The sequence below is a fragment of the Delphinapterus leucas genome, chromosome 9 (genome assembly GCF_059928025.1).
Source record: "Delphinapterus leucas isolate spDelLeu-1000000601 "Yukka" chromosome 9, BTC_Dleu_Yukka2, whole genome shotgun sequence".
In the NCBI taxonomy this organism is placed as follows: Eukaryota; Metazoa; Chordata; class Mammalia; order Artiodactyla; family Monodontidae; genus Delphinapterus; species Delphinapterus leucas.
Window position 1 is genome coordinate 72,352,098 of NC_143137.1, and position 72,089 is coordinate 72,424,186.

Sequence of the window (72,089 nt, forward strand, 5' to 3'; positions counted from 1 at the left end):
TGTAAGCTAACTGAAATAAAGCAAGCTGATTCTATTGTACTAGAATGGTTTTATAATAAATCAAAACTCTCATTCTAGGTTGAAAATGAGCAGACTAATAAAAAAAATATCCAAAGAGCAAAAGTAGGTATTCCTGGGTTAGATTATACACCAAGCTTACAAAATCTAAAACCTAGAACAAATTCAGAAGATGGCGGTGTGGGAAGATGTGGAGTTAGCATCTCCCCACAACTAGGGCACCTGCCGGCCTCTGGTGGGGGGCTCTGATGCCCAAGGAGACGGGAGGAACCCCAAAGTGAACTGGTAGGACATAGGGGGACTCAGCGGGGAGGAGAAGTGGAGGCCAGACAGGATCGATACCCCTGAGGCTGGGGAGATCAGGAGTGGCAGGCAGGAGGAGCCGTCCAGGAGGAGCGGGAGAGGCGCAGAGGGTGCTTGCCCCGCCCACTCAGGCAGGGGAGCCTACTGAGCTCCCAGACCAGTCCCCTGCCCTCCAGAGACCTCTCCAGGCCACAAAGGTCCTTGGGGGCATAGGAGGGAGGCCAGGGAGATCAGCAGAGGCAGAGGGGAGGGGCCCTCCCAGACCAGAGCAGCAGGAGAGGAGAGGAGGGCATTTGCCCTGCCCACTGGGGCCCAGGAAGTTTGCTGGGCTCCCAGGTGAGGTCCCCTGCCCTCTGAGAGCAGGGGTAGAAGGCACACCTGGGCCCCGTCTGTTCCTTGAGCCTAAGCCCCACCCCCCACATCCCCCAGGGCCTTTTCCAGCCCTGTGGGTCCTGAGCATTGCCCCCACCTACCGCCCAAACGTCACCCTCCACAGCCAAGATCTTTCCCCCCCTTTTACTGTTTTTCTTTTCCCTCCTCCTCTTTTTTACTATTGTGGTACTGATGTACCTTCTGGTTGTTGACTCATCTATATTTTTATTTTTATATTCTTCTAAGATATCTGTTAGTTTCCTAGTCTAATTTTATTTTTCACTTTTTCTTTCTTTTCTTGTCACCACAGGTGGCTTGTGGGATCTTTGTTCATGAACCCAGGGTCGGGCTGAAGCTCCTGATGTGGTAATTCTGAGTCCGAACCACTGGACTAACAGAGAACCTCAGAATAACCCAGGGAATATTCATCAGAGTGAGGTCTCATGGAGGTCCTCATCTCAGCACCAAGACCCAGCTCTACCCAATAGCCTATGAACTCCAGGCCAAACAACCAGTAAGATAGGAACACAATCCCATGCCTTAAAAAAAAAAAAAAAAGAAGGCAAAAAAATATCTCACAGATGAAGAAGCAAGGTAAAAACCTATAAGACCAAACAAATGAACAGGAAATAGGCAATCTACCTGAAAAAGAATTCAGAGTAATGATAGTAAAGATGATGCAGAATCTCGGAAATAGAATGGAGGCATGGATTGAGAAAGTACAAGAAACGTTTAACAAAGATCTAGAAGAACTAAAGAACAAACAAATAGAGATGAACAACACAATAAGTGAAATGAAAAATACACTAGAAGGAATCAATAACAGAATATCTGAGACAGAAGAATGAATAAGTGAGCTGGAAGACAGAATGGTGGAAATAACTGCTGAGGAGCAGAATAAAGAAAAAATAATGAAGAGAATTGAAGACAATCTCAGAGACCTCTGGGACAACATTAAATGCACCAACATTCGAATTATAGGGATCCCAGAAGAAGAGAAAAAAGAAAGGGTCTGAGAAAATATTTGAAGAGATTGTAGTGGAAAACTTCCCTAACATGGGAAAGGAAATAGTCACCCAAGTCCAGGAAGCACAGAGAGTCCCATACAGGATAAACCCTAGGAAAAACACACCAAGACACATAATAATGAAACTAACAAAAATTAAATTAAAAAAATTATTAAAAGCAGCAAGGGAAAAACAAAAAGTAACAAACAAAGGAATCTCCATAATGTTATCAACTGATTTATCAGTGGAAACTCTGCAGGCCAGAAGGGAGTGGCAGGATATAATTAAAGTGATGAAAGAGAAAAACCTACAACCAAGATTACTCTACCCAGCAAGGATCTCATTCAGAATCAATAGAGAAGTCAAAAGCTTTTCAGACAAGCAAAAGCTAAGAGAGTTCAGCACCACCAAACCAGCTTTACAACAAATGCTACAGAAACTTCTCTAAGTGGGAAACACAAGAGAAGAAAAAGACCCACAAAAACAAAACTAAAATAATTAAGAAAATGGTAATAGGAACATACATATCAATAAGAACCTTGAATGTAAATGGATTAAATGTCCCAACCAAAAGACACAGACTGGCTGAATGGATACAAAAACAAGACCCATATATATGCTGTCTACAAGAGACCCACATCAAACCTAGGGACACAGACAGACTGAAAGTGAAGGGATGAAAAATGATATTCCATGAAAATGGAAATCAAAACAAAGCTGGAGTAGCAATACTCATATCAGATAAAGTAGATTTTAAAATAAAGACTGTTACAAGACATAAGGAGGGATACTATATAATGATCAAAGTATCAATCCAAGAAGAAGATATAACAATTATAAATGTTTATGCACCCAGCATAGGAACACCTCAATACATAAGGCAACTGCTAACAACCATGAAAGGAGAAATCAAAAGTAACACAATAATAGTAGAGGACTTTAACACCCCACTTACACCAATGGACAGATCATCCAAACAGAAAATAAATAAAGAAACACAAGCTTTAAATGACACAATAGACCAGATAGATTTAATCGATATTTATAGAACATTCCACCCATAAGTGGCAGAATACACTTTCTTCTCAAGTGCACTTGGAACATTCTCCAGGATAGATCACATCCTGGGTCACAAATCAAGCCTCAGAAAATTTAAGAAAACTGAAATCATATCAAGCATCTTTTCTTACGACAACACTATGAGACTGAAAATCAATTACAGGAAAAAAACTGTACAAAACACAAATACATGGTGGCTAAACAGTGTGCTACTAAATAACCAAGGATCACTGAAGAAATCAAAGAAGAAATAAAAAAATACATAGAAACAAAAGACAACAAAAACACGATGACCCCAAACCTATGGGATGCAGCAAAAGCAGTTCTAAGAGGGAAATTTATAGGAATACAATCCTACCTCAAGAAACAAGAAACATCTCAAACAATCTAACCCTACACTTAAAACAACTAGAGAAAGAAAAACAAAGAAAAACCAAAGTCAGTAGAAGGAAAGAAAGCATAAAGATAAGAGCAGAAATAAATGAAATAGAAATGAAGAAAAGATAGCAAAGATCAATAAAACTAAAAGCTGGTTCTTTGAGAAGATAAACAAAATTGATAAACCCTTAGCCAGACTCATCAAGAAACACAGGGAGAGGACACAAATCAATAAAATTAGAAATGAAAAATGAGAAATCACAACCGACACTGCAGAAATACAAAGGATAACAAGAGACTACTATGAAAAACTATATGCCAATAAAATGGACAACCATGAAGAAGTGGACAAATTCTTAGAAAGGTACAATTTTCCAAGACTGAACCAGGAAGAATTAGAAAATATAAACTGACTTATCACAAGTAATGAAATTGAAACCATAATTAAAAATCTTCCAACAAACAAAGGTCCAGGACCAGACGGCTTCACGGGTGAATTCTATCAAACATTTAGATAAGAGCTAACACCAATTCTTCTCAAACTCTTCCAAAAAATTGCACATGGAGAAACACTCCCAAATTCATTTTATGAAGCCACCATCACCCTGATACAAAAACCAGACAAAGATATCACACACACAAAAAATTATAGACCAACATTACTGATTAAAATAGATGCAAAAGTCCTGAAAAAAATACTACCAGACAGAATCCAACAGCATATTAAAAGGATCATACACCATAATCAAGTGGGATTTATCTCAGGAATGCAAGGATTCTTCAATATATGCAAATCAATCAATGTGATATACGACATTAACAAATTAAGGAATAAAAACCACATGATCATCTCAAAAGATGCAGAAAATCTTCTGACAAATTCAACACCCATTTATGATAAAAAAATCTCCAGAAAATGGGCATAGAGGGAAACTACCCTAACATAATAAAGGCCATATATGACAAACCCACAGCAAGCATCATACTCAATGGTGAAAAACTGAAAGCATTTCCTCTAAGATCAGGAACAAGACAAGGATATCCACTCTCACCACTCTTATTCAACAGAGTTTTGGAAGTCCTAGCTACAATGAGATATCACCTCACACTGGTCAGAATGGCAATTATCAAAAAATCTAGAAACAATAAAAGCTGGAAAGGGTGTGGTGAAAAGGGAACCCTCCTGCACTGTTGGTGGGAATGTAAATTGATACAACCACTATGGAAAACAGTATGGAGGTTCCTTAAAAAACTAAAAAATAGAAAAGCTTCCTTAAAAAACTAAAAAAAGAACTACCGTATGATCCAGCAATCCCACTACTGGGCATATACCCTGAGAAAACCATAATTCATAAAGAGACATGTACCACAATGTTCACTGCAGCACTATTTACAATAGCCAGGACATGGAAGCTACCTAAGTGTCCATCAATAGATGAACGGATAAAGAAGATGTGGCACATATATACAATGGAATATAACTCAGCCCTAAAAAGGAATGAAATGGAGTTATTTGTTGTGAGGTGGATGGACCTAGGGTCTGTCATACGAGTGAAGTCAAGTCAGAAAGGGAAAAACAAATACCATATGCTAACACATATATGTGGAATGTAAAAAAAAAAATGGTACTGATGAACCTAGTTGCAGGGCAGGAATAAAGAAGTAGACATAGAAAATGGACTTGAGGACAAGGGGTGGGAGGACGAAGCTGGTGTGAGGTGAGAGTAGGATCGACATATATACACTAGTGAATGTAAAATAGTTGGCTGGTGGGGAGCAGCAGCATAGCACAGGGAGATCAGCTCGGTGCTTTGCGATGACCTAGAGGGGTGGGATAGGGAGGGGGGGAGGGAGAATCAAGAGAGAGGGGATATGGGGACACGTATATGCATGTGGCTGATTTGCTTTGTTGCGCAACAGAAACTAGCACAGTATTGTGAAGTAATTATACTCCAATAAAGATCTATTAAAAAATAAAATAAAACCTGGAACATTGCCATAAGACACTGGTACCATCAGGTGATCAAACATATAGCATTTGACTAGCAAAATCCTGAAGTCATCTAAAGAAACACATAAGCAAAAAGATATGAGGCACAGACCTGTAGGTCTTGGGCATTTAATCTATGCCTTTCATCCCTCTGTTGATTAGTGGATTCCCACATTCCCTTCCCTTCTGCAGAGAAGTGAAATATGCCTCAGGATGTCCATATAGCTGCTAAGTAGACTCAAGGAAACAATCAATGTAGGAATAGATTCCAGTGGTGTTAAACCATTTCTATCTTATCGCCTGTCACTATTCCTATTGATTTAAGGACTGAGTCCCAAAAGAGCAGTTATTTTAAGGGACATTAAATACATGAGAACATGTACTGCATTCTGAGGTATATAAAGCAGGATGCTTTGAAACTCTGTGTCCAACTAAGCAGCCTTTTATATCTTCTGAACTTCAGTTTCCTAATCAGCAAAATTAAAGGATGGAATTCAATGATCTCATCTAGCTCTTTAAATAATAAGCAGATTGGAATCAACTTCATCTATTTAGCTCCTCCTATGCTTTTCAAAGGATTTTTCCATACCTGAAAACAAAGGGACACAGCTACCAGCGAGTGAAACTAAATAATCATCGTCCTTATCTCCATCACCATCACCATCATCGTCATGTTTTCATTGTTATTATTGTTACCATGCTCATGACAACATAGTAGAAGGTTTCTCTGAGTTCCATTCTCAGTTTCTTAGAGCAGGCAATTCAGCTTACCTGGGGGTTACTGTCTTTGACCAGTACAAAGGAAATAATTCATTCTTATGACCAAATGCTTACATAACTTTAGGTGAAGGCTTACTTGTACATTTATCTTTGCTGTATACTTCTTAAGCAAGCCACCTTCTTAACACCTCTTTTATCACTTAACACTTAAGATAATGATTACTATATATGTATGGTAATAATGGTATTTATGATGAAAACGTTTAATAATTGGTAATTGGCTTTTCATGATATTTCACTCAACTCAACTTTCTACATTTTTTTGCATTCTTTTTCAATTAGAATGCTTTACATGAAGGAGGGCATTCTAGACCTTTCTCCAGACTTTACCGATATATGCCAGATGCCAAAAAACACCAGAGTACTCTGGAACTCTCTAAAGAGGCCATATAGAATATTAGTGATTCTTTTCTCTGTATTCCTTGTAGGAGGTAATCTATCATTGTCACATTCGAGTTTTAACTCAGGTTTTCATAGTTGTATTATATTTTAGATATGAATATGAGGTCATATTATAAAGAAGGGTTAAACACAACCCTCTACCATTATTCCAGCTATTGAATCAAATGCTGCCAACTAATGTAATATCTAATATAAATGTGATTTCCTTAGTCATTTACATCAACATTTTCACAGTGACACAAAAGTAATCTTTCTAAAATGCAAATCTGATTGTGATGCTGCCTTCTCTAAAATACTTCAGAGGCATCTTACACTTCAGTGTTGAAGTTAAAACTCCTTAGCGTGAAATACAAGAACCTTTGTTATTTTGCCCCTGCTTATTGCTTCATTCCTTGTCCCTTATTGCCACACCCCACCTTCCTTCTCTTTGTCTTACAGTGGAGGTTGCAGCCTTCCTAAACTACTTGCAGTTTTCAAAACATACCATACTCCCAATACCCATTCTTTCCTCTATTCATGTTGCTTGGGCTGCCTAAATGCCCCACCTCCACCTCTTCACTTCCCTAACTGAATCAGAGGTTTCATATCTGGAAATGTCAACCATCCAGAATACTGGGGCTACCATCTGGGATGAAATTTAATAGGTCCCCAAATAAGCTAAAATCAATGTTACAAAGACCAAAGAGAGACCTAACTTAGAGCCTGTTAACTCTAAGTTCAGACAAGAACTATTACATGGTTTCTATGGCTATAACAGATTAGAAACAGCAACTTTGAAAAAAGAAGCTGACAGATAAGCCCTGGTTATCAGCAAGAGTTGAAATATAAAAAGCTGGGTAACAGAAAATGAAGAGACGAGGAGAGTTTTTAAACTTTTGTAAAAGGTTAGAATATAGAGCAACCTACACCATTCAGAAATAGTTAAATTAAGGTTAGAGTTTACTTAGTATACATTGGCAGGAAATGTTATAAAATATTTTAGAAAGAATGTGATAAGATGTTTAAAAACCATGAAAGGAATGGTTTATAAAGAATGAGACTTTATTATCTAAACAGATTAAACTTATTTAGAATTGCATAATTCTAGATAAGTATAATATTACTTTATTTGGAAGTCTTGACATAAAAAAAATAAGTTGTTCTACAGTGGAAGATTCCAAATCCCCAAGAAACATATATTTCTTTCTTAATTGTACTGAATTTTGACAATACCTTTTCAAAGGAAAAATAAATATATATGACATTAATAACTTTTATCCTCAGCTATACCAATTCATAATATTTGTATTTAAAGAGAGGCATAGGGTCAGGTATCTATATATGATAACAGTTCTGGTTTGCTTAAGCTATATTCTAAAATCTGTAAATACCTGTAAGGCTACTGAGGCAAGAAAATCAGGAAAATGGCGACTTCCTAGGTGCTCTGGTAAATTGGAATCCATGCAGTTGTAAGAATGAATGATAATTAAATTGACTGAAGGAAATGGTGGCTCGAATGAATGATAATTAAATCAACTGAAGGAGATGGTGGTTCAGAAGAACAGTCCATGCCCCATCATAGTTCCCACAAAAGATTTGAGAAAAGGGACGTTTGTTTTCATTAATGCACATTTCTGTTAAAAAAGGATACACAGAATATCTTGCATTGTGTCACAAGAAAAGGAGAAAACGTTCTCAGTAATGAAGGGTCACTTTCTCCCTTAGCATTAACTATGATATCACTACTCATTTCCTTCCAAGCTATAACTGGAAAAGCCCTTTTATTTCACTGCCTATTACCTAGTAGGGGGGAAAAGTAAGTTTCTTCTGAATATTTCTGATTCACACTCTCCTTTTTGATTTCTCCATTGGGGCCTGCTTACATATAACACATTTCTGTGATTTAAGGTTCTTCTTTAGTTCTTTTTTTTAGCATCCCCCCCAAAAAAACACCATTTTGTCTACCTTTTATATACATGATGAAATATACACATTGAAAGAGAGTGAAAATACATATTCTTTGTAGCAACTTACTATTTCTCTTCCTAATATAATGAATCTTTAAAAAAATTAATTGGGCATTAACATAGCAAACATATCTAGTACATGACTAGAGAATTTATAATAAGTTCAGAAAATAATCTTCTTATAATAAGTCCTCAATCAATAACTTAATATCATGTGTCTTTTCTACTAACCCCTACAACAATCTGATGTTGAAAGAGAGTTGGGAGCCTCATTGCATATGAGAAACACTGAAGTAACTGTAGCTGAGGCAAGGCTGTCGAAAATGGAGCCTGAATCTGGGTGGGGAGTCCCTTTTTCAAAACTATCCTATTCACACAATCCAAACAACATCTGGGAGCAACAGCATCCTTGGACAAATTTCAGCCTTTCGTAAGAACACTCTCCAAATGTGGTTCTGCTTGAGTGAGAATCCAAAGACTCAAGTTTGATTCCAAGGTCTGCCACTTTAATTTTACAAGCTGTGTGACCACGAGCTATTAACTTAACTTCTCTGTTTCAGTGTCCTCATTGGTAAAGTACATATGATAATAGCACCTGCACCTCATTGGTAGGTACCATGCACATTAAGACACTTCATTTAGTAGAAATGCCTGGCATACAGTTGCTGCTTGATAAACTTTCATTATTGAAACATTTCAATCACTAAGGTAAAAAAAAGAAGGCATTGGTAAAAATTGAAAATCCCTTGTGGAATCTATTTCATTACCGTTAACTGATAACCTTAGAGAGTACAAATTATATCCTTACTCTCCTTAGCCATATATGTTTTCATCAGGATCATTTCAGGAAGAGGTCTGGGTATTTTTTATTTTTTTAAGCCAAGGATAACAAAAGAAAATACTTGAGTTCCAGAAATGCTGTCAGTGATGGCAGGCTATCAGATGCTTGGGGCCACTCTCTAGCCATTACTCTTCTGAGACCAATGCCACACTAAGAATACAGACAGAACGATGATGTAAAAACAGAAGTCAATTATCAGTTCTGTGTAGTTTCCTTTCACTCAAAAATAGTACTGTTTGTTCTTCCTTGTAAAAGGCAGCACAAAAGAGGCGATGGAAGCTTTTCAAAGATTTGATTAGTTTTGTGGACTAGTGAGCCAGCTGAAGTGAATAAAATGATTGGTATGGGACTAAAAAGGAAACACTAACTCAGTTTGGATTCTAAATCAGATTTCTGAGATCACCTGACTCAGCTCAGTGAAAACCCTCTTCATTCAAAATCCTTTTACACCAAATAACGTGAGAAATTTGAGTAACTATAAAACAAAACAAAACAAAAACTTAGATGTTGGAAGGATATGTCCACAGGTGTTAGCAAAGGGAAGTTGTGATCCTCATAGAAACAAAATGTTAATAAATGTGGTCAAAAGGATGGGGTGGGGAAACAAACACCATACCTCTTTAAATTGGCTGGGCTGCATAAAAGAACTGTGTGTGAATCTGTTCTGCTCAGAGCAGTCCTCTCTCTTGACCAGCTAAAGTCTTGGGTTTTTATTTCAATTATTTGAGATCTGAATTTCCTCTTTATATTTTCTAGAGAATAATAGTAAAATATTAAATATCACTATTTTGAAATGCTGCTGTTTATTTTATCAAAAGAGAGGAAAGGGAAAGGTGATGGGAATATGGATATCTTCAATTCTGTGTGCCGCACACAGAGGTGACCCTTTTTGATTATTTTGCTAAGTACTTTACATGAATTATCTTGTTAATCCATACGATAATCCACTGAGGTAGATCTATTTTTTCCTCTTTTACAAATAAGAAAATAGTCTCAGAGAAGTTATGTAATTTGCCAAAATAAACTCAGTAGCTTATAGGAGGCAGAGGCCAACTGAGATCCACCTGCCTGTGAACCTTTGCTTATTGCAGTTTACCACATTGTACAGTCAGCTAGAGAGACCCTGCATAAACTCCTCTGGGATCTCATTCCTACAAGGACCTAATGGCTAGCCCTCCAATAGATGCTGCCTTGCTTCTAGAGGGGAAGGCATTGACCATTCTAGACAACAATGGTGGGCAGTAAGCCTCTGCTCCAGGCTTACTTCCTTCTTTTGTGAGGGTTGAATGATTCCTCTGGTTCAACCTAAGAAGCATAAGACCATTGCCTCACTGAGCAGGAGATCAGTAATGAGCATGCAGAAAGATTCCTGGCAGAGAGGATTAAAAAGTAAATAGCATGTTTGGAAAGAGTGTTTGAGCTTTAGAACAGAATGGAATTCATACTTTTAAGTGGAGGAATGTAAAATTTTGGCACATAAACTTCTTGCTTAAGAAAGAAGTTATCAATCCGTGCCCAAAGTTGTAAATAATTAAGTGAGATTCTTCCCAGAACACAGAGCCTTCCGGCGTTGGTGATGAAAGCACTCAGGACTTTGTTATTCCAGTCTGTTAACTAGCACTGACGATGGCTGGGAAAAGACTAAGATAACAAAGGACACCGGGACTTAGCTAAGTTCCCATGTTGTTCATTGAATAATTTTTGTTCCAGCTCAAGCTCCAATGCTGCTGTCTCATCCCCCATTAGTTATAAAACTCACCACCTAGCTCTTCATTGACAGAGCTTTATGTGTATTAGTAATTATCCTATGTACTTTGTTTTTTATATCTCAACTGCATGCTAACTCCTCAAGGCCCAGGACCAAGAGCCCAGGTCTCTTCTATCCTGGGATGCAATGAAATAGTGTGAAAGTACTTTATATGCAATAAACCAAAATAAAGCATTTGGTATCACAAGCTTTCACAGCCTACCATGGTTCTGGGCAAATTGAATCAGAGCATTTTATCACAGCTTAAAAAGAGCTAGGCCATCTCACATTTGCAAAGCACTGTTCTAAGGGCTATGCTTGTATTATTTTATTCAGTCCTCACAAGCACCCTGTAAGGAAGGGATGAGAGTCTGCCCCACTCTGACCTCAGAAGCTACTTCCTAAACATTCTGCTGCTTTGCCTCCTACTGAGAGGACCCAGAGCTAGGAAGAATTTCAAGTCTTCAATTTACAGATGAAGAGGTAAGATGCAGAGAAGGTAACTAACTGTCTTGCTTATGGTCGAACTACTATTAAATGGTAGAACTGAGCTAGAACCTAGTTTTCTGGTCCTAAGCTCAGACTTCTTTCACTATAACATACCTCCCTGTATGGGAGGCAATCCATATACTATGTAATTTGTATGCAATTTTAATATTTTCGAGGAAAACTGTAGTGATCTTGAAGTTTCTCAGTCCCTGGTATATTCAGTTCATGGCTTATAAGTTATCCTTTATAAAACAGTAATACATAACAACCAGTTGTTTTAAAGGTAGCATCCTTATCACTGTATGTTGAATGAAAGCGTATTTTTCAGCTACCAAGTGGAGAGGGTAACCAAGAGTGGTGAGTGATTTGAGATTCTGCTTAGTGAAGCATTTTAAGCAAGATTCTGCTTGATGAGGAATTCTGCTAGGATTTTTCCTAGCAGAAAAATAGGAGTTTAGGCTTTCCTTTGCTTTTGCTTTAATTTTAAATTTATTTTTACTTATCAAGTGTTTCAAACACAGAGTACAGAATATATTGTTCATGCAAGCATCTATATGCAGAACTAGATTAAATGCATGCTAATATGTTGCTACATATGGTTCAAAGCTCCATTTAGAAAAAATTAAAATGTAATAGAAACAGCCAATGCCCCACTATTCATCTGTTTCTTCCTTTCTCTAAATGTGATCGCTCTTCTGAATTTGCCATGCATTCCCCCATGCATGTCTTTTATACTTTTACTACCTATGTACACATGTAATCATAAATAATATATCATAATTTTATATATTTAGAGTGTATATGAAGGGCTACATACTTTATGAATCCTTTTTTGACTTACATTCTTTTCTCTCTCAACATTATGTTTTTGTTTTAGCTTTTAGTTAGAAAGCATCGTCTTTAGGTATATAAATTATATACTTAGGTGTTCAGGCATATGAGAAGTATGAGCATAAGATATGATTATAAATTTTTAAAAAAATATTTAAATAGCAGAGCCCCATAAGGCAAAGTCTATTGTATATCTTAAATTATATATTTTGTACTCTTTAATGCAGGTGGTATACTTCTAAAGTAAAAGATGAGAAATTAACATAATAAAATTGGAGTGGAGATGTAGCAGTAGCATTATGCAGAGAATCAGCTGTAAAACATCATTAGAGAATCTAGGATAAGGGGGAACCACCAAGAAGTGTAGAAAATTCCAAGTGCTCTCAGCCAGTCCTGCTCAGCCCTTAGGCTTATCACCCACTCACTGCCTGTGCCTCTCCATTTACTCCTGTTCCCACCTGCCTTCATCTTCTGTGCGTACAAAGCCTCTTTATCTTCCCTTGGCACAGTTCTGAGTTTTAGCCCTGGCAGGAGATGCCAGTGGAAGCTCCTTCTCTTCCTTTCTCTTGAAACCTTGCCACCCAACGAAACCTCCTAACAAGTCCCCCCACCTGCCCCAAGAGCTCTCCTGCAAACATCCTCCCTTTAATGACAAATTATTTTACACTTCTTACTTGTTGCTTCATTCATGTTTTTGGTCTGACAAAACTCCTCAAAACACTTTATTCTTTAGGAATGACCTGCCTTTCAGGGTGATGAGCTTTTCAATACTTGCACTGTTGAAATAAAATCTGATGATCAAATAGCAGGCTTCTTTCAATTGTAAGTTTTCTGATCCATGCTTCCAATGAGTTATGATATATTTTCTGGGTCAAGTGGTTCTAATAATTATGCCCAATATGAATGTGACTGACATTCACACAAATTGCTCTACCAGTGAATTTATCCAACCCTCTTGGAAATCATGGCATTGATCCAGCACCAGACAAGAAGCATAAAGAGAGAAATTTCAATCTATCATTACTACCAAAAGGAAGACATCATGACAATAACAAGACTTCAAAGTAGGTATTCTATTAGATTTTTTCATAAAGTGCTATGAACAATAAAAAGTATGCTTTTGTATGGAAAATAAAATTGTTTATATAAATAGCCTATTAAAAACATCAAAAATCTATTGTACTACAGATTTCCATTTAAAACTTGCTATAGTATGTAGACAGATGGGAATGGGCTGTCCTATAGTATAATCCTATATAATGTATAATTTTAGATAATCAATTCATAGATATGCTTTGATAGTCTAAAATTTTATTTGTTAGAGTGCTTTAGGGAGACATATTACATTGACCCTTCTTGCTCCAGAGATTCTTTCCAAATACCTTATCCAATGTCCCAGAAAGTATTTTTTATATCCCAATCATTAAAATGTTTATTTTTCTTCTAAAGAGAGGAAAAATTCTCAAAGTCACACCTTCACAGTTAATTATAACTGGGCCCTTCCCAAGGTCTTTTCCTGTACGAAGTACTTAGTCACAGGCTTATTTCTACTTGAGCACTGTTTAGGCAGGGTTACAGTTTTTCCAAATCGTTTTAAACACTGGAATATTTTGGAAATACAATCTCCCTTATTAATGTAAGAGCCCTGCCCGTAAACTTGAGTTAATTCTGTTGAGTCAGGACTTACTGATAGATTCCTGAATTTACCGAGAGCTTTAAATGTTGTGTTCCAAGTGCCCTTTGCTCCCAAGGAATCAAGGAGTGCATTAATGTAGCTGTCACTGTAATATTTAATAAGGAACCTTGTGTAAGATTTTAGAAACTTTCCATTTGAAGGTGTTTTTTCCTTCTAAATAATACAGACACTATCAATATACTGAGAAGTCAGGAAAGCTGGTGGATTGTACTTATTCTGCATTCTCAGCACATAGAAAAATGGAATTTAAGAAGTAGGTAGTCCAGAGAGAAGTAAAGTCTTCCAAGTCCGCTGTTTTTACTATGTGCAACAGTTGAAATTAACTGTCGAATGAGCTTTGAATCTAGCTAAGTATAAATATAAAAAAGAACAACTTATGGTTAACACAAGCATATCTGTTATTATGCCACAAACCACAGGAGGAGCAACAGGAATGAACTGCAGTAACGATGGCAACCAGTCTCGCTACTTTTCACGTTAGTATGTTGTGTAAATACTTTAAGATAGTAAACATTCATTCAAGGGCTTTCTACATGTCACTGCAAGTGTTGACCAACTGTTTTTTTCTGCTATGTCTATAATTATTTGCTTGCATGTCTAGTCCTCCACTAGACAGAAAATGATGTCAGAATACAAAGATTTTCTTTGCTTGTGTTCCATGCCCTGCATAGTACTTTAGACATGATAGACAAGCAATGAACATTGTTTTCTCAGAAGTAGATACTTCCTATATTGTTCCAAGAGTAATAGGTCTACTTCTTTTTGACAATGAGAAAAAAAGAATAGGAGGATTAGGAGGAGGAGGAGGAGGAAGAGAATGAAAAATAAGCAGAGGAGACTGATCCTGACAAGACGGTCATAATAAAACAATAAATTCCCATTTAAATTTATGTGGATCATTTCTCACTCATATGGTGCTTGACTTAGCACAAATTAGTGTTCCTTGAATGCTAATTAATAGTTTGGTTGATAACTGTAACCATATGAAGTCATGGTCATGTTCTAGGTAATCTTAGAAGGATTTCCAAAAGCCTTTGCAAAGATCACAAAGTTAGACACAAAAGCTTTTCAAACCTTCTTCATGTTTTAAACTTAATGTGCAGAAGAAATCAATCAAGATGGCAGAGTAGGAGGACATGGAACTCACCTCTCCCCATGAACACATCAAAAAAGCATCTACATGTGGAACAATCCTCACTGAAAACGAACTGAAGAACGCAGAAAGACTTCTGCACAACCAAAACTGTAAGAAAGATACACACAGCATCAGGTAGGAAGGGAAGAGAAGTGATCAGGTCAGGACATGTGCCCCTGGGAGGAGGCTCAGAGGAAAAGGGAGGTTACATGGGCAGAGATCCTCCCTGGGGGGTGAGCTGTTTGAGCCACTTATTGGGTGCCCCGGCCCTGGGGTCCTATACAGGGAAGATGAGCCCCCTATGCTGGTTGGCTGGGACTAACAGGAGGGTTATCAGAAGGCTGGGCTTTGCTTGTGAGGAGCATGTGCATGCTGTCTTGCTCCTGAGGTAGGACGGACAGGGCAGATTGAAGACAGCTCCAGTGGCTGCTTGGTTTCCAGTGACTGCCCTGGCACATGCCCGAGCCTGAGCAGAATGGATGGTCAAGCCCCATCACTCCATGTCCCAGCCCTGCACTGTACCTAGGCTGCCAACACGAGAGAGAGAGCTCGGCTGTGGGATGCAGAGGCGACTTGGACCCAGAACAGTGTCTGGGTGGGGTGTGGGTGGCAACTGCTGGCACATACTTAGGCAGTGCATCAGAAGCAGCCTGGAATTCTGATGGTGGCTGGTCCACCATAACCCACACCCTGATAAATACTGAGACCATGTGGGCCCCACCTGCACTGTGATGAGACTTCACAACAGGGCAGGGACAGTGGAGACTGGAAGGAGTGATCAGCTGTGTGGAATAAAGGGGACTCAGGTGTGAGGCTGAGTCTAAACCAGGTGAAGGCAACAATTGCTCATGCCTACACAGGTGGCACATTGCAGGCAGCTTGGACCACTACAGCTGACACACCATAGCCCATGCCCCATCATGAGAGCACTTGCATGGGCCCCTCTGCTTCAGCACTGCTCCCCTCTGAGCCAAGAGTCCCAGTACTTAGAGAGGAGATAGCACATACTTAAAGGGAACAGAGCTAGCTGAGACCAGACCCTCAGGGCTTCTGCTCCAGCAACTTGGGATCTGCCCTGTCCCCAATAGGATGGTTACAGCCACTGAGCAGAGGGGAAGCCCTGCCTCAAAATCAGTTCCAACTCTAGCCACTGTATCTCCAGCCCCACTGCCTACCAAGGTGATGGGTGCAGGCATAATCTGAGGAAAGACATGACTTGCATCCACATCAAATCTAGCTTTCCAACCAAAGAGACTGGGCACAAGCAGTCTCTATAGGGACACACCTACATAAGAACACCCTTTCAAATCTGCAGTGGGTAACCGTTTAACCTAAATTCATAGAGATAGAGAAAGTTAAGCAAAATGAAAAGGCAGAGGGACTGGTCTACAGATTTCAGACTCACCAACCCCCATAGCTGCCTTAGCCACTTCCTTAAAAAAAAAAAAAAAAAAGACCCAATCAGAAATGAAGAATTCAGTAACTAAAATAAAAAACGTACTAGCAGGAATGAATAGCAGACTAAGTGATACAGAAGAACGCATAAGTGATCTGGAATAATGGAAATCTCCAATCAGAAGAGCAAAAAGAAAAAAATTTAAATGAAAACAGTTTAAGAGATTTTTCGGATAACATCAAGCAAAGCAATATTTGCATTATAGGGGTCCCAGAAGAAGAGAGAAAATTGATGATTGAAAATGTATTTGATGAAATTATGGCTGAAAACTTCTCAAACTTGAAGAAGGAAACAGATATCCAGGTACAGGAAGCACAGAGGGTCCTAAATAAGATGAACCTAAACAGACTCATGCCAAGACAAATCATAATTAAAATGACAAAAGATAAAGAGAGAATTCTAAAGGTATCAAGAGAAAAACACAGAGTCATATAAAAGGGAACCCCCATAAGGATATCAGCTGATTTTTCTGCAGAATATTTGCAGGCCAGAAGGGAATGTCATGATATATTCAAAGTACTGAAAGGGAAAAAACCTGCTAGTCAGGATAATCTACACAGCAAGACTATCATTTAGAATAGAAGGAGAGAGAAAGAATTTCTCAGACAAGCAAAAACTAAAAGAGTTCATCAATACTTTTATGAGTTCATCAATTCTTTTAGGGTAAACCTACCCTAAAAGAAATGTTAAAAGATCTTCTCTAAGTGGAAAAGAAGTAAGAATCTATAAGAAAGGGAAAATCCCACTAGGAAAGGCAAGTATAGAGTAAGGCCTGAGGATCAACCATTTAAATAAGCTAGTACGAAGATTAAAAGACAAAAAATTGTAAAAGTAACTATAAGTATAACAAACAGTTAAGGGATAAGCATGAAGATGTACAATATGACATCAAAAACACAAAACATGGGAGAGCAGAATAAACAATGTAGATCTTTTAGCATATGTTTGAACTTAACTGACTACCAGTAAAAAACAAGTAGATATTGTTATAGGTCAACACATATGAATCTCATGGTAACCAGTAATCAAAAACCTACAACAGATACACAACAACTAAAAAGAAATGAACACAAGCATACTACTAAAGAAAATCATCCAACCACAAGGGAAGAAACAAGAAAAAATAACAGAGAAGAACTACAAAAACAACTCGAAAACATGCAATAAAATGGTGTAAGTACATACCTATCAATAGTTAATTTAGATGTCAATGAAATAAATGGTCCAATCAGAAGACATAGGTGGCGGATTGGATAAAAAACATGACAAGACCCATCTATATACTGCCTACAAGAGACTCACTCCAGAGCTAAAGACACACATAGACTGAAAGTGAGATGATGGGAAAAGATATTTCATTCAAATGGAAACAACAAGAAAACAGGAGTGGAAATATTCATACAGACAAAATGGATATTAACATAAAGGCTATAACAAAAGACAAAGAAGGGCATTATATAATGGTTAAGGGACCAATACAAGAAGGGAATATTACACTCATTAACATGTATGCACCTAATACAGGAGCACCTAAATATATAAAGCAAATATTAACAGAAATAAAGGGAGAAATTGACAATAATATAATAATAGTAAAGAATTTTAACACCCCACTTACATCAATAGACAGATCATTCAGACACAAAATCAAAAAGGCAACAGTGGTCTCAAATGCCACAATAGACCAGTTGGACTTAATGGGTATCTATAGGACATTCCATCCAAAATCAGCAGAATACACATTATTTTCAAATGCACATGGAAAGTGCTCCAGGATAGATCATATGCTAGAACACAAAACAAGTCTTGAAAAATTTAAGAAAATAGAAATTATATCAAGCATTTGTTTCCCAAACACAACAGTATGAAACTAAAAATCACGAAGGCTAAACAACATGCTACTGAAAAAAAAATGGGTCAGTGAAGAAATCAAAGAAAAATCAGAAAATACCTTAAGAAAAATGAAAATGAAAACATAACTTTCCAAAATTTATGGGATTCAGGAAAAGCACATCTAAGAGGGAAGTTTATAGCAATACAAACCTTCCTCAAGAAAGAAGAAAAATCTCACATAAACAATCTAACCTATCACCTAAAGGAATTACAAAAAGAAGAACTAACAAAGCCCAAAGTCAGCAGAAGGAAGGAAATGATAAAGATCAGAGTGGAAATAAATAAAATAGAGACCAAAAAATAATGGAAAATATCAATGAAATCAAGAGCCGGTTTTTTAAAAGAAAAACAAAATTGATACATCTTTAGCCAGGTTCATCCAGAAGAAAAGTGAGAAGGCCCAAATAAACAAAATTAGAAACAAAAAAGGAGAAGTTACAACCAATATCACAGAGATACAAGAGATCATAAGAGACTATTACAAACAGTTACATGCCAACAAATTGGACAACCTCGAAGAAAAGGACAGATTTCTAGAAACATACAACCTGCCAAGACTGAATCAAGAAGAAATAGAAAATTCGAACAGACAGATCATTAGTAGTGAAATTAAATTTGTAATTAAAAAACTCCCAGCAAACAAAAGTCCAGGACCGAATGGCTTCACAGGGGAATTCTGCCAAACATATAAAGAATAGCTAATACCAATCCTTGTTAAATTACTGCAAAAAACTGAAGGGGATAGGACACTCCCAAATTCATTCTCGAAGGCCACCATTACCCTGATACCAAACCCAGACAAAGATCACAAAAAAAGAAAATTACAGGCCAATATCTTTGATGAATATAGATGTGAAAATCCTTAACAAAATATTAGTAATCTTTATCTAATAATATATAGAAAGGATCATATATCATGATTAAGTGGGATTTATTCCAGGGTTGCAAGGATGGTTCAATATTCACAAATAATCAATGTGATACAACACATTAACAAAAGGAAGAATAAAAATCACACAATCATCTCTTTAGTCACAGAAAAAGCATTTGACAAAATTCAACATCCATGAAAAGATGCTTAACATCAATAATTATTAGAGAAATGCAAATCAAAACAACAATATCAACTCACACCTTTCAGGATGACTATCATCAAAATGTCTACAAATATCAAATGCTGGAGAGGGTGTGGAGAAAAGGGAACACTTGTACACTGTTGGTAGGAATGTAAATTGATACAGCCACTATGGAGAACAGTATGGAGCTTCCTCAAGAAACTAAAAATAGAACTACCATAGGATCCAGCAATCCCACTCCTGGGGATATATCTGAAAGAAAAAAATGAAAACACTAATTCAAAAAGGTATGTGCACTCCAATGTTCATAGCAGCACTACTTACAATGGCCAAGATATGGAAGCAATCCAAATGTCTATCAACAGACAAATGGATAAAGAAGATGTGGCATATATATGCAATGGAATATTACTCAGCCATAAAAAGAATGAAATTCTGCCATTTGCAACAATGTGGATGGACTTATAGAGTATTATTCTTAGTGAAATATGTCAGACAGAGAAAAACAAATACTGTATGTTATCACTTAACGTGGACTCTAAGAAATAAAACAAATGAATGCATATAGCAAAACAGAAACAGACTCACAGATATATAAAACAAACTAGTGTATGCTGGTGGGGAGAAGGAAGGTGGGATGGGCAAGATAGGGGTATGGGATTAAGAGATACAAACTACTATGTATGAAATAGATAAGCAACAAGGATATATTGTATAGCACAGGGAATTATAGCCATTATTTTGTAATAATTTTAAATGGATTATAATCTATACAAATACAGAATCACTACACTGTACACCTGAAACTAATATAATATTGTAAATCAACTATAATTCAATTAATTAGTTAATTAAATGTGCAAATGATTATGCCTAACACTGGTCTTTATAAACAAAAATAACCACTTTGACAAATACCCTTCCCATAAACTGCTCAGTAAAGTCGCAAATTTTTTTGACCATTGTATCTTTTTGACTGAACTGAGTTAATAGTTGGTGTGCTTTGTAGTCAGAGAAACTGATAATTAAGTAACACACTTACAGATAATCATTTCAAAGATTACCCACATCAAAGTGGCATGAGTTTTATCAGGTCTGGTCCTCAGCCAAAACTGTAATTAGCAAGGTTTGCATTCATTATCTCTCCCTATCACCTTCTGCACTGGTACTTACTTTAAGTTTTGCCCTTTTCTCAAGACAGTCTGTCCCCAAGTCAGTGACACATTTTTGGTATTCTGCGTGTCTCCCTTCACCTATAAAAATATCCCATGTCCTTCGCTAACAAAGGTTTAACTATTGTGATTATTTGAGCTATGGCGCAAAATGCCTGATAATGATTGAAAGTGATATCCTTCCCAGTTGTCACTTTTATTTTTAGCACTGTCTTTCAGTGTTTTATACCTGGGGTGACCAACTGTTTCAGTTTGCCTGGGACTTTCCTGGTTTCAGCAATGGAAATTCCAAGTCTCAGGAAACCCCTCAGTTCCAAGCTTATTTACCCTAATTGCCCTGAAAGGACTGGAAAAAATGACAGCTGGGGAAGACTTTTTAGCCTTCTCTCTCAAATGCAGTTCCCAGTTGCAGATTTTTCAGCTGCTTCTCTCAGATCTCTCTTCAGTATGATGTACTTGACCCCCTCAGGATATCTTCTCTTTCCTCCCCACCACACTCTTCAAGACAGATTTCCCAGATTTGCTCCTCGTGCTTTCTGGGTGATCTAAGCCTTCAGTTTGCTCAGTAAAAGACATTCACCTTCCTAGGCATCTCAGTGTTCACAAAAAAAGGGTCCAGATACATGTCATAATCCTTACCCACAACACTCTGCTCTTTGTCTTCACGTTGCCCGCCTGTAGAGAGCACATTCTTTATCTAAAGCACTCAGATCCTATAATAACAACAAAGAAAACCCAAGGGAAACCATCTATGAGTGTGTTTATCTACACCAATATTTTTCATTAGTTCTAATAAGCAGAATTTGATGATATGTCTTGCCTGAAGTAAAAGGACAATGTAGTGAAACGGTTCCAGCTGTCTAGGTTTGCCATCTCAATATAATTCTATTCATTCTGTGGCTCTGGAACATCCATCATTTCTCAGGCATCTATGATTTGCCTGTGATAGAGAAGCAAGGAAGCAAAAATTTTTAAAGGCTCATTGTGGGATTGTTTAAAATGCATTCAAACAAAGTAGATGATTTCACTAAATTAAAAAAATTTGACCATATCATTTCTGTTATGGATTTATGGCTGGATTGTGTCCCCCCAAATTCATATGTTGAACTCCTAACCCCCAATGCTTAAGAATGTGATTAGATTCGGTGATAGGGTCTTTCAAAAGGTTATTAAGTTAAAATGAAGTCACTAGGGTAAGCCTTAATCAAATATGAGAAGGGATTAGGACACAGACACATGTACCAAGATAAAACCGCATAAAGACACAGAGAAGATAACCATCTACAAGCCAGGAGACAGGCCTAGAACAGATCCTTCCCTCACGGCCCTCAGAAGAAACCAACCCTGCCAAAGCTTTGATCTGGGACTTCTAGCCTCCAGAACTGGGAGAAAATAAATTTTTGTTGTTTAAGCCACCCATTCTATGGTACTTTGTTATGGCAGCACTAGCAAACTAATAAAATTTTCTGGTGGATAAATACAGAAATACTAAGTGATCAAAATGAACTCTCATTAAATACAGATTTAGAACCTTGCTCAAGGCAAGAACCCAGGGCGTATGGATTAATTACTTGTATGGGTTTGTAGTTCTCACATCAGTACTTGGACTGTTATCCCTAGGCACACAGTAAACTTCTCAGCAATCCAAATGGAAATAAATAGAAAGGTTCTCTTAAGAGTATGGATTTTTTTCTTCCAAACTATCAGTGAAACCTCTTGAAAATAGCTTTAGGAATGTAACATCAAGCGCTGTCTAATCTTCTCATGGATAACCTTGATCAATCATCTTTTATTTCACCACAACCCACAGCATTCCACTCCACCTGAAAAACAACAGTATGACAGTCTTTCCTGAAGAGCATTTCTCCACTCAGAGTAAATCATTAAGTATAACTGAACACATATTAAACACATATTATACAGGAACTATGTATTAAGAAAGAAAATGTTTATAGGTTCTTAAAAATGGACAGAATGAATTGTATAATATGAGCTTTATCTTAATAAATTTGTTCTGTATATAGAACAAGCAAAAAAATACACCACCTTTGTCAGTGTATCCCTTTTGTATCATTTTGTCCTATTTTTCACTGATGTCTTAGAATCATCTAATTTACTTTGCTGTTCTACTTTCCCCTTGGGCAGCATTTAGAGGTTATTACTGATTCAAAAGTGGAGATAAAGGTCTCCAATGAAAAGTCAGATGGCTAAGATAGAAATACCCCTGACCTTGGACTTCCTTTCATAATTTCATTCAGAGAATGTTCAAAGGATTGTGCCGTGATGTTTTTCACGAGCAGGTGATACCTGCCACTCAATCTTTACAATTTTCTCAATCACGCACTCTGGGAACTCCTCCTCTATCCCTCTCTCCCAGTCAGCTTCTTTCTGGCAGCAGTTGAGGTGCATTGACTAGGTTACAGGTCCTGCTTGAGACTGAACCATTAGGAGTAATAGGAGATCCACCGCTGGACCTCCTGGGTCAGGTGAACTCACAGTCTTGATGGGGTTTTAGATGGCTCTGTCATGTCATCAGCAATTTATAAATTGGTATGTAAAGGGTAGATTGCCGGTGAGGGTTCACTTACTTAGCGTTTGATTTAGTGCAGAAGTTTACAGAAGCAGGCCCACTGCCCAGTCTCGTGAGAAGGACTCAGATGACTAGATTCTTGAATTACACTTGAGGGAACAAGTTTTCCTGGTATAGGAAAAATAGTTCTGAGGTTATCTCACATCACATTTTTAATGGAAAATTGTTGTTGACGTCCCCAACACCAACCTCCTCCCAATTCCAGGAACAGATCTCAATTTCACCTGGTGACCAGTGACTCCCAAACCCAGTGGTTTGAATGAGGGGGGAGGTTGTCAAGGAAGGAGCTTGTGACCCAGGTCTGACCAGTCAAAGGATTGCTGGTTACAGCCCTTAGTGACTGGCTGAGGGAGAAGCACAAAACCTAAACTGGTCTAATCAGAGGCACTCTTCTTCTGGGGTTATAGGGAAATACTCAGTATTGCCCTACCTATCAATCAAAGTTTACTCAGAAAAGCAGGACCATCAGCAATGATATACGGTAAGGATTTATTGCAGTGATTTGACCTGACACATATGTGACAGCTGGTCAAAGTCTTGGCCTGGCGCTTTCTTCTGTCTCTGGTGTGGAGCCAGAAGTCATAGGTCAGGCTGAGGGAAAGAAAAGATGAACACCTGACTGAGGAAGAGCAGGGACAGCTAGAATCTGCCTTTGTCAGTTACTCGCACCCTTGTAGGTCCCTCCCTGTCTCCAAGCCTGCAAACTTGCTGCTGTGGATAACCCTCAGGACAAGTGGTGCTCTGGCTGCAGATGCCCACCAACAAGCTGAGTCAGAAGCTGCTATGGAGCCTAACCTACATCCACCTTCCAAGAGTCACAATGGCTATTGCTCCACAGTGACCTTCCAAATCTTCCACAGATTTCTCTTGTAGCTAACCCTACCCAGAAATATTCAGTGAAGAGAATTCTGGGAAACATAGTTTAGTTTAGCCAAGTCAACACATTACAAAGCCACCACAGCCTGAAACTGGAACATGGAGAAATATGAGGTGGGAGCTGCTGCAGCCATCTTGCCCCAGAGAGAGCCCAGAGCTGCTGGGCTGCTTGGTGGAGCCCAAGGATTAAACTAATATAATCAAAGTCAGAGAAGAGTGAAAAACAAATGAGCAACTTGATCACGCCCTTCAAGCCTTGAATCCTGGAATGCCTGAAACTACCCCTGGAGTTTTCAGTTGTGAGAGACAATAAATTCTTTGTGCTTAAGCCAGTTTGAAATAGGTTTTCTGACACTAGCTCCCGAAAGACTGCTAAATGACAATCTTAACGTAGGGCTGCTGTGTTTGCTCTTGCTGAAGTTTCTTAAGAGTTTTAAGAAACAGTCTTTAGTAGCATTAAATCCATCCTGGAGGAAACCAAGCAACAGTTAATATGTATCTTATTATTAATCAGATAAGGAGAAGCAATGAAAGATATTTTCCATTTTTAAAAAGACCAGCAATAAGAGAGAAAGTTTCCATTGTTCCTTTCATTAGACCACAATCAAATTTTTTCCTATCTCTCCTTCACACTTTCCTTGCTTTCCACCATGATGTAAGGGGACTGAGTGAGCACTGAGTACATATTTTCTGGAGTAAAAGAGTATATTTTCCTCTTATAATGGATTTTTCTACTATATTAAGAAACAGTGTGGTAGATAATTCTATTATGCCATTTAACATAATAAGTGTAAGGTCAACATTATACCAAACTTGTCAACCCCAAATTCTGCTTAAATGACTGACTTTGGTAGAACCAGTTTAAGTAAAATGAGTAATATCATCATGGCTAACTTTGATTTTCAACTACTAATCATATTTATATAAATACGTTAAATGTCTCAGCACATTCCAAGGGTTTAAGTGTCAACTTATATATTAGGAACATTTAAAATCTGCTTCCATGCCCAAAAGGAGAGTCTCAAATGTATCTAAGAAGGAAAAAGTAAGTCATAGATCCTCCTAGTCACCCAAAGAAGAATTAAAAAGAAAATTTTGGCAGAGGATGAGATATGATACGTTAATGTCAAAGCGAGGTTGCTCAGCTCATCACCCCTGTCAGAGTCACCATCCCTTTAAATGTGGAATTCCTCATTGGAAAGAGAACATCTGTCTCTTACAGAGTGATCTGTGATCACTCTGTAATTCTACAAAGAAGGTGAGGCATAGAGAGAGTTGTACTGACCACATTAGAAATATTTTTTTGTTTCCAATGGGGAAAAATTAATTTAACAAGACATAAGTGATGGGCCAGTAAAAAGGCTTTCTCCAAAAATATTTTATAGAAACAGTGCATATATTTTGCAAAATCATCTTAACACACATTAAATGTCTCAAATTATTAACCTATTTTTATTCAAATGCGTTTACATTTTAAACGAGATGTAGAGATGTTAATTATTTTAATTAGTTTTATAATAAAAATTATTCTTCAAGCGTTTAGGAAGTCATTATGAAAAAGTTCACTTTATATATATAAATGGAGCCATTATACAATCTGATTTGCAGGGGTTTTTTTGTTTTACAATTTAAAAACTATTTTTTTGATGGAGTGACATAAAAATTTGTTACCTAGAAGTAAGGTTCTCTCGTTTAGCAAAGATTCCTTTATTCTTATAGAGATGAAGGAAATTAATGCTGTGGTACTCAAAGTATAGTCCCTGGACCAGCAGCATCTATATTACCTGAGAACTTATCAGAAATGCAAATTCTCAGGCACCACCCTAGACCTGCTGAATCAGAATTCTGGGGTGGAGCCCAGAAGTCTGTGTTCCAACAAGCCCTCTAGATGATTCTGCTGCTGCTAAAGTTGAAGAACCTCTGTAGTAGAGGTTGCTTGGTCGAAGGCCTTTGCAATGAGACTGGAGCATGTTTGACAATGTGCTTTGGGTAGCTCCTAGTAAAACCATTGCTGACCTTCTAACTCAGTCCTCATACTCATATTCGAGTTTGTTTTGAATAGCTGGTGGTTTTCAACTATTCAAAATTGTGCATATCGCATAACCAGTTTCAGTAGGCTACATGAGTAATAAATGAGATAGTATCTGTAAAGTGATTAGTGTGCTTATGTGTGCATGCTATGCGTGCTATGCCTCACACAGAGGGGACCTTATTTTAATGTAAATAATTGATATTCAAACTATTAGTCTTAGTTCACATTCTTTTCCCTCACAGCAAAATAAATATACAAACCCCACAAAATACCCTACTCATTATACATTCATAGACATTTAAGCCTAAGAGGAATTTCAAGATTACCCAGTTCAAGCCCCTCGTTTTACAGATGAAAAAACTGAAGCCCAGGGAGGCTGAATGACAGGTCAAAAGTCTCTTAGGAAGGAATGGGCAAAGATTAGAAGCCACCGCTTCAACTCCTGGACTAGTATCTTACAGAAGAAGCCATTCAGGTTGTACTCACCACTACAACAGCAGTGCTTACTCTGGAATTTTCTCCTTTGCCCTTACTAATTATTATCCAGTACTAATCTCTCCTTCTGCACTCCCTCATGTATAAACTATTATTCAGAATCGCAAAGCTATTAGATTTAAAGCTTTCTGGCCTACATAAGCCTAGATATACATAAAAACAAAAGGTAAAATATGCATGCAAAAGCCACAAATTTCCATAACATTTAGTGAAATAATAAAATATTGTAGTGTATACATAGTCACTTTTTATTTTGTATTGTGGACTAGTAAATAAGCATGCAAGAAACCAACTTTCAACAATTATGTTATTTTGAAGAATGTCTTTGGGTTGACCCCACCTCTTTAGAACTTTGGAACTCACTAAATTATACAGCAGCACATGAAGTAAACTTCATACAGAAGAGGGGGGAAGAAGTATGTACATATAAAAAGAAAAAAAATCTATTTTAATTAGAAAAGCCTTCAGAGACATACTTTTTATTATTCTCCTTTTCCTTTATAGTGCCTTAAATATTCCTTGGACATTAAAAAATTATGGAAAATATAATTTACAGTAGCACAGTATGAAAATTCATTCTGAAACTTCTAATTATGTATAGCATTGTATGATTTTGAATGTATTTTCTTTATTGTATTTCCTCTTCCTTTCTTTTTTTGTTTATTTATTTTTGGCTGGGTGCACGTGGGCTTTCTGTAGTTGCAGCGACCGGGGGCTACTCTTTGTTGCAGTGTGCGGGCTTCTCGTTGTGGTGGCTTCTCTTGTTGCAGAGCATGGGCTCTAGCCACGCAGACTTCATTAGCTGTGGCTCGCGGGCTCTAGAGCGCAGGCTTAGTAGTTGTGGCGCACGGGCTTGGTTGCTCCGCGGCATGTGGGATCTTCCCGGACCAGGGCTCGAACTCGTGTCCCCTGCCTTGGCAGGGGGATTCTCAGCCACTGCACCACCAGGGAAGCCCCTGTATTTTCACATAACATATTCAAAGCTATTTAGTAGCAGCAAAATTTCTTAGACCAACACCATCCATTAATGTAATGCATTCTGTTCCTTCCAGAGACCTGGTCATCCCCAAGTTCAAAACTTAATATGGTATTTTCTACATTACAGGACATGAAAGTGCGCTGTATTCATGACTGGCATGAACAGTTAATGACTCACTATTGCTTGCACCTCATTAATTGGCTTTCGTATTAAGGCTTTAACAGAAGGAAGTGGAGGCTCTGTGGCTTACATAGAAAAATTACTACACTGCAAGCTGAGCACTGAACGAAAATCTCATCCTAATGCATCATTAGGGGAAGAGCCTGAAGAACTGAAAGAACCATCTATGCTTTTTCCAGTTTCAAAATGTTTAAAAAAGTTTTATATTAATGGCTTTTGATGCTTTTAATGATGTCAAGGATGGGATTTAAGTGCCTTATTAATTCCCTTGATTTGCCACCAAATCTTAAAAGGCAATTCGTGATTACTGAGCTAATCTTTTCTGATTATGAAAATCCATTATAGGAAGAAAAATATAAAATTCAGAAAAGTGGAAATGATTTATAAAAATGTTAGAATATATTTAAAAGAACAGAATGTTTGGACATGGGTTTAAAATTCCTCTGAAAGGATTTGTTACAAGATTATAAAATATCTTTGTGTATATTAATATTTAAACTGTTGTTTCATCCTTAAATTACAGAGGTCATGCTGTTCATTTTTAAACTCTTCTTAAACTTCCCAACCACAATCACAACAGATGATGCGATAAACCTGAAGTGATTTATAAAATCTTACTGCCCTAATCAGCTAGCAAAATCTCTGTCATCTCAGATCTCAGAGCCTGGAAAAACCCAGTTATTAATTCTTGATTATCCTTTCCCGAAATTCTCTGGTTTGCTGATGTGCTAATAAGATTCCAAGAATGTTCTAAAAAAAGAAAAATCACTACTAAAAATGATTGTGTTCTGAAGTTACAAATTGTTTTTTTTCTTCTCCCTGAATTCATTTTCAACTAAAATAAATTCTGTCCTTGAATGTGTGTACATAACTCCTTGGGCAGGCTATATTCTCTTATCATCAAATATAAATATTAAAAGCCTTAAAGATCTTAAACCCTAATTCAAATTACCTTTGCCAGCATACCAAATACCCCAGGGTGGGTGTATTAAAAGCTCTAAAAAGATTCTGCTTTTACTTTTTAGCCAAATGGACATGTTTTATTCAGGATCCCTAAATAAAATCCTTATTCAGCTCATCCACATTACCTTTGAGGATATGTCTTTCCTTCCTTCACTCCTTCACCCTTTCCAGCCCTTCATCCTGGCTCCCTGCATCTCCTGGGCTCTCCTCCTGCCTGAGGGCTTCAGTGCATTGAGGAACTGCCTCTTCCAACCTCCCCAGACCAGAAGCAGTGTGTAATCTTCCTTCAGGCTCATCCTTTCCTTACCAGGGAAAACTTATCTGATCTCCCTGATCTATATGGTGTCCCCCAATATCTATATCTCTTAGCTTCCCAGCCTTTCCATTGCAGCAGGTATTGCAGACGCCATTTTAGATTTAACTGTGTATTTTTTTTATTATTGTCTCTATCACTTCAGCAGAATTGAAGTCAACGATCATGCTGTTTTTTCCCCATTACTAACCTCAAACATCTATGTGTCTGCCACAGAGTAGGTACACACACTCCATCTGTCAACTGAATGCCAATAAATGAATGACTGTCTAAAACACATAAACACTGGCACGCGGCAGAGGATTGAACATAGCAGTAAGCACAGACCATCTCTTTATCAACTCTCCAACAGTTAGCATTTATACTGGCCCAAATTTCTATCATCTTTGTCTTCCAAAAGCTTTAGAAAACACTCTGGTGCACACAAACAAACACACACACACGTGTTTACATGAACACATGAGCATGCACACACACACTTATCAGTGGTCTTAGTGGTTAAGACTGCTGCACTCAGCAGTGATAAATCAGGTTTTTAAAAAATAACCCTTGTTTTTAAAAATCTTTGAGAGTTAAAGAACTACTCTGCACTATGATCCTGAAGAAAAAGTCCAAAATTTAGGCAGGATTAGCTAGGTCTCAAGATGCTGGAGGAAGGTGGTGAAAACTCCAGCTAGTGGGTACACACAACAGATTTCTGATAAATCATATGTTCCTTCTGGCAGTCTTTCAAGAGATGGTACAAAAGAGCAGTGAGCTCCAATGAAAATGAAAGCATTACCATTTCCCTATAAGTTTTAATATGCATTTTGATTTTTTTTAAACTATATTCCTATGTTCTGTGTTTTCTTAAAAATCCAGAACCAAGCTCTGCAAACAGAAAACCTCCTTCACACTGGCTGTAGAGCCCTGAGCATCCTCTCCAGTCCTTAGTTTCTTCACATGAAAAATGGGAATAATGCTGGCAAACACCACTGAGAAATAAAAGCGATCAGGCATAGAAAGCCTGTAGCCCTGTCCCTGGCCACAGAGTATTGTTTGCTTCTCCTCTCTCCCTACCTGTCTGCTGGCAAAATTCCAGTGTTCACACTGAGAGTCTCTAGATTATCTGGGTATCTGTGTGATGTAACTATGTTAGCTGTCATTTGTTTTAACTAAAAGAAATTAAAAGTAACTTTGAAAGGGAGAGAGGGCTTTTCTTTCCCTTCTCAGCAACAAAGCAGCTTAATGTTTGCATTTGAAACATATATAAAAATGCATATTTGATTATAAAACCCATCCTTGGATTTTGTGTTAGGCTGTGCTTTCACCAGGAAAAGATACTTTTTCAAACATGAAAAAAAGTAATACTTTTCTGAGTTTCTTTCTCTTTCACACACACACACACACACACACACACACACACACGCAACCACACATACACACCCCTTTATTTTCCTTTCTCCCCCTATTCCCTCCTCCAAAACATACCCTTCAATTCTATACTTCCTCAGAAGTGGAGAATGCAGTTGCTCTCAAAACCTCTAAAGAATTTACTAGTATTAAAGCTCCAGTTAAGTCTCGCCTTTGTTTGGTCACAGGGTTTTTCATTCTGTCCAAAGCTGATTGAAGGTCTTGTAACACATCTCTGTAACTATTTCCGCAGTGAGCACTCCAAGTATAGAGAAAATCACAGGCAGGTTTCCACATCAACTATAAAGAAAAAAACATTAAACTGGAGTAGTTTGGAAATAAATCAGAGAGGAAAATAGATGCTTTAAAAAAAAAGGTTTAAAAGCCACTTAAAACTTAAAAAGAAAATGGAATACCAGTTACATATATACTTATTTAATGTCACAGAAAACATGTTTTAATAACTATCACTCCTCTGTTATATTCCTGTTTCTAAACCTCAAGATTTAAAAAATAATGACGAGAAGTAGGGCTTTTTTTTTCTTGATTCATGATCTAAACATTGTTCATTGTCTTCATAGGAATACAAAATTCCTTGTGCAATTTTTTTACTGTAACAGATGCTATTGAGATAAACTTTTTGCTCTCTGACAGACTTTTAACGTTAAAATAATAACTCTTTTATTGTTATGTGTCTGTGGAGATCTTTACCATACCACATATAACAAGAAGGAAGTATACAGTATATCTAATGATTTAAGTCATTTTATTTGAGCAAGTCTATAAACAAGGAAAAATGTAGCTTCACGATCAAGTCAAAAGGAAAGCAAAAATATAATTCTCTAATTAAAAAATAATTTAATGATACATTTTAATGACCAAAAGAGAGATAGATATTCAATACTTATTATGCTTTCCCTAAGCAGCTACCCATACCAATGACCTCATTGTTTCCATAGAAATAAATGTACGCCAAAGAGGAACCTCACATACGAGGGTGTATGTAATGGTAACCAAGGCAACCGGGCTTAGAGAGAATAGAGACAAAGGCCGACCAAATAAGACAAATTGTGGAATACACACACACACAGACACACACCCAGGTTAAAATACATTTTCTCTAGGAAAACAACAAAACGATCTCTGCACTTGTAATTGGAATATTTGGAATATAAACTTTGTTACTTGCTACTTATTTGGGTTCACTAAACTAATTCATTTGTGATTTTATCACTTTCAAAGTGCAGGAACACAGGTTGTTAGCTACATATTATACAGAGTTGCCCTCTTAAAACAGAGACTCAATTAACGCTAATATCACATGATAAAGGGCCTTGGGATATAATCCTTCACCTTCCACTGATACCCCCATATACCCTACAATTGGAGTTAAAAGAATGAAAGACCTAAATAAGGAGTTCTGTTATGTTTCAATTCACTCTATATGAAAGGCTATGCATCAGGCTCAAAGGATAATTTGATGTTATTTATCCAGTTAGCATGCCCGGGAAGCCATGAACACCCATATTCTCACCTCTCTAGACAAAGCTCGAGTCTTCAAGGTATTGAATGGAAGATGATTATCAAAGTTAAACCCTATCTATGTAGTCATAATGCAGCAACAGAAATCATCCCATATTTCTGTATATAAGCTTTATCCTCACCAAGCTGATTTATAAAGAACTGTGAATGAGGTGTTCTCTCATCTATTTTTCTGAATATTCACATTGAAACCAAACCTCCCAAAGAGTAAGTCCCACTAATACTCTGCAATGGCAGATGAGGTGAGGCATATTAATAGAGCCTTTTTGGCAGATTCAATCTTGCCTATCACTGCTAAGATGCAAAAAAGCACTAAATGAGTAGATTATTCTGTAGTGGGAATAATCCCGTGACCCACTGTAAAAGCTTTGAGACCTGTATTCTACGTTGCATTCATTTAAAATTCCCTGATGCTCAACTAGCTGTTACATTATTTTTCAACTTGTTATATATTGTTTAAAATAATAGTGTTTATAGCTAAAGGCTTCTAAGACTTTATTCTAAGCCCCTTAGTGACTGAGTCTGATAAAAAGATGTACTTGAAGATATTTTACGATAAACAGCAACTGAGAGCATTTCAGTACCAAGATAATGGCACAGTATCACTGAAAACAGATGTCTCTTAAGAATTGCAGATGGGTAATTTACAGGTTGTGCACTACAGTGCAGATTCAGAGTACACATCTTCGCTAACTTTCCTGGGTAGAAAAGCTCTGCATCACATATCTTGCTGCAGCACAGTGCATTGCTATGTATAGAAAAGGCCTGAGGCATACTCAATGATGAAGGAGCCCCTTGCTGCTGTCAGAAGCAGGAAATACACCAAGGTGATATGGGAATTAGAAACTACAGATTCAGAAGTCCAATGATACATTTACCAACTTACTTAGGCAGAGGGCCACATAATCTCCTCAAGTCCGGCAATTTGTACTGATAGCAGAACAGTATGGTCAGCTCTTGCAATTCAGAGAAATGTGGAAAGATTGCTGAGTCCTGGACCCTAATTAGGGCATCTGAAAGTGTAAAAAGACTTTCCAGGAGTCCTCTGAATTAGTCAGAAATACAAGGAGGCATATTGCTCTACACTCATTGGAGATCCCCTGGAGTCTAAACCATAAGCTACCTAGAAATAGGTACAGTGGCTTTGGGCTAAAAATACTATGGCAATGGTAAACTGCATGATTTGTACTAAAATACGAGCACATTTTGCATCCCATTTTTGCTCCTCTTTGTAGCAAATTAAGCCTGAATATTCCTTCAGTGCAAAATTTGTTCTGCTATATATAACATCATTGGTGGCTCTCAATACAGATGACAGAGAAACACCACTGTAGTACACATACAGTGAAAATATTTGAAATACACTGTTGTTCATTAATTAATTATTTCACTTATTAAATCAAAATTACTGAGTTACTGCTATAAGGAATTTTGTTACAAAAAGGAATAAAATGTTGATATATAGCAGGGCTCTTGTTTTTAGAAGCTTTAAAGCATAGAAGGGAGATACATACTTGCACAAACACTGGCCCAATGTATGAATAGACAGGGTTTGATACTAAATAATGATTAAGAAAAACTCAAAAATTACTTGCACATTCTAATTCAGTGTAAGAAAAAAAAGGATAGTTCCATCAACCGAGAAGCACTATGGTGTAACAGAAAGAAAGATGAGTTTTGATTTCAGAATCCTGGGTTCACATCTGATTTCCATTGGGTATTGGATGGGTCAGTTAGAGTAAATTTATCAACTTATCTGAGCTTTGAATTTTTTAATCTATAAAATATGGATAATAATCTCCATGTCTGTGTCCAAAGTACCTCATGAAGTGTCTGGCATATTGTTTGCATTTAATGCTTTTCAGTAGGATACGGTGGAAAGTGGGTACTTTTTGGGTGAGGGAAAGATAAGCAGTCGGATTTTAGCCTTACTGAGTTTGAAGTAAAAAGGGGCTATCTCTTATTTCCAATAAGAAATTGGAATAGAGAGATGATCTCTAGGGAGTAGGCAAGAGTTTAGCGTCACTTGTGCTAAAATGATGGTGAAAAGCATGAGAGTAGAGGAAAATGCCACGGAGGAAAAAAAAGGGATGAAAAATTTAACCTTTAATTAAGTCTACAGTTAGGGACCACAACTAAGAAAGAGAAGCAATAAAAGGATGGAGAGAAGCTAGTGTCAGAGTAATAGAAAATGAAGCAGATTGCTTCATGTTGCAAAAGTTAAGGGCTGATAGTATCCCCCAAAGGACATTCAGTGGTTTGCTGGAGCTGGCTCACATCAGCCTATTGTTCATATAGCCTCCCAATTCCATGTTCAGTGACATCACATTGTAAGATTAAAATCACCCATGTTGGGAGTTTTTACACCAAGGAAATGGGCAAAAGCTATAAGTTAGGGCTTTTCCTCCCTTGAAGAACTTGTAAAACATCTACCAGCATGGCACTCACTGAGGACATCTCTTTTCTGTTACGTCTTCTGCTACCTCGAACATCAAGTGATGTGGAAACATGAAAGAAAACTGAGAAAATTCAGGATTTTGGCAATCGATAGGACCTTGGTAGCCTTGGAGGAGGCAGTTCCAAGAGAGTGGTGGAAGGCAGACTGCAGGTATGAGCAGGTGCCAAGGAACTGGAAGCCACAGAACAAATGGGTTATGTCTGGAATTTGGAAGTTAAAGGAAGAGAGACAAAGCTAGAAGTAGAAGCAGTGGAAAATGAAAGTATGTTTAAAAGGACAAAGGTCTGTATAAAGTAATATTAATTGAAAGGAGAGTTTGGTTTGAAACCTAACTTAGCCAGATGGAGAATTTAGGGTTGTTGAGGACTAGAGAGGTAGCAAACGCAACATACTCAAGGAGAAAATTTAACTTTCTTTAGACAGAGAAGACATAAACACAGACAAACATTAAAATAATTATGGGGCTTCCCTGGTGGCGCAGTGGTTGAGAGTCTGCCTGCCAATGCAGGGGACACGGGTTCGTGCCCCGGTCCGGGAAGATCCCACATGCCGCAGAGCGGCTGGGCCTGTGAGCCATGGCCGCTGGGCCTGCGCGTCCGGAGCCTGTGCTCCACAACGGGAGAGGCCACAGCAGTGAGAGGCCCGCGTACCGCAAAAAAAAAAAAAAAAAAAAAAAAAATTATGGAGTTGGGGCATGTAACTAAGGGGGCAAGTATCAAGAAAAATAGAGAAGGAATGGGTTCAAAAGCATATGTTGTAGTTAGGTACTTGATACACTGATGAAAAATATTAAGAACTACGTTTTCCCTCAATAAGCAAGTCTCTGCCAGGCAGAGTAAATACAACTTTTTCTATACTGAGATTGCCTTAACAAAGCCTGATAGAAGTCCAGCTTTCATCAATGCAAAAGTCTAATCAGTTGTTTGTCATCCTTTGTGGTATAGATATATGACATTTGGAATCAAGTTCTTAAATACTTACATTTTTCTTCAGCATTTTTTAATTTTCTAAGATCATTCTATTTTCGTACTCAGCAAGTGAACATATGTTATCACAGGCAAAGACACAAAAGGTAACTTCCATACATTAATTAACTACAGACTTTATGAAATTATGTCCAAATATACATACACATTAAGGCCACAAGGATTCTAAACTTTGTAATAAATTAAACAGAAAATGAAATCATTTTCTCTGGAAAAGTTTGAATGAATAAAATGAGTAGAATAAACAATTTTCTTTCCGGAATGATCTAAGTTAAGTCATCTAAAACTGGAAATGAGTTGTGGACTGCCAAGATCTCTTCCAGGTTTACATTATCTTATACCTATTCAGTGGTCTAAAAATAGTTCTTCCTCTCTTGCTCAGAGTTATGATTTAATGGAAGATATGCAGAAACGCTGCACTAATGCTTTGACTAATCAGAAGGAAAGCATGCTCTTCAGGGTTTGTTTTTCTTGAATTATTCCTGATCACAAAACAACTTCCATCAGGCTTCTCATCTTTATCACAAATATCTGACACACAAGCATCATTCTTGCCCCTTTACTGTTAGCTTTTTGATGTTAACTTCATGGTGTTTATGGATTCATCTCTGAATAAGAAGCATGAGGCTAATAAAAGCAGAGAGTTATTAATTTCTCATCTATGTGCTTTGATCTCTTTATATAAAGGGCAGCAGCATCAGTAGGCATTTAATCTACCAAAGCTGAGCAGTTTCTAAGCTCCCAGAATTTGTATAGTAGGAATATGTCTTTGGTTTATCTTCCAGATACTAGAGGACAAATAAGAAGGTAAAGGAGCAATGAAAAAGTAATAAGTGGGATGCCAAAAGAAATGAAATGGAACGGAGATTAAAAAAAAAAAAGTTTTCTAAATTTAGAGTGCTTGTTTCCAAAAGCCAATCAGACTCACTAGATAACGAAATGCAACATGAACAAAAGCAATTCAAATCTGAGCAAAGCACTCTATGTCTCTTTTTAGCTCATAAAATATGAATAGTATAAAGAATGCAAGTGGTTTTAACTACCTTTGGATAATTACATTTTGCCACATTAAAGGATTAATAATCCACCTACTTTCCTCATAAAATGATTGGAGCAACATTTCATTTTAAGTACAACTATCTGAAGAAGTATCAAGGAAATTTGTCTCATTAGTGATTATTATATGCATTTTATCTTCAGTGCATCATTTACAATATCGAGGTGGGCCTTCCATCACCTTTAATTGGTAACTACATAAATATTATTGAAATGAGGTTGTCGTTATCTTTAGAAAAGAAGGGAGACTAACATATCTGGGGTCCCTATTTCCTTAGAAAGGAGACGGTACTGGACTTGGTTAAAACTTGACCTAAGATTTTCTTGGAAAAGTCTCTTTGGGCACAGCCAGCTGTGTTTGCTCTAGAAATAACCACTTGAAACTTCAGGGGTTAAGCATGAGCCACAGGAAGACAGAGGACACATTCCTTACTACTGCATCAAAATAGTCTAACATCTTAGGAGAACCTGCTGGCTAAGCTATTCCAACCAATTCTTAATTAGGAAGAGACTACAGGTCACCTGGTTATAAATCCGAGGCCATCTCACTATTGTATTGCAACAAATTTATTTCAGTAGTAAACAGTTTTAATAAATGCTAATTTAAGTCTTATAATTAGCTGGGCTTTGGTTTTCTGAAATTTCCTATTGTTTGTGATCCCTAACAATAAATCTTAATAAAGAAAAATCTAAAATCGAATTCAAATATTAGTGTCTCTAAATACATTTTTAAATACCTTTGTAATATTTAACCTAATATGATTATTATTTCTATTTGATTTTCAGTGTGGTAATCAGATATATAATACAGAATTAAACCAAAGATCATAGGAATACAATGTGTTACCCCAATGTATTACACCGTGATATCCTTTTTTCTTTATTCCATCGTCTCAAAAAATGGAGTATGTTTTCGGAATTAAAGATTATAGCACAAAGCATTATAGTACTGTACAAAATAAACAATGATAATCTAAATATTATGTCACTGTGCCAAATCTCTAATACAAACAATGAAGATTTGAGAAATTATTCTATACATTTTACCAATGGTAGATGAATTTCCATATAATACTCTCCCCTTTTTAAAGAAATTATAAATATACTTCTTACTGTAAAAGAACAGCAAATCACAAATTTAAGTACTAAGGCTAGAACTGAGCCGGGCCCAGATACAGAACCAGACAATGCCACATCCCTGTAAGCAGAATCCAGGCATTGCAGTGTGAGTCGGAAAATCAGAAAACCATAAGACCTGAAGGACATTCCTTTTACCTTTTGCAAGAGATATTTTCCAAGGAAAATTAAACGTTGTTAAGCCAGTAAGAAAAAGCTGGTCAGCCAGGATTTTTTTTCTCATTTTTTCCATGCATTACCATTCTGCCAGTTTCTCAGAAGAGAAGGCTCAAAATCACTGCTGACTTTCCCCTTACCTACATTCTTTCTATAGTTACTCTCCACCATATTACTAAAAAATTAGTATACTTTATTCCCTTTTCCAAAATCACTCAGTGTCACACAGTTGTCAAATTTACCTCTTCCTCTTAGACAAAATAAATAATAATAAGATAACATATATTTAGCTATTACAATGTGCAAAGCATTTTCCAAAATATTTCACATATATTATCTCACTTAATCCTCCAAACATCTGATGAATACGATAGTATTATTACTATCATTTTACAAAAAATGATTTTTTTACAGAAAAAAAAAAGATTGCTAAAAAAGTCAAATGACTTGTCCAAGGTCTTAGGGCTAATAGATGGTAGAGCTGAAACAGAAATCCAGACAAGGAATCTTAACCTCTGCTCTGGCAGTCATTCAAGACTCTCCAAAATATATATATCCAACCGTGTCTCCCCATAATTAATAAGATGCACTCTCTCCTCAAGCCCACATATTCTCCTCAGTGGTCTCTAGAAGTCATTGTATCCAGAAGCACTGAACTCCCCTTCTAGTCCTCTCCAATTATTCAAATGTTACCCATCCTTCAGCACTAGGATGTGCCCTCTGACAGCTCCTGCCTCTTTGATCTTCTATCGTTTAGTTAACTCTGAAAGAATTTATCATCAGCAGAGCAAGAGAATAACTGTGTGTAAAACAAACCTGGATTTAAATCCTAGTTCTGTCACTTAACAGCCATGTAATTCTGGATAGCTTACACAAATGCATTCACTCTCAGTTTGCATATCTGTAAAAAGAGGATGGTTCTAATGTCTTCCTTACAAACTTTGTTAAAGTACATGAGATATTACAAAGAAAATGATCATAATGATCAGATGACACACAGTAAATATGCAATAAATTGCAACAACTATTATCATTCTCATTATTAGTTATATTTACTTATTTCAGCATCTAATCATATACTTGTTTAAAATATAACAATTCAAATATTAACAGTTTATCCCAATTCCCATGCCAAATGAAACTTGGCTTTAGAGAAAAAATTCATATTTTTCATTCTGTTTGTGTTTGTTGTAGCTCCCAGGGATGCTGAGAACTGATAATGCTGAGCACTGACAATCCCAGAAAACATATTAATTGTACGGATTAATTTAGTACTGAAAGCAAGGATACAGAGGCAAGATTCTAAAAAAGTAGGAAGAACTCCATATAGAATTTTTATTCACCTATAAAAGTACTAATAAAATTAGCTGTTTGAGGATTACCTACTTTCCCATTTTTAATCTAGACTTAGAATAAAGTGCTCTGAACACTACAGCTGTCAGTTAGAGAATGAGGAGGGAAAAGATTGTAGCTAGAAGATAGAGAATTAGATCCTCACTGATTAAGTACAGATGGCAAGAAGACATAAATATATCTTGCTGGTTACAGCTGTCTATAGGTGAGTGGTTTCTGAGATGAAAACATTACAATTAGGAATGTTCACTTCATTGGGCTTTCATAGGGAGGATGGCCCATTCTGATAAGTCAAATAAGAAATCAGCCTCAACAGGTTTATTGGAGCCCAGTGGGCACTGGTAGTAGGTAATTTAAAAGGGGAAGCGAACCCTTAGTGTCCTTAGTGAATAAATGTCCATATTGAATAAGAGGGAAAGAGCATAATCTTTATTGTTAGGCAGGGAACCAAGGTGAGAGAGTTGCTAGGGAAGTTATTATCATATATGGTAATAATCTCCAGAAGGTTAAATAAAGAGTACCTAATTTAGGCCTGTGAATATCTTGGTCCTGAAATCCCCAGCATTTCCACTTGTAAAATACAACTGTTTTTAAAATGCGCTATTTTTCTAATATTTTATTGATACCTATTTTTTTTAATTAAAGCTCAGAAAAATTCCAATGAATTTTTACTAACTTTCACAGGAAAACCTTGGCAAGAGTTAAACATCTTTGTATAAGTATAAATAGGTTTTTTCCCCAAAAGAAATACTCTGAAAAACATGTTTTGCTTATAATCATATTCCAAGTTTTATAATTTTGCTTTCACGTAGGAATTACAATGTCATTAGAAAATTTCTTAAAATTTTCTTAAAATTTTACTTAGGGAGACGGTTAATTTAAAAGTGTTGTTCTCAGAAGTCTCCAGAGAGACTTTTTTCATCTTAGAAAAGAATAAGGGAAAGCGGCGTGGGGGGTGGTTGTGTGATGAATTGGGTGATTGGGATTGACATGTATACACTGATGTGTATTAAAATTGATGACTAATAAGGACCTGCTGTATAAAAAATAAAATTAAATAAAATTAAAAAATTAAAAAAAGAAAAGAATAAGAAGTGGTCAGAAGTACTGAAGAAAAATCTGACACACTATTAATAATCCATTCTTTAATTGGCTGAGGCTTGATGAAGATGTTGAGGCAAATTTTGATAGTATCCTATCATAGCTTGAAAAAAGAAAAAAGAAAAAGTGAAATGAGTTGCTTAAACTCTCCATCCTAACCGTAACTCCCAGCTCTGCCACTCAGCCACTATATTGGATTTGGACTGGATGGTCAGAGTGTAATAGTTAAAGTGCAAGGACCCCAAAGTCAAGGTTTGTGCTCCAAAACTCGTTCCATGACTTCCTAGCTACGCATGTTTGAGCAAGTTACTTAGCCTCCCTACAGCTTAGATAACATTAGTATCTGACCCACAAGTTTTTGTTGAAAGGATTAAATAAGTTAATTTTTGAAATGTTACTGGAATAGTGGCTGGCACAGAGTAAGTGCCACATAACTACTAGATAGAATAAAAATAGAACAAAGGAAAAAGGGAGAAGTTGAAAAGCAAGGAAAGTGAGTGAAAAGAACCTGATTGTAGACATTGGCACACATAGGAGGAAATTCTCTAAATTTGTGCCCACTGAGGAAGTGAGATAAAGGAAATAAAAGCAGCATGGGAACCACAAGAACTTGTTATCTCCCTGCCCCAATTTCAATTCCCTCCCTCTGTACACCCTACCCAGAACTAATATAAGTATGTTTTGAAATCAACTGCTTAACTTGTAAATTGATCATATTTAAGAATCATCTCCTTCCTAGGAGAAAAATATTGTACAACTATTTTTTTTTCAGAGAGATGGAAATCAGCATATATTTACCCTTTACTTTACATGGCCTAAAAGGTAAAGATTCTCATAGATTATTTGGAATAGCTTCAGGCCAATATGCCGTGAATTATTTTCTAAACATTTAACAATATGCATCAAAGTGATGATTGTTAGTGTTAATCCCAATAGATTGAACAATAGCCCCTAGAAAGACACATAGGGGCTTTCCTTTCTGCTTCTGAGTGTTTATCAGCCTCAGGCGTAGACTTAGTCATTTGTGATTTGGGCTGTGCAAAAGTAAATAAAGGAAAAGTAGCCTGTTTGTTGGCCTCCATGAAGATTCCGGGGAGGACAAACTGTAAACAACCACAATCAGAGAGAAGTTGGATACTTAACAAAAAACTCTTTGATAAATAGCCCTCTGATAAACAACTCTAAATGAAACCTTTTTAAAGACAGAGCTTATTAAGAAAAAAATAAGTCCTGATTTCAATGAGACAACGTTTTTTAAAAGATTTTTTTTTAGAGCCATTTTAGGTTCACAGCAAAATTGAGAGGAAGGTATAGAGATTTCCTGTTTATGCCATGCCCCCCCCCACATGCACAGCCTCCCCATTATCAACATCCTTCACCATAGTGGTATATTTGGTACAACTGATGAATCTACACTAATATATCATAATCACTCAAAGTCCATAGTTTACTGTAGGGTTGACTCCCAGTGTTGTACATTCTATGGGTTTGAACAAATATAAAATGTTATGTATCCATCATTATGGTATCATACTGAGTACTTTCACTGCCCTAAAAATCCTCTGTGCTCTGCTTATTTATCCTTCCCTCCCAACCCCTGACAACCACTGATCTTTTCACTGTCTCCATAGTTTTGACTTTTCCAGAATGTCATATATTTGGACTCGTACAGTATATAGCCTTTTCAGATTGGGTTCTTTTGCTTAGTAATGTGCTCTTAAGGTTCCTCCATGTCTTTTCATGGCTTCATAGCTCATTTCTTTTTAGTGTTGAATAATATTCCATTGTCACACAATATTCCATTGTACCACAGTTTATTTATCCATTCACCTACTGAAGGACCTCTTGGTTTCTTCCACGTTTAGTAATTACGAATAAAGTTGTTATAAACATTCATGTGCAGGTTTTTGTGTGGACAAAAGTTTTTAATTCCTTTGTATAAATACTAAGGAGCATGACTGATGGATCACATACCAAGAGTATGTTTCATTTGCCAGAAACAGCCAAGGTGCTCCAAAGCGATTGTATATTCCCACCAGCAACGAGTGAGGGTTCCTGTTACTCCATATCCTCAACAGTATTTGGTGTGGTCAGTGTTCTGGATGTTGGCCACTCTAATAGGTATGTAGTGGTATCTCAATTACACAATTTTTTAGTCAGTTAACTAAAATATCAGAGTAGCATATCACGTACAGTACTGTTCCTTTTTTATTTCTTAAAGATTTCTCATTTTTGGCTCATTCAGTAAAAACTGATCTGTAGGTTGTAATGCCCTTCTTAGTATATAGAGATAAATGTAATCTATGCAAAGGAAATATGGCTTCAGCCTTTGGCTAGTCGTGGCTAAAGAATCTTGTTTAGAGACTCAGGTTTCAGGAAACCAGAAGCCAGCCTGCTGAGACTTCCACTGTAGCTGCTAGAATTCAACTAACTTGATTTGACTCTTGACCCTTCATGGAAAAGCTTGTCCTGCACACCCAGCTGACATAGTTACTTCAAAGTAAGAAAATTTTCTCAAGAAATTAATACCCAGTTCTATGCTCATATAGGAAGTAGCAAATACAGCTTTTGCCTCCTGTCAAGTCATCATCTAACTAGAGAGATAATCTTTCCTTAACTGAAATATCTTGAAAATGTTTACACTCATGTAAGAGAAAGATACAGAACATTTTATATGTGCTCATCACTGGAATATTTTTATTTAAGTCAATAAAAACTGATTCACATTTCTTTATGGTATTAAATAGAGAAAATATTTATCTAACTTACACCTAATAGTATACCTTTGTTTTAATATTAATAAAAATTTGCATTTTAAATATTTACTTTGTTCTACATGCTGTCATTCTCTATTTGATGTCTATAGTTATTGTATGCAAAACTGTAAAGGAGATAATGCTCGTAGCTATCTCTAGCTATCATTACCAATGAACCCCACACCATCTACTCTCTTAATGCTTTTTGTCACCAAACATTATTTACCACCAATGACTAAGTCTGTGCCTGAGGCTGATAAATATTAATTATTATGTCCTTTTTCCTTGTCATGACTGGGCCCCAACTCTTCCCTTCAAAGTTTATCTGTTCTCTGCCTCAAGTTATTATAGCCCTACATACTAACTGCCTATTTAATTTGGTCAATTTATTTGATAAAAGGCCATGGAGATACGCAATCCAATAGGAGAAGCATCAGTATATTTTAAAGGTTCTTAATACCTTTAAAGAGTGATGTGTGTATATTTCAGATAATATCAATGGTTATAGGGGCAGTGACTTCAGTTAGTGGATCCTCTAGGACACTCAATCAATCCACGTATGCAGGGCACTCTTGATTGCATTTGATTTACCTGGTCTGCAGTTTTTCACTATTTAGACAAATAGAAATCTTACCTCTACAGCAACATCTCCAGCTTTTCCTTGGTGAGGAATTTCATATGCCTCCATTTGTCGCTTTGTGAGTCGTACTAACTTTTCAGCTAGTTTCCTCCAGCCTTTTCCAAGCTTGACAGCTGAAGTCAGACTAGCAGCCTCTTGGACGAGATGTGCTACTAACCCCTGGCAACCAGTCTTCAGCAGAGCCTGCAGCAACAATTGCATGTCATAATTAAAAGCAACTAATTTGAGCTTTTTTCTATAAATTAAATTTGTCATTACATATTCTGGAAACTGGCATCCTTTTTCTCACCACACATATATTTGAATTTTCTAAAATTCAAAGAGCTGATTTACTTTTTAAGCAAATCCAACAAGCAAAGTACAGAGACCACAACTAGACCAGAATTAGGGGAGATTTAGGACTAACTCATTAACTAATTATAGGGGCTTGAGTAAACCACTGAACTAATATATTTCTTAATATCCTTAATTACAAAAGGAAGAAGTTGATTTAGCCCCTTCCAAAGATACCCTGAGGTTCTAGCAGTCAATAATTTATCAACCCAGGGACGATTATTTACGATATGAACAGTAATTACTTTCCTTACCAGAGGACTGGCTACAGGATTTCTATAGAGGGAGCACACAGTTGCTGGTACATTATTCTATTTTTTTAATCAAAATGTGATTTAAGACTTCCCAGAATCATGTGCATTGCATAAAAAATGAAACACTCCGACAACCTTGAACAAAGCTATTGATATTTATGACTTTAAAAAAATTTACTCTCTCCATTCACCACCAGTGTAGTTTTGCTAAATTTAAATCTCAAGGTATCAAATATAAAACACTGAGGTTTCAACAATGCACACTGGAAAACCTTCAGACTCTTTCTTCCTTAATTAAGCATCTGAGATGTGTCAGTCACCATGCATGTTTTAAAACAAGTCTATGACTTTCTCTTTTGCCTTGAATATATTTTTAAAATACGGGATTAGATTTATCTATCTCTTTTCTGTTCAGATAAAGATGTTTGGTAGCCCTTCATCATTTAATGGCACTTAAAAGCTTTATCATTATGAAACAATAAGTAAAAATGAATTACCAAGTAAGTACACTTACTATGCAAATGAAGTTTCAAGGGGTAGCCTCTATACAATATGCTTCATTGTCTTCTGGTCAGATAGCCAGGCCTTATCTCTTTCCATTCAGAAATTCTGAAGCCTCCACTGAGGCAAAATATAAAATTTTAGGAACTACTCCCTTGAATGAGCTCTCCACCAGCACTGTCTAGTTAGTCACCAAAGCTACTCAGTTATCACACACCAACACAGAGCAGGTGTAACCAGACTTAAAATTTCAGATCATTTGGCCAATATAACCTTTTTTACCACTAAGAGAAACAAGAAAGCAATTTTCAATTCAGGCTTTCATGGCTCCATGCTGAACATGAGCTATGAGAGGTAATGAGCTATTGTAAAATGCATGTGCAGCTTCAACCAGGTAGATCAGCCAATGACTGTAAATGGCCTGGGTTAAGTGCGAATGCAGCACACCATCATAAAACCACCTATTTAACAATCAGATATTGGACTTTAAAAATTCACCCCTCACAGTATCACTGTAGAAACATAAAAATAACAGAAGGAGAGGGATTGTTTTATGTTCTTTATTATTGTTAACATCACAGAATAAATTTCTCTCCAAAAATTTCTCTCCTCCTTTTGCACTTTGGTTAAAACTTTGCTCCTCTACATGAACCTGCCTCATCTATGTGAAGATCTACATCTCTTACAGAGCACCAGCTTTGCACAGTTATAGTGATATTTACTACACACCAACATACGTACTCAAATATTTTTACACACACGCATGCATTGTTAATACCTTTGTTTCAGGAAGACATAGTGGTTTTACGTGTGGCTTTGGAACCAAAAAGGTTTCAAATCCCATCTCTGACACTAACCAACTGTCAGAACTTGGGCAAGTTGCCCAACCGCCCAAGACTCAGTTTCCTCTATTTGAAGATGAAGATACTAACTAGACTTACCCTGTAGAGTGGTTAAAATGACTAAATGAGAGAGCATGTATAGAATGTTGGGGACAGTGCCAAACACATACAGAACCCTAGAGAAGCGGTATATATCATTATTATTATTTATACAGTCACATTTTAGCCATTTTTAAAAATAATGCTCTTGATTTTTTTTTTTTTACTTTTATAAAATACTGAATTTCTACATTTAAGGCAAAATAGTTCTTCATCTTTTTTATAGATCTCTGCTGAGCCTTACACTGGGGTGAATGCTATGTTGAAAAAAAAAGAATCCTAAGAGTTCTATTAAAACATGAAGATTAAGAAGGGAATTAGCAATATCATTTTTGGATTGTGATGCATTGCATACAAAGGATGAATATTAAATTGCTAAAGTTAAAGACATTGGTGATATGTCTAAAAAACACTAAAAAGTGAACCTATGCCAATGGCCAAGTTAACTAGCTTTGTTTCAGTTCGTTCTTATTTACTTTCATGTAATTGGAGCTTCTCTGATATTTTAAGAGCTATCTAAATATTTGAAAAAGGAAAAGAAGGGATATCTTAACTGTTATGCTCTAGCACAAACAGAATCTTTAATCTTCCATTAAAGGATGATCCTTGGGGGCCTAGTTTCTGGGAAAATCACAATTGAATGTCAAATCTAAGAAACCAGTTATATCATCTTGTAGGCAAAGCTCTATATTTGCTGTAAAGTGACTTCAATTTACTTGAGACTGCTGAGAATTTTTTAACTACTCTCATATGTTTACTTATAAATATTGCCAATAAAGTTCTCTATGGTAAATAAATTACTGTGATCAAGCAATACTCACCACAGTAAGTTCATAAAGAAACTTCCTGGTATTTCTATCTGTATGAAAATCTTCCTTTAACTTCTTTACAACATAAGAAACTTTTTCTGATTCTTTGTCTGCTTGTATTCAATCAAAATCTTCCAGTGCCAGATGTGAGTAACCTAGGACATCAGCTAAAACTTTCCAATCGTAAACTTTTTCTGACACCAAGGTCAATACAACTGAGTAGATGTAAGTCATTTTTTTAACAGGCAGGGTAATTTGTTCAAGAAGATTCCTGGTTTTGAAGACATTATCTGACATAGACATTACTTGTTCCTTTTCAATCACCTTGACATTTTTGCAATGTAAAAGTCCAATCCTACCTCTCAGGACTCCCACATACCATTCTTTCACTTTGGACCGTCCAATGGCTTTTACTTTACCTTCTCCAAGAAGAGCTACTGTGTCCCCTTTGAAATATTCAAGTAAGTAGTCAATCTTGCTTTGTCTTAGCACTGTCTTCAGGGTTACCCCATAGTTGGCAAAGTTCAAATTTTTGTTTTGAAATGTAGGATATTTAACATGCACTGTTGGTAATAAAGGAGCAGACTTGATTTCCTTCTCCTTCTGCAAATCACCTGGCAGATTTGAGAGGCTTTTTAGGTTTGGGGCTGGATCAGGTGCAGTAATAAAGAACTGTGTAACTGGCCTACCATTGGGAGGCTCCACTTGAACACAGAAAACAAACAAGTGCATTTCTCTGGAGTCAACTAAAGAGAATAATAATTGTTGATGAACTACTTGACCTGATTGCAACTGCTTTTGTTTAATTTCTTTCCCTTTTCCTTCTACCTTTACTTCAAAATCAGGATCACATGAAAAGACAGAATACTTAAATCTTGTGGCTTTTCAAGTAAGAAGGAATGCTTCCCCCAGAGCTGAAACACAACTGGAGATATGCTGTGTTACCCACCCTTCTTTTTTTTTTTTTTTTTGCGGCTCAGCGGCCATGGCTCACGGACCCAGCCGCTCTGCAGCATGTGGGATCTTCCCGGACCAGGGCACGAACCCGTGTCCCCTGCATCGGCAGGTGGACTCTCAACCACTGCGCCACCAGGGAAGCACCTCACCCTTCTTAATATCAGAGATTGTAAGCCTTCCTGGCATATAACTATGTCCACAAACTGTGAAAATAGCAGTGAAACTGGGATGGGTATATTTATGCCCATAAGTTCCAACCGAGGTGGTTTTGTGGATATAATCCTAAATGGTGGCAGCTGGTGACTGAGTACCTTTAGTTTGTGCAGCAACCACTAGATACATTGCCTGACTCAAGTCTACTAGCTTGACTTGGATGGTGTCTTTATAAATGTAGCAATTGTTTAATACTTTAAAAGGGCCTTCTTTACCCAGGCTGTGAAAACACACCACTTCTGTCATGACATGGCTGAAAGGATCCTCTTTCACTTCAGCTCCAATTTTCATCTCTAGCAAAATGGCTTCCATTGTGTTAAGGTTACCTAACATGATTCCCAACAGTGGGCTTACAGTGCATGAAAGATCATAGTTTAGCATCTGTGGAGGATGTAGAAAAGCCCTTCGAGATACCCGTTGGTATTCTCCCACAGCTACATGGCCTTGGGGCACATGAACAGTGATATCTGATTCAGGTAATTGTACTGACCCTCCCTGGTAGTTTAATTTGCAAACTATTGTGGTCTCTGCAACTTGTGTTTGGGCCCATCCAGGACTCTGATTAATTGTATTCAAATCTAGGCAGGAGCAGGCCAGGTGGTGTTGACTTAACCAAGCCATTTTATAAGCCTCTGGATCATTCTGAAGCCATTCTAAGTCTTGTTCTAAGATCTGGTCAGAGTTATGTATATTCTGATGGGCATGTGCTGTGTCATCTAAAATGTCCAAAAGTTCTGAAACACTTTTAGATCTTTCAGATTTCCTTGAGGAAGACTGCCTAAGCAACTGATGCACATCAAGTTCATCACCAGAAGAACCAAAAGAATTTCCAGTTTCTACTTCTCTAAAAAAAAGAAAAGGATCTTCCTTCAAGATGGAAATATTATCTCTCTTCTGGTTATTTCTTAGCTGAATTATGTCATCCAAAAATGGGTTAGATGCGGACAGTTCATTCCAGAATGGATTCGTAGCATTGAAAGCACTATTGCCATGAAGTGTGAAATCATCGGGCCAATTGAGAGGCAAAACTGGGTCTGGTTGTTACTTAAACAAAAACAAAGAAAAACAAAGATGAAGTGGCATTCTGAGATATAACCAACATTAATTTTTATTATGGCTAAAAAATTGAAAGTTTTTATTTGCATTTTGATCTCCAGTCTAAGGAATACTACAAAATTAATGTTAAATTTGGTCAAATTTTCATGTTGTGAGGAAAGAGATATTGTTTGATCAGATTATTTGACCATATGTAATGTTACTTTATCTTAAGACATTATGATTTATAAACAAATGTATAGCAACTTAGATAATAATCATTTAACACATCTTCTTGAAAATGATCAAGACTACAAACATTTATGCCTTGGTTTTTTTTTTTTTTACATCTTTATTGGAGTGTAATTGCTTTACAATGGTGTGTTAGTTTCTGCTTTATAACAAAGTGAATCAGCTATACATATACATATGTTCCAATATCTCTACCCTCTTGCGTCTCCCTCCCTCCCACCCTCCCTATCCCACCCCTCTAGGTGGTCACAAACCACCGAGCTGATCTCCCTGTGCTATGCGGCTGCTTTGCACTAGCTATCTATTTTACGTTTGGTAGTGTATATATGTCCATGCCACTCTCTCACTTTGTCACAGCTTACCCTTCCCCCTCCCCGTGTCCTCAAGTCCATTCTCTAGTAGGTCTGTGTCTTTATTCCTGTCTTACCCCTAGGTTCTTCATGACATTTTTTTTTTCTTAGATTCCATATATATGTGTTAGCATACGGTATTTGTCTTTTCTCTTTCTGACTTACTTCACTCTGTATGACAGACTCTAGGTCCATCCACCTCATTACAAATAACTCAATTTCGTTTCTTTTTATGGCTGAGTAATATTCCATTGTATATATGTGCCAAGTCTTCTTCATCCATTCATCCGATGATGGACACTTAGGTTGTTTCCATCTCTGGGCTATTGTAAATAGAGCTGCAATGAACATTGTGGTACATAACTCTTTTTTTTTTTTTAACATGACTCTTTTTGAATTATGGTTTTCTCAGGGTATAGGCCCAGTAGTGGGATTGCTGGGTCATATGGTAGTTCTATTTGTACTTTGAACCTCCATACTGTTCTCCATAGTGGCTGTACCAATTCACATTCCCACCAGCAGTGAAAGACTGTTCCCTTTTCTCCACACCCTCTCCAGCATTTATTGTTTCTAGATTTTTTTGATGATGGCCATTCTGACTGGTGTGAGATGATATCACATTGTAGTTTTGATTTGCATTTCTCTAATGATTAATGCTGTTGAGCATTCCTTCATGTGTTTGTTGGCAGTCTGTATGTCTTCTTTGGAGAAATGTCTATATAGGTCTTCTGCCCATTTTTGGATCGGGTTGTTCATTTTTTTGTTATTCAGGTGCGTGAGCTGCTTGTAAATTTTGGAGATTAATCCTTTGTCAGTTGCTTCATTTGCAAATATTTTCTCCCATTCTCAGGGTTGTCTTTTAGTCTTGTTTATGGTTTCCTTTGCTGTGCAAAAGCTCTGAAGTTTCATTAGGTCCCATTTGTTTATTTTTGTTTTTATTTCCATTTCTCTAGGAGGTGGGTCAAAAAGGATCTTGCTGTGATTTATGTCATAGAGTGTTCTGCCTATGTTTTCCTCTAAGAGTTTGATAGTTACTGGCCTTGCATTTAGGTCTTTAATCCGTTTTGAGCTTTTTTTTTGTGTATGGTGTTAGGGAGTGTTCTAATCTCATACTTCTACATGGTACCTGTCCAGTTTTCCCAGCACCACTTATTGAAGAGGCTGTCCTTTCTCCACTGTACATTCCTGCTTCCTTTATCAAAGATAAGGTGACCATATGTGCGTGGGTTTATCTCTGGGCTTTCTATCCTGTTCCATTGATCTATCTTTCTGTTTTTGTGCCAGTACCATACTGTCTTGATTGCTGTAGCTTTGTAGTATACTCTGAAGTCAGGGAGCCTTTTTCCTCCAGCTCCATTTTTCATTCTCAAGATTGCTTTGGCTATTCGGGGTCTTTTGTGTTTCCATACAAATTGTGAAATTTTTTCTTCTAGTTCTGTGAAAAATGCCAGTGGTAGTTTGATAGGGATTGCATTGAATCTGTAGATTGCTTTGGGTAGTAGAGTCATTTTCACAATGTTGATTCTTCCAATCCAAGAACATGGTATATCTCTCCATCTATTTGTATCATCTTTAATTTCTTTCATCAGTGTCTTATAATTTTCTGCATACAGGTCTTTTGTCTCCTTAGGTAGGTTTATTCCTAGGTATTTTATTCTTTTTGTTGCAATGGTAAATGGGAGTGTTTTCTTGATTTCATTTTCAGATTTTTCATCATTAGTGTATAGGAATGCCAGAGATTTCTGTGCATTAATTTTGTATCCTGCTACTTTACCAAATTCATTGATTAGCTCCAGTAGTTTTCTGGTAGCATCTTTAGGGTTCTCTATGTATAGTATCATGTCATCTGCAAACAGTGACAGCTTTACTTCATCTTTTCCGATTTGGATACCTTTTATTTCCTTTTCTTCTCTGATTGCTGTGGCTAAAACTTCCAAAACTATGTTGAATAAGAGTGGTGAGAGTGGGCAACCTTGTCTTGTTCCTGATCTTAGTGGAAATGCTTTCAGTTTTTCACCAATGAGGACGATGTTGACTGTGGGTTTGTCATATATGGCCTTCATTATGTTGAGGAAAGTTTCCTCTATGTCTACTTTCTGGAGGGTTTTTATCATAAATGGGTGTTGAATTTTGTCAAAAGCTTTCTCTGCATCTATTGAGATGACTATATGGTTTTTCTCCTTCAATTTGTTAATATGGTGTATCACATTGATTGATTGGCATATATTGAAGAATCCTTGCATTCCTGGAATAAACCCCACTTGATCATGGTGTATGATCCTTATAATGTGCTGCTGGATTCTGTTTGCTAGTATTTTGTTGAGGATTTTTGCATCTATTTTCATCAGTGATATTGGCCTGTAGTTTTCTTTCTTTGTTACATTCTTGTCTGGTTTTGGTATCAGGGTGATGGTGGCCTCGTAGAATGAGTTTGGGAGTGTTCCTCCCTCTGCTATATTTTGGAAGAGTTTGAGAAGGATAGGTGTTAGCTCTTCTCTAAATGTTTGATAGAATTCGCCTGTGAAGCTATCTGGTCTTGGACTTTTGTTTTTTGGAAGATTTTTAAACACAGTTTCAATTTCAGTACTTGTGATTGGTCTGTTCATATTTTCTATTTCTTCCTGATTCAGTCTTGGCAGGTTGTGCATTTCTAAGAATTTGTCCATTTCTTCCAGATTGTCCATTTTATTGGCATAGAGTTGCTTGTAGTAATCTCTCATGATATTTTCTATTTCTGCAGTGTCAGTTGTTACTTCTCCTTTTTCCTTTCTAATTCTATTGATTTGAGTCTTGTCCCTTTTTTTCTTAAGGAGTCTGGCTAATGGTTTATCAATTTTGTTTATCTTCTCAAAGAACCAGCTTTTAGTTTTATTGATCGTTGTTATCGTTTCCTTCATTTCTTTTTCATTTATTTCTGATCTGATCTTTATGATTTCTTTCCTTCTGCTAATTTTACGTTTTTTTTGTTCTTCTTTCTCTAAATGCTTTAGGTGCAACGTTAGGTTGTTTATTCGAAATGTTTCCTGTTTCTTAAGGTAGGATTGTATTGCTATAAACTTCTCTGTTAGAACTGTTTTTGCTGCATCCCGTAGGTTTTGGGTTTTCGTGTCTCCATTGTCATTTGTTTCTAGATATTTTTTGATTTCCTCTTTGATTTCTTCAGTGATCACTTCGTTATTAAGTAGTGTATTGTTTAGCCTCCAAGTGTTTGTATTTTTCACAGATCTTTTTCTGTAATTGATATCTAGTCTCATAGCGTTGTGGTCGGAAAAGATACTTGGTACAATTTCAATTTTCTTAAATTTACCAAGGCTTGATTTGTGACCCAAGATATGATCTATCCTGGAGAATGTTCCATGAGCACTTGAGAAAAATGTGTATTCTGTTATTTTTGCATGGACTGTCCTATAAATATCAATTAAGTCCATCTTGTTTAATGTATCATTTAAAGCTTGTGTTTCCTTATTTATTTTCATTTTGGATGATCTGTCCATGGGTGAAAGTGGGGTGTTAAAGTCGCCTACTATGAATGTGTTACTGTCGACTTTCCCTTTTATGGCTGTTAGTATTTGCCTTATGTATTGAGGTGCTCCTATGTTGGGTGCATAAATATTTACAATTGTTATATCTTCTTCTTGGATCTATCCCTTGATCATTATGTAGTGTCCTTCTTTGTCTCTTGTAATAGTCTTTATTTTAAAGTCTATTTTGTCTGATATGAGAATTGCTAGTCCAGTTTTCTTTTGGTTTCCATTTGCATGGAATATCTTTTTCCATCCCCTCACTTTCAGTCTGTATGTGTCCCTAGGTCTGAAGTGGGTCTCTTGTAGACAGCATATATATGGGTCTTGTTTTTGTATCCATTCAGGCGTCTGTGTCTTTTGGTGGGACCATTTAATCCACTTACATTTAAGGTAATTATCAATATGTATGTTCCTATGACTATTTTCCGAATTGTTTTGGGTTTGTTATTGTAGGTCTTTTCCTTCTCTTGTGTTTCTTGCCTAGAGAAGATCCTTTAGCAGTTGTTGTAAAGCTGGTTTGGTGGTGCTGAGCTCTCTCAGCTTTTGCTTGTCTGTAAAGGTTTTAATTTCTCCATCAAATCTGAATAAGATCCTTGCTGGGTAGAGTAATCTTGGTTGTAGGTTTTTCTCCTTCATCACTTTAAATATGTCCTGCCAGTCCCTTCTGGCTTGCAGAGTTTCTGCTGAAAGATCAGCTGTTAAACTTATGGGGATTCCCTTGTGTGTTATTTGTTGTTTTTCCCTTGCTGCTTTTAATATGTTTTCTTTGTATTTAATTTTTGACAGTTTGATTAATATGTGTCTTGGTGTGTTTCTCCTTGGATTTATCCTGTATGGGACTCTCTGTGCTCCCTGGACTTGATTAACTATTTCCTTTCACATATTAGGGAAGTTTTCAACTATAATCTCTTCAAATATTTTCTCAGTCCCTTTCTTTTTCTCTTCTTCTTCTGGGACTCCTATAATTCGAATGTTGGTGCGTTTAATGTTGTCCCAGAGGTCTCTGAGACTGTCCTCAGTTCTTTTCATTCTTTTTTCTTTATTCTGCTCTCCAGTAGTTATTTCCACTATTTTATCTTCCAGGTCACTTATTCTTTCTTCTGCCTCAGTTATTCTGCTATTGATCCCTTCTAGAGTAGTTTTATTTTCATTTATTGTGTTGTTCATTGTTGCTTGTTTCATCTTTAGTTCTTCTAGGTCCTTGTTAAATGTTTCTTGCATTTTCTCTATTCTATTTCCAAAATTTTGGATCATCTTTACTATCATTATTCTGAATTCTTTTTCAGGTAGACTGCCTATTTCCTCTTCATTTGTTAGGTTTGGTGGGATTTTATCTTGCTCCTTCATCTGCTGTGTGTTTTTCTGTCTTCTCATTTTGCTTATCTTACTGTGTTTGGGGTCTCCTTTTTGCAGGCTGCAGGTTCGTAGTTCCCGTTGTTTTTGGTGTCTGTCCCCAGCGGCTGAAGTTGATTCAGTGGGTTGTGTAGGCTTCCTGGTGGAGGGGACTAGTGCCTGTGTTCTGGTGGATGAGGCTGGATCTTGTCTTTCTGGTGGGCAGGTCCACGTCTGGTGGTGTGTTTTGGGGTGTCTGTGGACTTATTATGACTTTAGGCAGCCTCTCTGCTAATGGGTGGTGTTGTGTTCCTGTCTTGCTAGTTGTCTAGCATAGGGTGTAGAGCACTGTAGCTTGCTGGTCATTGAGTGAAGCTGGGTCTTGGTGTTGAGATGGAGATCTCTGGGAGATTTACGCCGTTTGATATTATGTGGAGCTGGGAGGTCTCTTGTGGACCAGTGTCCTAAAGTTGGCTCTCCCACCTCAGAGGCACAGACCTGACTCCTGGCTGCAGCACCAAGAGCCTTTCATCCACATGGCTCAGAATAAAAGGGAGAAAAAGTAGAAAGAAAGAAAGAATGAAAGAAAGAAAGAAGAAAGGAAGGAAGGATGGAAGGAAGAAAGAGTATAAAATAAGATAAAATAAAATAAAGTTATTAAAATAAAAATAATTATTAAGAAAAAAGCAAAAAAAAAAACCCCAAAATCGGACGGATAGAACCCTAGGACAAATGCTGAAAGCAAAGCTATACAGACAAAATCTCACACAGAAACATACACATACACACTCACAAAAAGAGGAAAAGGGGAAAGAAATCATAAATCTTCCTCTCAAAGTCCACCTCCTCAATTTGGGATGATTTGTTGTCTATTCAGGTATTCCACAGATGCAGGGTACATCAAGTTGATTGTGGAGATTTAATCCGCTGCTCCTGAGGCTGCTGGGAGAGATTTCCCTTTCTCTTCTTTGTTCGCACAGCTCCCGGGGCTCAGCTTTGGATTTGGCCCCACCTCTGCGTGTAGGAGGGCGTCTGTTCTTCTCTCAGACAGGATGGGGTTAAAGAAGTCGCTAATTCGGCCGCTCTGGCTCACTCAGGCCACGGGGAGGGAGGGGTACAGAGTGCGGAGCGAGCCTGTGGCGGCGGCAGAAGCCGGCGTGACGTTGCACCAGCCTGAGGCGCGCCGTGTATTCTCCCGGGGAAGTTGTCCCTGGATCCTGGGACCCTGGCAGTGGCGGGCTAATCAGACTCCCCGGAAGGGAGGTGTGGAGAGTGACCTGTGCTCGCACACAGGCTTCTTGGTGGCAGCAGCAGCAGCCTTAGCGTCTCATGCCCGTCTCTGTGGTCCGCACTGTTAGCTGCGGCTCGTGCCCGTCTCTGGAGCTCCTTTAACCTCTTAATCCCCTCTCCTCGCGCACCCGGAAACAAAGAGGGAAGAAAAAGTCTCTTGCCTCTTCGGCAGGTCCAGGCTTTTCCCCGGACTCCCTCCTGGCTAGCCGTGGAGCACTAGCCCCCTGCAGGCTGTTTTCACGCTGCCAACCTCAGTCCTCTCCCTGTGCTCCGACCAAAGCCCGAGCCTCAGCTCCCAGCCCTGCCCGCCCCAGCGGGTGAGCAGACAAGCCTCTCGGGGTGGTGAGTGCCAGTCGGCACTGATCCTCTGTGCGGGAATCTCTCCGCTTTGCCCTCCGCACCCCTGTTGCTGTGCTCTCCTCCATGGCTCCGAAGCTTCCCCCCTGCCACCCGCAGTCTCCGCACGCGAAGGGGCTTCCTAGTGGGTGGACTTTTCCTCCTTCACAGCTCCCTCCCACTGGTGCAGGTCCCGTCCCTATTCTTTTGTCTCTGTTTATTCTTTTTTCTTTTGCCCTACCCAGGTACGTGGGGGAGTTTCTTGCCTTTTGGGAGGTCTGAGGTCTTCTACCAGCGTTCAGTAGGTGTTCTGTAGGAGTTGTTCCACATGTAGATGTATTTCTGATGTATCTGTGGGGAGGAAGGTGATCTCCGTGTCTTACTCTTCCGCCATCTTCCCCCTCTCTCCTATGCGTTGTTTTATATTTCATTTTCATGAAAGAATACCTCTGAACAAACAGGATAATTGGTCAATTATCCAGATTTTTCTAAACATTGAATGGTTGGTCTCATTACATCTAAATTATTCATTTAATGTTTTTCTTTTCTGATAATAGTCAATATGTAAAAAAACATCAAATACGTCTGTGAACAGGTTAAATAATTTGTTAAAAAATAATATGCTGAACTAGACAATCATGCATTTCTTAGATTATTTTCTGATAACTTCGTAATGATAAATTTTAATAACACTGAATTTTTTCATGAAAAATGAACATTTCATGAAAATAAACGTTGAAAAAATAGACCACCGTTAGATTTACTACCTGAAGGGATTCCCTGAAATTTTTCAAGTTCAAAAGGGCAAAGAACATGCTTATTACCACTGTAAAATGGAAACACGTTACTTTGGAAAGTGGGTATTTTAAGCATCAGCAACACATTAAAATACTTATATATCAACTATAATGAATTTCTATATATCTCAAAAATCTTGATTTTTTTTTGTTTAGAGCAACTTATACTTGGTCATTTTGCAAAATATTGATAATGATTCTGTGGACTTTGTGAAGCTGGTGCTGCTTTAGAGAAAATGAAAGCTAAAATAGAAAAATGAGTTCAAGTAAGCTTTCAGACTTTTTTGTTTAGTATATATAGAACTATACATTGATTGAAATGAGCTTTAAGTGTCATATATTAAAAATCAAAAGACATGTTTTGAAAAATAAATGTTGCATTTCTTTTATTTTTACACTTTTCTTCAAACCCAGTTCCATTGGACTCTCTTAAAACTTACTTTTTCTCTGAGAATCTGTTCAATTCTTTTATACTGTATTTATTAGCCCACTCCAACATACAGAGATCTCTTTAACCCCAAAATTCATTATATTTACTGCAATATACCACTCATTTAATAGTTTTTGTCTCCTCATAATATTTATTATATGTTGTTTGACTATTTTATTTTCCTCTTTTTTTTAATGATAGTTTAAGTATTTCCATGGTAAAGTTTAGATTTTACCATTCTTTTAATCTTCTGTAGCACTTTTCAGAGGTAGTTCTCCAGTAATTAGTGGTGGTGGAGGAAGAAATTACAATAATTATAAATTCTTGTACCTGTAATATTGCAATTTTCTGAGGATTTTTGGGCTTCCATGTCAAACAAATTTCCTTCAGACGTACTTCGTGAAATTCCTCCTGACCAAAAATGGGCTTTTTCACTGGTTAACATTATTCCACCTACAAAGTAAATATAATATATATGTGTACATATATATATATATATATTTCTTGTAAGAATACATAAACAGGTTGGCATAGAAACCAAACTCAAAGTAATCTACATATTTAAATAGAAAACTGCACATAAAAACACTCTGCATAGGTCCTCTACTTCTGATAGGATGCTAGATAGGATGCTCCATTGAAAAACCCTCAGATCCTGGATTAATACCAACAAGCAAACCTAGAAATACATTAGTGATTCTATAAAAAAAAGTAATAATGAAAATCCCAAGGATAACAAAAAGAATAGTAAGTTGAAACTTCAATAAATAGGCATTACTTGTTTGGTGATTGGAAGTCTAAAAATCACAAAACGAAATTCTCCCCAAATCCTTCTATACATTTAATGCAGTTCAAGAAAAATCATATATTATGTATATGTGTTTGTAACTTAGGCTTTTTAAAAATTATGTAGAAAAGCAAAGACAAACCAGAAGAAGAACATGATAGAAGTTATGTGTGCCGCCAGATATCAGTATTTATTATAATTTGTGCTAAGTAAGACAATGTGGATTTGGAACAGAAATAGACTAAGGACACACAATACCCCTAGAAATAGACCCACTCTCACATGAAAACTGAATATATGGCAGAGGTAGCCAGGCAGAGCAGTGTGGAAATAGATTATTCAGTCAACAGTGATGGTACAATTGGTTGTCCATGCTGAAAAAACTCACATTGATCATATACAGAAATCTGTTCTAAGAGATTTAAAGACTGAAAAACAAAACTTTAAAACTTAAAAATAGAGTCTAAGGAATTATCTTTATGCTTTCTGGAAACAGAGAATTTCTTAAGCAGAGCACACACACAAAATGCAAACCATAAAAAAAAAAAGAGAAATCCTACATATCAAAGGACATTGTTTACAAAAAGTAAAAACACAAGCTCAAAACTGGGAGAAGATATTTGCATTACATATGACTGAAGAAGAAAAAAGGATTGTATCCTAAAATACATCAAAGACTCCTACAAATTAATAAGCAAGATAAAAACAACATTACAGAAAAATTTGAAAAGAGATCTGAATAAGCATTTCTTATAAAAAGTAAACACAAATGATCCCTAAGTATATTAAAATATGCTCAATTTATCAGTAATCAGGGAAATGCTAAATGATACCGCATGAGATACAATTATCAACCATCAAATTTGCAAAAGTTTTAAAATCTGGCAACACTAATTATTGGCAAAGATGAGGAGCAAAGGGAGCTTTTATACACTACTAGTGGAAGTGTCAATAAGTACAGCCACTTAGAAATCAATCTGGTATTATCTAGGAAAGGTGCTTACAGCCCAGTACTCAGCAATTTCAATTCCAGTTATTTGTTCTAGTAAAACCTTCCATATGTGCATCAGAAGATATATACAAGAATGTTCATTACATATTTTAAAAAATGGGAATCAATCAAAATATCCTTTGCCATATGAATGGATAAATTGTGGTGTTTTAATACACTGGAGTACCATGCAACTATGAAAACAGATGGATTACCAGTAAAAGTATCCATATGTACTAACTGTAGATATGGCATTGCTGAGCTTCAGTCTTCTTTACATATATGTTTTCTCTGAGCCCTATGACAACACTGAAAAATGCGTATGTTAAATCGGATTTCATAGAGTACAAAAATGAATCTCAACAATATGACGTAAGTAACCTACAAGGTCAAATAGCTGGTGAGTGACTGACCAGCCATAATTACTCATGCACATTACAGCTACACCATATAGCCCATAATCAGGTTGCCATATACCCCTTCTCAGACTCAAGGTTCCCAAGAGTACATTCTGAGACTATCCCACCTTGCATTTCCAGTTTCCAGTCATGCTGAACCTTATTTCTTGTCGTCCTTCATCTGTTAATCACACCTCCTTCATCTTTGACTTGTCTTTTTAGCCATACATTTCTTTCAAGTTCTTGACATTTTATTTCAAAGCAGTTTATTTTTTTAGAGAAATCAAAAGCCTTTTCTGGTATAAAAAAAGAAAGAACAAATTGAAGAGGAGAGGGGAGGAGAAGGGAGGAAGGAAAAGAAAAAGAAAGAGAAAGAAAGGAACCGAAAGAGAGGTAATGTTTTCCAAACATGGTGGATAAACAAATGCAAAAATTATCTCATAAAAAAAAGTCAAATACTGCAATAGCAACTTTTTTCTCTGATAGGTGAAACTACATGGAAAGTTCGGATGAAAAATAGAGCTTTGCACTATGCATTTTACACTGAACCTCAAGTTTCCTGGCAGATCCTCAAAATTATGTGGTTGATTTTACCATATGTAATGTCCAAAACTAAAGTCTTTAGCACAGAGTAGGTAGCCAAAACTTTGAAACAGGAAAACTAAGTTCACATTCTTCTGCAAAATTAAGCAGATTAAATTAAAATGAGAAAAAATATTTAAATAAAAAAGTATTTTTCAAAAAGATAAAGTACACTTTAAATGGAAAACCAATTTAGACAGAAGTCTACCTAAACTCTTTAATTTCTTGTGGAGAAAAGAGCAGAAAGGAACAATTTATACCTAGGATTCTTTTGAGGCAAATAATCCTTAATATAAAAAATAGTAATTACCCAGTGGAATACAGTGAGAATGTCTCAACCACATAAGAACCAGGAATGATGCCTTATGAAGTTATGCTCCTGGAGAATTATAACATTTCAGAAACAGAGGGACAAGGTGGTTGTTAGCTGGAATTCTTTATGGAGTAGTCCTCTTCTCCAGTCACCCAAGCAGATCTTCACTGTCATTTAAGCCAGTAATTCTAAAATTCAACCCTACCAGAATGACCTGGAGGGTTTGAACAAACACGATACAAAACAGTTTGCTGGAGCCACCCCAGTGTTTCAGATCTAGAAGGTCTGGGGTTGCATCTGAGAATTTGCATTTCTAAGAAAGTGGAAAAGTGATGTGATGCAGTGGTTCTGAGGGGTACATTTTGAGAATCACATTCTAAAAACCACCATGCTAATTTCTTTCCCAAATAGACTTCTCCCTGTTCTCTGGCTATTCCCACTATCCCCCAATGAATCCTTCTTCTCCCAATCTTTTTGTGTATACACACACAGACACACACAGACACACACAGACACACACACACACCTCACTGGACTTTGTCCTAAATCTGGACTTTTCTTTTTTTCTGTGAATACAGGGAAAGGTGGTATAAGAGAAAACCCCTTGACTGGAAGGACTGTGATTCTGACATACAGAGGGCAGCGCATGTTTACACAGGTGCAAATAGCACTAGGCACATTTATCTTTTCCTTGTGTTTTCTTCCAATTAAACTTTATACTCAATTGCAATTGCTGTCTGAAACGGGAATTTTTTAAACCTCATCTAAAGAAGCATGAGTCAGTCTTTGTTGGAATGACTAAGTGGGAAAAGAGCAGTTTACTACCCACTTAACTGGGGACATGTTCTTACTTTTTAGAACACAATTATTCTGATTCTACGTGATCCACTATTTTTTTTCTTAAAGAACCAATGAATAAAGTTTTGATCTTCATTTATTTTACTGTTTAAACTAGGCCTTAAGTGACTGGGAATATTTACCAACTGTATAACTTAGCAAAAGATCCCAGATTCTTTCTGAAGGGGGGTGGTGTTTGCAAGAGTAACCAGGCAAACAATAACATTTTAAAGAATTATCCCTTTAAAATGTGTTCATTTGAAGTCATTATGGTAGTCATTATACAGTGAAGATTGCTATTTTTAGCCACCCAGTAGGTTCAAAGCATTTTCCAACTAGTCCTTGAATACCTCAGATCTCCGTTATGTTTCTATGATCTGTACTGCATTTAATTCTCGACCTATGTGATATTAAAAATGCTTCCAGGGGCTTCTCTGGTGGCGCAGTGGTTGAGGGTCCGCCTGCCGATGCAGGGGACACGGGTTCGTGCCCCGGTCTGGGAAGATACCACATGCCGCGGAGCGGCTGGGCCTGTGAGCCATGGCCGCTGAGCCTGCACGTCCGGAGCCTGTGCTCCGCAACGGGAGAGGCCACAACAGTGAGAGGCCCGTGTACCGCCAAAAATTAAAAAAAAAAATAGTAACAATGGCTTAGATTTTAAGACTTTGAAGCAAAAATGATAAAAAGTTTAACTCAATGAGAGTGAATTAAAGTGGTGCCCAGCCTCACGCACCATACCTCCTCCAAACAAGGACTTTTTAGATAGGACATTTGGCCAAGGCAAAAGAAAATCAAGTCCTTGGCAAGGTTGGTTCTACTCATCCTGACCTTACCTCATTCTTGCAACATCTTGCCTTTCACCTCAGAGAGCAGAACTATGTAATCAACATTCAAAAAATGGTAAGAAATCTTTCAAAAGTTCAGAGGCTATTCCATGGAGATAGAAGTGTTTAAGAGAATATTATAGACTTCTGATAAATATTCATTGTAAATCACCAATCTTTTAATATTGACCTAAGCATATATAACTGATGATCAATAGACATTTGTTTTATTAATTTGAAGTCCCTTCAGTATGTTCATTTTAAAGATGGATTTCTTTTGTGTGTGGACGCATACAAACACACACACACATAAACTCTTCTTTGGTTTAAAAAAGAATTTGAAAATGCTTACAAATACTCAAACTATGCATTTAACCGACAAGTAAGTGTATGTTATTCTTCAGTAAAAAGTAAAACAAAACAAATAAGTAAATAAATTAGGGTGATACTTGCAGAAAGTTGGTAGGAAAATAAAAATAAATGATTTTACAAACATCAAGCTTTAAGTTCCAGTATATTACTAGCAATAGACCAAAAATTTGGCTCTCCACTTTCTCAGAGACCACAATAAGGAAAACATTACTAGTTACAAGCTACACAGTGAGCATATGGTACAAACAAACCACTTAACAGAAGCACCAACATCACCTGGAGTGGTGAGGAAGGACTGCTGGGAAGGACATCCTTACCCCACCCTTTATCATATGTTCAACAGTGAGTCTCTGTCACAGAACTCTTTCTTAATATGTGCTGATGGCAACTCACCCAGGGGCAATTCTGTCAAATTGGATAGAGAGCAGTGGGTCCAGCTAGGCAGCTGTTTTCCTATCCTAACAGAAGAAAACACATTAGGTTACAAAAGGACAGCATAGATCATCAGGTCCAGTAAAGCCCACCCTACTTAGTTTCTCTCAACTGAGTTTCTGTTTCCACATTTCAACCCACGTGGATTTATATGTTCTAGCTTTTGATAAGGAACCAAAGAATCACTTTCTCTTGATCCAAACAATGAGCTAAGCTAAAGATGGGAGTCACTCTCTCTTGGGAAATTAAGAGGAGTAGCTAAATCGTAGACCTGAACAGAAGATCACTTTACTTCTGCATGTTGCAGTTAGGACATGGGCTGAAACTTTCCTGAGATCACAGTGGTATTAATGCTTCCACATAGAAGCATATAGGTACTAACCTTCTAAGCCATAGAGCAAGGTTAGTACTTTCACTGTGGAAAACGTTTAATGAAGGTGTTATCAAATGCCTGCTGTTGCCATGGTATATTCCTAGTGATATGTCTCTCAAGTTTAACTTTAAGCAATATATGTTCCTAGCAAAACTTAGAAGATGAATTAGCTACAAAACTTTTTTTAATGTGCACATGCACACACACATACACACACACACACACTCCTTCTTGGTTTACAAAGAATTTGAGAATGCTTACAAATACTCAAACAACACAATGCGCTTAAACAGCAAGTAAGTGTACATCATTCTTCGGTAAAAAAGTTAAAAAACAAAACAAGTAAGTGAATAAATTAGGGTGACCCTTGCAGAGAGCTGGTAGGTAACTGGACAAGTTTAATTATTGCACGAGTTGCTGGATATGACTTTGGCTGTATAATAGTGACCTTAAGCCATTTTTTTTTTTTTTTTTGCGTTGTTAAATGCAAGAGAAGTCTCTTGGCTTGTATTTTTCAAAAGGTACAGAGGTCAAGTACTGATTCAGAAGGGGTGGAGCCAGAGTCGGATTTACAATGTGACTAAGGAAGCTGAACCTGTAGGTCTCTGACTTGCATGGCCCTTTCCAGGGCCCTGTGTCTAATTCTGTACTTGTTTTCTTATAAGATTTATACCCTGAAAAACTCCACTACTTTATAGAATACTTGACATCATGAGATCTCACTGGTTTTCCACTATCGGCAGTATTCGCTGGTTTGTTTTTCCTTATGTGTAAATGCATTTTGGCAAAGTACAAAGAAATTAGGCTTTGGAGTTAGAATTCTCTTGTTTCGGACCCCTGGGTATAAACTTGGGAAAGTTACTAAACATTCTGTGATTCCGCTTATCATCTGTAAAAAATTAATAATAATAATAACTATTATTATTGTTGCTGTTGTTGTTGTCATTGTTCTTAATGAGCCTGCATTCTTCATAGTGCTGCTTTAACAGTCAAATGAAGTACTGTATAAAAAGTGGCAGGACCAGGTGATTCCCTTTCTACCTCTTGTCCCTCCTTCCTATTATTCCTGTGCATATAGAAATAATTTCTCCAACTGGGCCCATTCCAGAAGCTTCTCCTATCACTCAGGTGGCTTGAGACCCTGACCCTGACCTCACCTATGACCCTGACTCCCTAAGGGAAAAAATGATTGCTGACCAATTGTGTCTTGGGACCCTAGCTCCTATGCATCATTCTTCATAGAATATTTTAATAGGTATCTGTATTACTCCTGCCAAAAAGAGTGGTAGGCTCGTGACAACAGAGGAACTGGGGTGCAGTAGAAAGAATGCAGGCCTTGAAATTAGGCAGCTATGTGTTCCAAGCAAAGTTTACAAATGAATTCACTGACCTGAGCATCACTTTCTCAACAATAGAGTATAAAAATATTTATTTTAAATAGTTGTTTTAATGGTATGTGAACTATATATCAATAAAGCTGTTTTTTTAAACAAAAAGTTGCTGTTAAGATTAAATTAAATAACATAAATCCCCAATTAACACCAATCACTGCTGAAAATGAGAGTTCTTGTTTTATTTTTTCACATCTGTGCCAGTTCTGTTGGTTTTAGCATGAGTAATGAGAGGCTACTGATGAAGATACTTAAGGAATATCGGAAAACAGGAAGCAGAAAAAGTTCTGTGGAAGTTTAATTGTTATTTTAGCATGATTGATTATTCAACCTGATAATGCTCTTTTTACTCTCTAAGGAGGGTAATCGAAAAATACTGTATTTTTTTCTAACTAGATTTTATCAGTCCCTTTGCAACAAAATCTAATATTTTTCAGCCAACACTTACCCCACTGCTACTGGATTAATTATAAGATTCCCCATAGTCTTTGCCAGGAGAGAAACACCCTCTGACAAACATTTTTTGTACCCCTGGGTTTGACCTTAGAATGCTGGTGTAAATCATTTACATATCTAATTCTACCTTCTTGACAGACAGTCAATATGAATGCTCAGTTGCTCTTAAGTGATAACCATGTTCATGCACTAATAATTGCTGTGAGAAGAAGCACGTGGATGAAGTTTGGTAGAATTGATAAAATTAAAGAAAGGAGCCCTCATTATGCCACATCATCTAGTATGTAAAGCAGGAGTTTCCCTTAAATTCTCAACAATTTATCATGTCTAATTTTTAATGTTTCAGGGAATCACAGTGTTTTTATTCATCAATTCTGTAAACTGAGAATTGTGTACAAAGTATGAACTGTTTATTAAAACACAGACTTGAAAAAAACTAATATGTGTTTATACGTGACTATATATAGTCAGATTGGTAGGTAGATGGATGGTTAGATAGACAGATAAAGCAGATAGATAAAGTAGATAGGTATAGTCATATATACATATAGTCATATGTATATATACATATATTATTTAGTGGAACAAGAAATATGTTTGTTATTAGTAATGCTTCACTCTTCTCTGCATACTGGAAACTAGATCATTTCCTTTCTGAGAGACAATTAAATCTTCAAACTTTCACTTAGTTGAAGATAGCATCAAGTAATCATGGAGTATGAAAGAAGTCTAAAGAAAGAACCTAAGAGAGACCAAAATTTTTCTGTGTGAGAAAGGAAACCAACTCACAGGGCTGGGGGTTTGGGACTGCAAGTGACTGCAGCCTAAAAGAAAGAAGGGAAATGAGAAGATGCAACTAATCAGAATATTTTCAGTGAAATACTGAGGGCTATGCATTGTCAACCCTACTTCTAGTCCTCCCGTACACTTTTGGCTGCACCTCAAGGCTTGCAAGATGTTAGATCCCTGACTAGGGATTGAACCTCCCCCACTACCCCCCCAGGCAGTGAAAGTGCGGAGTCTTAACCACTGGACCCTCAGGGAATTCCCTCCCAGACACTATTCAGAAATGCCATATTACTTACTGATATAAAATAAGCTTATAGTGAATCACTAATAAGAGGTGTTAAGTCCTACTTAAAGGCATGAATAACAGGAAAACACAGCTGTCCAAACGAACATATGGGTTATAAGTAGGGAGACCAACTGTCTAACTGGGTTTGCCTAGGACTGTCCTGTTTTAAAACTAAAACCTCTCAGCCCAGGGAAACCAGGATGGTTTTCACTGTAATTACACATATTAGGGTATAAGTACATGGTCCGACCTGGAGAATGTGAAATAGTCAATATAAATTCCTTCTATTATTAAAATTTTTTTTAAATATTTAAAACCATCATGAGGAAAAAATCAAATATATCTATAACTGAGCCATACAGGAATGACTAATTTTAATGTTTAAACTATGTTTTGTTGTTCTATGTTCATGTGTTAAATTCTAATAGAAATATCAAATTAAATACAAAGGAAAATATCCAGAATGAGATGAATAGAATTGTCCATCACTGTCCTTTTTATTTCATTAAATCAGCCTGAAAAATTGAACGCTCTCACTTCACCCAAAAGAACTTCGAAACTTTTCAGAAGGAACTCTTCCTTTCCCTTCCTCTCCAACTCCCCTTTCATTCAAAGCAGGTGGAATACTCAAGGTAGAAGTTTGTGTTTCCCTCTACTGAGACCCTCACTGCTCTGTGGGAGCTGGAGGGTTCCTTGTGTTCAGCTGGGGAAACGGGGGGAAGGAGGCTCCGTGTTGTGCCCACAGCACCACCTGGTGCCAGGTCGGGGTCCTCCTGGACGGCTGTTCTGGAGTTCTGTGCTGGTCTTGCTTCCAGCCTCCTGATTGGTTGCCCTAGCTAGTGTAATATAGGGTAGCAGTTCTCAACTGTTCTTCTGCATCATCAGTCATGGAACTTTAAAAACTGATGTCTAGAACATATCCCAAGAACCTGAGGTGGAACCCAGGTATCAATACATATGTCCCAAGAGATTCTGATGCACAACAAACATTGTGAGCCACTAAGTCATAATTAAAGGTGATGAGAATATATTTGTTTCACTTTATTTTGTTTTAGACAAACATATTACTGGACATCATAAAATATAGGCAGATCAAGATGCCTATCCCTACAAGGCAACTCTTCTGGGGCAAAAACATTTATTGGGACATTATGAGAGACATGGGATTTCAGGGTGATAAAGGAGAAATGTAGGACTCTCTCTTCCCTGTGAGTGGCGTGGCACTTCCTGGTATAGCCCAGGGATCACTTCTAACACCAGTTCTGCTTTAGGAGTTAAGGACAAATACTCTCTCCCTCAGCATGCTTTGCTGGGGTTTATATATTCCTCTTTTCTTTCTCTTAGAATTATAAGATCACCACACAATTTAATGCCAAAGTAAATTAATATAAATATCCTGTAATGTAGATAAAACTGAACGGATTATGAAACATCCCGTCATTAGAAAATTATGCAGTCATTAAAGATAATCTTGATAGAGGTATGTAACAGCATGAAGTATGCTTATAAGACTATGTTGAAATGAAAAAACTTAAACATGGTACAAAATCATGAAAAATCATGAAGAGAAACAAGACTAGGACACTCAAAGACTGACATACTCAAAAATACTACCAGTACATGTGTTTAAGTGGTAAGACTCTTGAGACTGATTTTCATTTTCCTTTTCTATATTTTAAAAATTTCAATGAGTATATATTATTTGATAATGAAAATATTATTTTACATAGAGAGGACAATAGTGATTAAATCATAGCTAATTTCTGAAGAGGGACATGTTTAAGGATAAAACGGGATGAAGAGGAAACCACAATGGGAACAAAGAAAAAATCTTAAAATTGATATGAACTCTAATATGAATTAATATTTCATGGCAATCCCTTGATTCCAATAATCCTTTCACCCTACAGGACCGGCAACCTACCAATTCTATCACTTTTTCACTGCCTCTCACCTGTCTCCCCTTCAAAACTCTCTTCCTCTATTCACAGTTTAAATGACAAGAATGGTCATTACAACCGCCTTCTTGCCTGCCCCCTTAACTCTCCAAATATTCTGCAAGTTTCTTCCACTAACTAGTGGAACCATACCTTGGGACCATACCATACTCCACCTACTAATCATAATCCAGAAAGCAGCTTGTAGCTGAAGAAAAGCATACAAACTAATCCCAGGTGGTTAGTTCTTAATGTTGCCAGGCAATCTTACTTAATGCCCCTGGCACACACACGCCCCTCTCCTTTCTTGCTGAATCTCCAACATCCTTCTCGGTTTTTATTTTTAGCTGATAATCTTGCTTTGTATTTTACTGAGCGTTAAAAAAAAAGCAATCAGAGAGAACTTCCACCTGTTCCTACCAACACATCTTTTGAACTTCCTATATTTGGACCCCTGTACTTGGGTTTCTTTCCTGTTACTGTGGATGAGCTGTTGGTGGTGCCAGCCAAATCTCCCCCGCTCTGCAGGTATGCAGGCCCCATTCCTATTCACCTACTCAGAGAAATGCATCAGAAACTTTCTTCCATCTTTCTTGCATCACAAGTGTATTCCCCTCTATTGCATGTTTCCCATAAGCGTAAAAACATGCTGATACTTTGGACACCTCAAAAAAAAAAAAAAGCCAACCAAACCTGTCTTCACCTTCCTTCACCCTCTAGATTCCACCACATTTTCCCCCTTCCCTTTACAGCAAAAACAGACACACAAAAAAATACCTTGTCTCCTTATCCACAATTATTTTTTCCTAACTCTCATGCCTTCCCATCATTTTCACCCATTCCCCACTCCACCAGAAATGCTCTTGTCAAGGTCACCTATGACCTCCCATTGCCAAATTCAATGGTAAATTTTCATTCCTTATCTTAGTTGATTCATCAACATCATGCAATGTAGCTAATCACTTTCCCCTCCTTGAAACAGTCAGATCATTTCACTCAGGTCATATCATTCATCTGTTCAAAACCTTGCAATGGCTTCCTTTCTCAACCAAGTAAAAGCCGAAGTCATATGACGTATATGGCCCTAGTCCACAACACCTGACCCCATAACCTGTCTGAGGTCATCTTCTATACCCTCTCCTTCCTCATGTGAGTCCACCCACATTGGCCTTACTTGTTGTTCTTCAAACACACCAGGTACATTCTTTCCTCATGGCCTTTATGCTTGTTGTTCTCTCTACCTAAAACACTCTTCCCCCCAGATAACTGTGGCGACTTCCTCAGCATCTTTAGATATTTACTAAAATATCACCTCATAAATGATGCCTTCCCTGGCCTCCCTATTTAAAATTAGTAATTCAACACACATTTCTTGTTGCCTGTGTCTACCTTCTTTTTCTCCATACCGCCTATAACCTCTAATATGCAATATATACGACTAATTTATTTTGTTATGTCCTATTTTCCCTACACTAGAATATAAGCACCATAGAATGAAGATTTATTTCTTTGCCTATTTTGTTCACTGTTGTTTCCTTAGAATCTAGATCAGTTTCTAGTACATAGTAGATATTCAGTAAAATATGCAGTGAAATGAAATGGATGAATGAATTTCCACTTGAGAGCTGAGAAAGTAAAGAGCTGGATTAACAGACCAAAAGTTATTCACAACAAATCACAGGAAGTCTGTGAGGGTTTTCTAGGTGGTTTGCAAATCTGGCATATAGGTAGCTTACATGAATAGTTTTCTTGAAAGAAATGCCCACCGCAGTGTGAAAGCTGTGGGGAGACTAACCAAGAAATGGCATAAATTCCACTATCTACTAGTTCTAGGCCAAGGTGAGAGAGGCTGCCTACTAACATGAGATGGGGGAAAGAGACAGAGACAAATAGTCACACACACACACAAACACAAACAGAGATAGAAATAGAGAAAGAGAGAAAGAGAAAGAGAAAGAGAGAGAGAGAGAGATCCAGGAAAGTATATGAGACTCCAGTTTCTAAACTTCTACCTTCTAATCTGTTACTATCTATGCTACATGTGAGGATTAAAGTTCCTCACTGTAAATGAGTAGACCAGACAATCACAAATATTTTCAGTCTCCTAAATTATCTTCAGATTTGTACATTTGACAGCTAGTAAACATCTGGATTCTTTTTAGTCTTTACACCCATCCTAAGACCTCATTCTGTGAAGATCTGAATAGCTATTCTTGACCTAGCCTGTTTATCAATTTCAAGCAGTCGTCCTCCAAGCTCACAAAAACAGTCACATGAAATGATATTCTAAGTAAGCCCCAACTGGCTTTAATAAATAAACTGTTAGCTGAGGCCAGTCTTTTGTATTCCAAAGTAATTTAATCCTAAAAGAAGAACATCTGTGATATGGAATAACTATAAATATGTGGTACTCTAAAGATAGAAAGATAATTATCCAATTTGACATTTGATAACCACAGTACCAGGCTTAAGGTGGTAAAAAATAAATCAGGGCTATTTTACAGTCCTGATTTGTTCAAATATATGTATATCATATCATTTTTGTCTTCTGAACATCAAAGATAATTACATTCATGCCAAAATTAAATGTTTAATTGTGAACAGTTTTCCGCTTAGCTTTCTTTATTCAAAACATTTTGATTCTACTACTTTAATTATTATTTAATATTTGTATAATATTTAAGGCCATAGATTAACTAATAAATTGTTACTGGATCTTGACATTATACAAAAATTTTTTTCTTTATACAAATTTTTCAGAACTGACAAATGAACATAAGAATCAAGGCATAACAAATAAACATTCCTCATTGTTGATTCTGTTTTTCAAAAAGGAATTGGCAGTGCCTTTTTCCATTCCCACAGCCTGCACAGATAATTCTAAACATGAAAAATCTGGAGCAGTTCACAGCTTCAAAACAGCAACAAAGTCAAAATCTGTAGTTTTTGTCAAACTAAGAAAAATGGAAATATTTTCAACGCAAGGTTTTTTTCTAATAATAACCCACTCTTTCATTTTTGAGAGGCTGCCTGTGAACTGTTAATGATAGAACAATCAGTGGACCTATTCCTGTGACTTCTACTGTTGCAAAATTCAATTTGACACTGACAAAAATGAGTATTACTCCCAATAATGTTTGCTTTCTGTTTTGTGAAAAGACAGTATTTCCTTGCAAAATACAACTGGTACTGTGACACAAAGCCCATAAACAACGGAGGGTATTAAAAACCTGGAAAACAAAGCACCAATATTTTATGAATGGCTTGCTCACCTTTCTGTTACACCAGCTGCACTGATCTGAACATTCTCCCTTAGTAAACATTTTATCCATATCTGCAAATGACTAGTAGTAACACAGCTCCTCCAGTATCACTCAGGGTCCAGTAATGAAAATAGAAACTATATGAGGTCTTTCAAGCAGAGGGGAGTAGAAGTGTGAAAGAGCAAAAACGTGGAATGTGAACTAATCTAAATATTGACACCTGCAGGAAGGAGCTACTATCCCCAGGGCCAAGGAAACAAAAGGGAGGATGAGGTGGTGGAATCCAGGTGCCCACTTGCTAATGCACTTGTGTGGTGCCTCAAGAGATCTTGGAAACACCAAGCAGGGACCCCTGTGTCAGTACTTGGACCACGAATAAGGTGCTGGAGAGAGGTGGGTGGCTGGAAATATAACTGGGCCCTGTGTAAGTGGTGCTGGAACTGCTGAAGAAGTACCACTGAGCTGGAGCCAAGGTTACCAAGGGTCTCTGTTGCACATCCTGGTGCTGGTATAGCCAAGGAGTGAGACAAAAGGCGAGTGTTGCAATCAAGGAAGAATTTTGTACTATGGTACTGAAACGGCCAGAGGATGCTTGGAGTTCATAGCTTTTTGTTGCTGCAGATGGAGGCCTAAAAGCTGAAAACAGGAAGTGAGTCACTTTCCCCCTCCTTCATTTCTCAGTTTCTTGCCGGGACCTCTCATTGGCAAGACCTAACTGGAATCTTGCTGGCAATAAAAACCTGGAAAGGCAATCTGTGGGGTATCAGAAACCTACAATACATAGAAGAGCAGAAAAGGACAGAAATGGAGGCTAAGGGCAAACAGGCAAATGGCTCACATGTCCTATATTCTACGCCAATTTTTCTGTAGTATTTATTTAACATGACTATACCTAAATTTGCTAATGACAATCTGGCATTTATTTTTATCATCTTACTAAAGGAATAAAATAAATAAGAAAGAAAGAAATGGAAGACAAGGATATAATATATATAAAACATGTAATATATAACTGTAAACTAGTGACCTTATTTAAGCCGGCTACTGAAATAATTCTGAGTTTTCAACTTTATTAAAGGCATATTTAATAGATTTAGCAAATTACAAA

General features: G+C 37.2%; 1 protein-coding gene across 1 annotated transcript; it reads right to left on the reverse strand.

The window, feature by feature from the left end:
- Positions 1-30,065: 30,065 nt before the first annotated feature.
- Positions 30,066-59,358, reverse strand: MACC1 (MET transcriptional regulator MACC1). Its single transcript, XM_089917703.1, is given in 7 exon segments — positions 30,066-30,711; positions 43,591-43,779; positions 46,447-47,300; positions 47,303-47,387; positions 47,536-48,638; positions 49,319-49,327; positions 57,281-59,358. Coding segments are annotated over 7 exon segments (2,655 nt in total). The 5' UTR covers positions 57,483-59,358; the 3' UTR covers positions 30,066-30,498.
- Between the last annotated feature and the right edge of the window lie 12,731 nt (positions 59,359-72,089).